This window comes from Microtus pennsylvanicus, chromosome 8 (genome assembly GCF_037038515.1).
Source record: "Microtus pennsylvanicus isolate mMicPen1 chromosome 8, mMicPen1.hap1, whole genome shotgun sequence".
In the NCBI taxonomy this organism is placed as follows: Eukaryota; Metazoa; Chordata; class Mammalia; order Rodentia; family Cricetidae; genus Microtus; species Microtus pennsylvanicus.
The window spans coordinates 75,447,851-75,519,939 of record NC_134586.1 but is presented as its reverse complement, the minus strand read 5'-3'; the positions used below and the strand labels follow the sequence as shown (position 1 = coordinate 75,519,939).

The 72,089-nt window shown below is 38.3% G+C and overlaps 1 gene segment (V, D, J or C); it reads right to left on the bottom strand.

Moving 5' to 3' along the window:
• Positions 1–13,413: 13,413 nt before the first annotated feature.
• Positions 13,414–54,141, bottom strand: LOC142855349 (immunoglobulin kappa variable 4-1-like). The segment is given in 2 exon segments: positions 13,414–13,829; positions 54,090–54,141. Coding segments are annotated over 2 exon segments (465 nt in total).
• Positions 54,142–72,089: the final 17,948 nt, after the last annotated feature.

Genomic DNA, 72,089 nt, shown 5'->3' with positions numbered 1-72,089 from the left:
TGGTTGTGAACTGCTTTCTTTGTGATTTTTTATAATATCTTTATTTCTCATTCAATTTAAAATACAAATTTGCTGAAAATAGCTCAATTATTTAATAATAACATCCTGTAAGGTTCTGAAATAGATCATTCCATGGTGTTCTAATCTTTAATGTTTTGAATGAGGGTTCAAGTTGTCATTGAAGTTGACATGGCATTTTATTAGATGTTTTGATGTTTATTCTTTACATTGTAATTTTTGTACAGAATAGGCAAAATTTATGACATGAATAGGTAACTCTGATGATATGTATTTGGGGAAGCAAATGCCTTTTTTGTATTTACCATTTTTTTCTAGACATGATTTTTTTCCATTCTTGTTTCATTCAATATATTCTCTATGTATTTAGTTTTTTTCAGCTCTTATATATCTTGTTTCTTAGTATTAGTCTCTTCATCATATAATAAAATTTTTTGACATAATAAAAATGATATATTTTTTTAACCAATGATGTGTCAAAGCTATGTTGTTTTTCAATCTCAACCTTCATCTAGTATATAGTTCCCTCCATTTTATGGAGTTTTATGGTGATTTCATTGTTTTGCATGAAAGAAAATATATGGTCTCTAGACCCCAAATATCAAGTTCTCAGAACAAAGCATATGTTTTTGTCCCAGATAGGCAGAGGGCAAAAAAAAAATAAGACAAAAGAGAATATAAAGGAAAAGTGAGAATGGGATTATAACCCTGAAAAGGGGGTAGGAGTATTTTTCCTAGAAAAAATAATCTTATAGTTATAAGAAAAAGTAATCTTATAGTTTTAGCAGAGGTAGAGGCAAATGAGGGGAAGGGCAAAGGGGTAGGAGTATTTTTCCTAGAAAAAATAATCTTATAGTTATAAGAAAAAGTAATCTTATAGTTTTAGCAGAGGTAGAGGCAAATGAGGGGAAAGGGCAAAGCCTGCCAGAGCCACATACTTGAGTTGGTAAGTGTTCCTTCACTGTGTGTTGTATTTAGTGCACTACAATTTTACTAACATTTAAACTGTGGTTTTCCCTTTTTCACTTATTCTTCCATGTTGCTGATTACTTTATCCATCTTGTTTAAGTTTTCCTATATTTTACTAGCCTTCCTCTGTTCATCTTTGGCTAATTAAATATTTGTTTGTATCTTTTGTGGTAATTCACTACTTTATAAATATGTTTTTGAAATCATCACACAATGTTTTACCTATTTAAGATCTCTGAGTTGAATACTTGAGTAGATTATGATCTATTGGGAGCATAAGTTTGGTTTGATTTTTCATAATCATGTATTTCTGTATTATAACTCATATCTGTGCATTTAAGTACCTCTTTTTTATTTATTTAAGGCTTTTCTAAATTTATTAAACTATACTCAAGTTCTCACTGACCAGAATCACTCTGCTTTAAGAAATTTGGAAATCTCCATTAATTTTATGCAGCTTGTAACAAACGTGTTTCATGTGTATCTTCAAAATAGGATAAGTTTCTTAAATAGGATATGTACATAGTTAGAATATTTTTACATGGAATCACAATACACACCTCCCCAAAATTAAGCCTTATTAATTGATATGAAATATAAATACATGAAGGCAACATTTGCTGATACAAAATTATATCCTACACTAGAGTACAGGAAGGTTTTTTGTCACAAAATTGGGAGTCAGACACAGAGATTTCAAAAGAAGGTGTGGTCCCAAAAACAAAGGCAGCAAATATCATAATTTCCTTCTTTTACATACTTAGAATCAATACATTTAGATCTGAGGAGTCAATGTGTGTATGTGTGTATATGTATATTTCTTTATGAGTTTGAATGTGTTCTTGTGTGTTATGTATGTGCATATGTATTGTGCATACATGTGTATATCTGTCGATATGTGTGTATCTACATGTGAAATGGATTAATAAGAAATGTTGCTGGATCCCTGGTGGCCGCAGCAACAGAAATGCTGCAAGTCCCTGAGTGGCAGCAGTGGGCCATGTGGCAGCAGGTAGTGGGCAGCAGGTCTGAGAACAACCAGTCTCAGGAAGGGACAGTGCATGAGACCATGCCACAGGTCTCTGAAGGTGGCTGGTCCCAGGCAGTGAGCTACATGGCTGTGGTAGGTGAGAGAAAGATGAAAAGGCACACCATGCAGAGTGATGTTAGATATTTATTTAGTGGGCTATGGAGGGGGAAAGAAGAGAAAAGAGAGAGAAGAGAGAGAAGAGAGGGGGGAGAGAGAAGCTGCATCTTTGAGAGAAAAATGGAAAAGAAGAGACTCAAGCTGCAAGCAGAAAGAAAGATATGCCTGCCTAAGCAGATGGGGGAGGGAGTGGACATGGCTTGTCTCTTAAAAAGACAGAACAAATCATTACATTCCCATCTCTTTTTTTCTAATAAAAAGGTGGGAGTTTAGGCACCACAGGTTAAAGGAATTGGGATGGCAGATTCTAAAGACTGCTTTGTGCTTATTTGTGGGCATCATCTTTGGGGGGGAATCTGAGAAGGCTGGGTGCTGATCACATCCTTGTTTAGCTGGTCTGTTTGATCCTGTCCAGTGTTTGTGGTATGGAAATGTCTGGTGTCTCTTATGCCTGTTTAAGGTATTGGCAGAACAGAGGACAAAGTTAAGTTGAGAAAAAAAAATTAGGGCCGGTTGGTGGTGGTGCATGCCTTTAATCCCAGCACTCAGGAGGCAGAGGCAGTCAGATCTCTGTGATTTCGAGGCCAACCTGTTCTAAAAGAGCTAGTTCTTATACAAACTCCAAAGCTACAGAGAAACCCTGTCTTAAAAAATCAAAAGAAAAAAATTAGGACCATAGTGTTCAGGGGGGGTGTATCTGACCTATTTAAGGTGGATCTTCAATTCTTCTCACTGGAACTCACAAGAATTCTTTGGGTTTGTGAAAACAGAACTCTTTGACATATACATTGTATAAACAGTAGCACATTTACATCAGAATGACTTTTACAGATATTTTTGCACAATGAAAAGTATCTTTAAGACAACGAAAGGCAGCAGAAGAGAGAAATTTGATAGCATGCACTTGTCTTTTCAACTTTATAACTTAAAGATCTTGTATTTGTATTTTACTGAAATTTGTTTGTTGAAGTTATCCTTTTAAACTGACAAAACCTCTTAGCTGTGAAACTGCATCAGAGATCTTTGAGAAGGATAAAATTTTAGTCGAGTTACTGATTAACAAACAACAGAGAACTTACTTTGTTGGCACTCTTCAGGGTCCTCCATGCTAGCTGGAGGTCATATTTGCCTTTTGCTGTTTAGCACAGAGCCTGTTAGGCTCCAGCAAATTCTGTGGGCTAAGAAATCTGTAGGAAAACAAGCCTATCTTGACCTGAGCAGCTAAGCTGTCAATTCCAGTGATTCTGTTCACATCTGGATATCTTCAGTTTATATGAAAAGCAGTTTTTCCCAGTGGTCAGCACTTGGCAGTTGAAGCAAATTGTGGATGGACGTTGTTCTGCTCCCATTTGTCTTCTGTTTTCTTTGAAAAAAGTAGAGTGCTGCTAGGAGCCAAAGTGTATCTTTTTGTTATGAAAAGTTTTTTTTAATAATTAAATATTTAAGTGCCATATTTCCCAGATCTCTGAGCAGTTAAGGGCTGTTTATAAGGTATAACTGTTGGACTAGGACTAGAAGTGTTCCAGACACCACTCACAGCCACAATTGATGCAAAAGCAAGAGGATTTTTATTCTGTCATGACAGGGCCCTTCAGGTTCAAGATATGAAGGACAACCGATAGCTGTTACAGCACATCTTTTAAAGCAAAAAGCCACAGACACAAGGGGGGGGGGACCTGTAGGTTGTTTTCCAACTTATTGGATTGGCTTATTCAAAGGGTTACTAGCAATGATTGGTCTAGTCCAGGGCAGGAGAATAGCTGCGTGATTGGGTAGATAAGGGAGCATCTCTGTGGTCTTCCTGACCTTGTTCTAGTGACTAAATCAATACATCAGGAACTGAGTCAACATCTGTGGGTTGTATTTGCCTTGATTCCCAGAAGGGAGTTATGTTTGAAGATAATTCACAAGGACACAGGAGGATGAGCAGTCCAGCATGTGAGTGTGGGAGGGACGACTGTTCCTTTTCCAAGATAGAGTGAGTGTAAGGTTTTAGAAAAATGTCTTAGGGTTGAGGGGGCTTACAAATGCATTTAGAGTCTTTCATAACTACAGTATAGAATCTGCCTGGAGAGCTGGGTCTGAGTCTGAGCTTGACTATACTGGCTCTTAACAGGTAAGATTTATACTCGCAAAAAGACAGAAAGAAGAAAAATCTTCTTGCAATAGAAGGTTAATGGCAGAACTAACAATAGTATAGAAAACCTTAATATATTTTAAATTGGATTAAATATAAAGTATTTTGTAAGAGACTTAAAAGTGCATAGCAGTTTAAAACATGAGATTTGGCCAGCCTGGGACGGGGAGCTCGGGGGTTCCTTGGCCCCTGTCCTTCTTGGGCTCTCTGCAGGGCCTCTACTCCCTGAGTGCTGCCTCTTTCTTCCTGGCCCACCCAGCTTCCGTCCAGAGCCCTCCCCACTTCGGCCCCACTGCCCTCTTTTGGTGCGTGGCATCGCCCAGCCCAGCCTGTCTGGGTGCTGGGTCCGAGTCCTCGGGGCACCCTGGCGGGCTGCAGTTCCTTTGTTTCTGTGGCCTGCCTGCACCAAGCAGGGTAGGCGCTTTGTTTGCGAGCTGCCCAACCAGCAGGGAGGCCTGATCTCTCTGCGCCAGGAGAACCAGTGTTGGGGAGAGCCAGCGTTGGGCATGGAGACCTGATCTCTCAGCGCTAGGAGAGCCAACATTGGGGAGGCCGCATTGGGTAGGCAAGGAGACCTGATCCGGTAAAAGAAGATCCATAAGGGAGCATTTGGAAGAAGAGATGGGCAGACGCCAAGGCAAGAATTCGCCCAACAAGCTGAAAAGCAACATGAAGCCACCAAAAACCAGCGACCTCACAATGGAAGGACATGAACACCTTAATCAAGAAGGAGAAAAGACTGACTTCATGAAAGTGATTGACTCCCTTAAACAGCATGTAAAAAACGCCCTTATAGAAATGGATGAGAAATATAACACAAAGTTTGAAGAATTGAATAAATCAGTGAATGATACCCTAGAAAACCAAGGAAAAACAATCAAACAGATAATGGAAACAGTTCAAGACTTGAAAACTGAAATGGAAGCAAAGAAGAAAACACAAACAGAGGGCCGGCTGGACATGGAAAATCTAGGTAAACGAATAGAGACTACAGAAACAAGCATAACCAGCAGAATACAAGAGATAGAAGAAAGAATCTCAGATTCTGAAGATACCATAAAGAAAATAAACACAATGATCAAAGAAAACAGAAAGTCCAACAAACTCTCATCACAAAACATTCAGGAAATATGGGACACAATAAAAAGACCAAACCTAAGAATAATTGGAGTAGAAGAAGGAGAAGATGTGCACCTCAATGGTCCAGAAAATATATTTAATAAAATTATAGAAGAAAACTTTCCCAACGTAAAGAAAGATATACCTATGAAGGTGCAAGAAGCATACAGAACACCAAATAGGCTGGATCAAAAAAAAAATCCCCTCGCCATATAATTATCAAAACACAAAGCATACAGAATAAGGAAAAAATATTAAGAGCAGCAAAGGAAAAAGGCCAAATTACTTACAAAGGTAAACCTATCAGACTTACACCTGACTTCTCCATGGAAACCATGAAAGCCAGAAGGTCCTGGATAGATGTACTGCAGAAACTGAGAGACCATGGATGCAAGCCCAGATTACTATACCCAGCCAAGCTTTCGTTCACTATAAATGGAGAAAATAAAATTTTCCAGGATAAAAACAAATTCAAACAATATGCAGCCACAAATCCAGCCTTACAGAAAGTAATTGGAGGAAAATCACTAACCAAGGAGTCCAACAATGACCACAATAACTCAGACATCTAGAGACCCTTCATCAACACAAGCCAAAGAAGGGAAACACACAAACTCTACGACTAAAAAAAAATGACCGGAGTTAACAACCACTGGTCATTAATATCACTTAATGTCAATGGACTCAACTCACCTATAAAAAGGCACAGGCTAAGAGATTGGATAAGAAAACAGGATCCAACATTCTGCTGTTTACAAGAAACACACCTCAACCACAAAGACAGGCACCTACTCAGAGTAAAGGGTTGGGAAAAGGCCTATCAAGCAAATGGACCTAAGAAACAAGCAGGTGTGGCCGTACTAATCTCTAACAAAATTGACTTCAAACTTAAATCAATCAGAAGAGATGGAGATGGGCATTTTATACTCATAACAGGAACAGTTCATCAGGATGAAGTCTCAATCCTGAACATCTATGCCCCTAATATAAAAGCACCCACGTACATAAAAGAAACATTGCTAAAATTCAAGGCAGCCATCAAACCGCACACAATAATAGTAGGAGACTTCAACACTCCTCTCTCACCAATGGACAGGTCAATCAGACAGAAACCTAACAGAGAAATTAGAGAATTAATGGAGGTAATGAAGCAAATGGATTTAACAGACATCTATAGAACATTCCACCCAAATAGGAAAGAATATACCTTCTTCTCTGCAGCTCATGGAACCTTCTCGAAATTCGATCACATAGTCGGTAACAAAGCAAACATCCACAGTTACAAAAAAATATTACTAACCACCTGTGTCTTATCAGATCACCATGGATTAAAGTTAGAATTCAACACCAATGCTATCCCCGGAAAGCCTACAAAGTCATGGAAACTGAACAGCCAATTACTGAATCATACCTGGATTAAGGAAGAAATAAAGAGAGAAATTAAAGTCTTCCTGGAATTCAATGAAAATAAAGAAACAACATACTCAAACTTATGGGACACTATGAAATCAGTCCTAAGAGAAAAGTTCATAGCAATAAGTGCCCACTTAAAGAAAACAGAGAAAGCTCACATTGGAAACTTAACAGCCCACCTGAAAGCTCTAGAAAAAAAGAAGCACCTAGGAGGAGTAGGAGACTGGAAATAATCAAACTGAGGGCTGAAATCAACAAAATAGAAACACAGAGAACAATCCAAAGAATCAATGAAACAAAAAGCTGGTTCCTGGAGAAAATCAACAAGATTGACAAACCCCTATCCAAACTAATGAAAAGGCAGAGAGAGAATTTGCAAATTAATAAGATCAGAAATGAAAAGGGGGCCATAACCACAGACACAGAGGAAATTCAGAGAATCATTAGATCTTACTACAAAAGCCTAAATGCCACAAAACTGGAAAATGTAAAGGAAATGGATACTTTTTTAGATAAATATCATTTACCAAAGTTAAATCAGGACCAGGTGAACAATCTAAATAGACCTGTTAGTCGCGAAGAATTAGAAGAGGTTATCAAAAACCTCCCTACCAAAAAAAGCCCAGGACCAGATGGTTTCAATGCAGAATTCTACCAGAACTTCCAAGAAGACCTAATACCTATACTCCTTAATGTATTTCACAATATAGAAACAGAAGAGGCATTGCCACATTCCTTTTATGAAGCTACAGTTACTCTGATACCAAAACCGCACAAAGACTCAACCAAGAAAGAGAATTATAGACCAATCTCACTCATGAACATCGATGCAAAAATCCTCAACAAAATACTGGCAAACCGAATCCAAGAACACATTAGAAAAATTATCCATTATGATCAAGTAGGCTTCATCCCAGGGATGCAGGGCTGGTTCAACATACGAAAATCTATCAATGTAATCCATCATATAAATAAACTGAAAGAAAAAAACCATATGATCATCTCATTAGATGCTGAAAAAGCATTTGACAAAATTCAACATCCCTTTATGATAAAAGTCTTCGAGAAGTTAGGGATACAAGGGTCATACCTAAATATAATAAAAGCTATATACAGCAAGCCGTCAGCTAACATCAAATTAAATGGAGAGAAACTCAAAGCCATCCCATTAAACTCAGGAAAACGACAAGGCTGTCCACTCTCGCCATACCTCTTCAATATAGTGCTTGACGTTCTAGCAATAGCAATAAGACAACATAGGGGGATCAAGGGGATTCAAATTGGAAAGGAAGAAGTTAAACTTTCGTTATTTGCAGATGATATGATAGTGTACATAAGCGACCCCAAAAACTCCACCAAAGAACTTTTACAGCTGATAAACAGCTTTAGTAATGTGGCAGGATACAAGATCAACTCCAAAAAAATCAGTCGCCCTCTTATACACAAAGGATATGGAAGCAGAGAGGGAAATCAGAGAAGCTTCACCTTTCACGATAGCCACAAACAGCATAGAATATCTTGGGGTAACTCTAACCAAGGAATTGAAAGTTCTATTTGACAAGAACTTTAAGGCATTGAAGAAAGAAACTGAGGAGTATACCAGAAAATGGAAGGACCTCCCTTGCTCTTGGATTGGGAGGATCAAAGTAGTATAAACGGCAATTCTACCAAAGGCAATTCAAAGATTCAATGCAATCCCCATCAAGGTCCCATCAAAATTCTTCACAGATCTTGAGAGGACAATAATCAACTTTATATGGAAAAACAAAAAACCCAGGATAGCCAAAACAATCCTATACAATAAAGGATTGTCTGGAGGCATTACCATCCCTGACTTCAAACTCTATTACAGAGCTACAGTGATGAAAACAGTGTGGTACTGGCATAAAAACAGAGAAGTCGACCAATGGAATCGTATAGAAGACCCGAATTTTAACCCACAAACCTATGAACACCTCATTTTTGATAAAGGTGGCAAAAGTATACAATGGAAGAAAGAAAGCATCTTCAACAAATGGCGCTGGCATATCTGGACATCATCCTGTAGAAGAATGAAAATAGACCCATATCTATCACCATGCACAAAACTCAAGTCCAAATGGATTAAAGACCTCACTATCAGTCAGAACACACTGAACCTGATAGAAGAGAAAGTGGGAAGTACCCTACATCAGATGGGCACAGGAGATCGCTTCCTATGTGTAACCCCAACAGCTCAGACATTAAGGGCAACATTGAATAAATGGGACCTACTAAAACTGAGAAGCTTCTGTAAAGCAAAGGACACTGTCACCAAGACAAAACGGCAACCTACTGACTGGGAGAAGATCTTCACCAACCCCACAACAGACAAAGGTCTGATCTCCAAAATATATAGAGAACTCAGGAAACTAGACTTTAAAATGCTAATTAACCCAATTAAAAAATGGGGCACTGATCTGAACAGAGAATTCTCAGCAGAGGAAGTTCAAATGGCCAAAAGACACTTAAGGTCATGCTCAACCTCCTTAGCGATCAGGGAAATGCAAATCAAAACAACTTTGAGATATCATCTTACACCTGTCAGAATGGCTAAAATAAATAACTCCAATGATAGCCTTTGCTGGAGAGGTTGTGGAGGAAGGGGTACCCTCATCCATTGCTGGTGGGAATGTAAACTTGTGCAACCACTTTGGAAATCAGTGTTTCGGTTTCTCAGGAAATTTGGGATCAACCTACCCCTGGACCCAGCAATACCACTCCTGGGAATATACCCAAGAGATGCCCTATCATATGACAAGAGCATTTGTTCAACTATGTTCATAAAAGCATTATTTGTAATAGCCAGAACCTGGAAACAACCTAGATGCCCTTCAAAGGAGGAATAGATGAAGAAAGTGTGGAATATCTACACATTAGAGTACTATGCTGCGGTAAAAAACAATGACTTCTCGAATTTTGCATGCAAATGGATGGAAATAGAAAACACTATCCTGAGTGAGGTAACCCAGACCCAAAAAGATGAATATGGGATGTACTCACTCATAATTGGTTTCTAGCCATAAATAAGGGACACGGAGCCTACAATTGGTGATCCTAAAGAAGCTAAGTAAGAAGGTGAACCAAAGGAAAAACATATAGTTTTCCTCTTGGCTATGGGAAGTAGACAAAGTTGCCGGTGAGAAAATTGAGATCTTGGGGGTGGGATGGGATGGGGGTAAGGGGAGATGGGGAGAGAAAAGGGAGAAGGGGAGGAAGGGGGAACTTGGGGAAAAAAGGAGGATTGGGATAAAGGAAGGTTGGATAGGGGAGCACGGTAGCACAATTCTTAGTTAAGGGAGCCACCTTAGGGTTGGCAAGAGATTTGAACCTAGATTGGCTCCAGGAGCCCAAGCCGAGGTCCCCAGTTAGTTCCTTGGGCAGCTGGGGATAGGGAACCTGAAATGACCCTATCCCATAGCAATACTGACGAATATCTTGCATATCATCATAGAACCTTCATCTGGTGATGGATGGAGATAGAGACAAAGACCCACACTGAAGCACTGGACTGAGCTCCCAAGGTCCCAATGAGGAGCAGAAGGAGGGAGAACATGAGCAAAGAAGTCGGGACCACGAGGGGTGCACCCACCCACTGAGACAGTGGAGCTGATCTATTGGGAGCTCACCAAGGCCAGCTGGACTGTGACTGAAAAAGCATGGGATAAAACTGGTCTCTCTGAACATGGCAAACAATGAGAGCTGATGAGACGCCAAGGACAATGGCAAGGGGTTTAGATCCTACTTAATGTGCTGGCTTTGTGGGAGCCTAGCCAGTTTGGATGTTCACCTTCCTAGATATGGACGGAGGGGGAGGACCTAGGACTTACCACAGGGCAGGGAACCCTGACTGCTCTTTGGACTGGAGAGGGAGGGGGAAAGGAGTAGGGGGAGGGGGAGAAGGGTGGGAGGACGGGGAGAAGGGTGGGAGGAGGGGGAGGGAAATGGGAGACTGGGAGGAGGTGGAAACTTTTTTTTCTCATTTTCTCAATAAAAAAAAGATTTAAAAAAATAAAATAAAACATGAGATTTATTGTTTTTGTAGCCTGAAATGAGATGCAATTAAAAGACAATTATAACATTTAACAGTAAACATAGGTGCATTTAAGTTACTTGTATGAACACACATACACACAGAGTAAGCAGGAATTGGGTAAAGTTCATGCTCTTGATGGGCCCTACCAAAGGCATGCCACTGCATAAGACACACATGCAACAGAGTCAATAAGAGGAATTTAGAGACAAAAAAACATAAGTAAACCGGGGTACCATGCAGGGTATACTTCAGTAAAGATGGTGGAACTTGGTTACCTGTACTAGCTCTCAGTTAAGAAGGCAGTGACATCACCTGGCCTAAGTCAAAATGGCAGCAGTCACATGTTGCATGAAAAAGCCACTCAGTTAAGATGACAGTGAAGTCACCTGACCTCAGTTAAATGGTGGTATGATCATGTGACCTCAGTCAAAATGGCAGTAGTCACATGTTGTATGGAAAACCACAATTCTGGAGCTCCAGGAATTTTAAGTTTAATAATATGAGAGACCTAGAGGTGTGATCTGCCTTGTGGCTGAGCTGCCATGCCACAAGCAGCAATAGGGAACAAAAAGCTGTAATTGAAAACAGCTGCCTCATGGATTCGACCAATCTTGTTAGCAACAGTAGTGGTGGCAGGGCCCTCTGATGCAGTTTGGCAGCTGAGAGATTTTGCCAATTTAAAAGGACAGCCTCACCAAACAAATTTTCATGAATTACAAGTACAAGTTACTAAGGTGTATACCTGCAAGTTATAAAGGTGTGAGGACAAATATAAGTTATGAAATTTCTCTCTCGTGCTGCCTTCCATAGTCTTGAAAATATTTTTATTGTGCAAATATTACTGGCACAGTCATCCTGACATAAATATGATGCTGTTTATACAATGTATATGTCTAAAACTTTTGTTTTCACAAAGAATTCTTGTGAATTCTAGGGAGCCGAATTGAAGGATCCACCTTAAAGAGGTCAGATACACACCCTCAATTCCCTGGCCATAAATTTATTTTTCCTAAACTTAACTTTGTCCTCTGTTCTGCTAATATTTTAAACAGGCCTAAGAAACACCAGACATTTCTATACCACAAACACCATACAAGAACAAACATACCAGTTATGCTAGGATGCGACCAGCACCTAGCCTTCTCAGATTACATCCCCAAAGATGATGCCTAAAAATAAGCAAGAAGCAGTCTTGAGAATCTGCCATCCCAATTCCTTTAACCTGTGGTGCCTAACCTCCTGCCTTTTTGTTATAAAAAGGAGATGGGAATATGATAGTTTATCCTGTCTCTTTAAGAGACAAGCCATGCCCACTCCCTCTCCCATCTGCTGAGGCAGGCAGATGCCTTCTTCCTTTCTCCCTCTCCCACTTGAAGAGGCAGCTTCTGTCTCCCCCCCTCTCTTCTCTCTCTCTCTCTCTCTCTCTCTCTCTCTCTCTCTCTCTGCCTCTCTCCTCTTCTCCCCTTCTTTCTTCCCCATGCATATCCCATTATATAAATATCCAACTTCACTCTGCATGGTGTGCCTATCCATCTGTCTCTCACCTATCACTGCCACCATGTGGCTTGCTGCCCAGGACCAACCAGCCTGAAACCTGTGGCATGGTCTCATGCACCACCCTGCCTGGGATTGGCTGCTCTTATGACCCACAGCCCCCTGCCCGCAACCACTCAGGGACCTGCATTTTATTTTTACCTTTACAATGTGTATATGTGTTCATAAGTGTGTATATGAGTGTGGGTGTGTGGGCATCGATGTGTGAGCTTGGGTGTGTGGGCATGGGTGTACATATGATATGAGAGACAGAGAGATAAAGTTAGAAGATACTCTGGTGAAGAAAAGATATCTGGAAAGGGAAGGAGAAATGGAGAAGTTCAAGTACATATGGTAAAAATATATGATATACTAAAAAAAAAACCCTTCTTTTAAGAAAATTGTGTACAATGAATTTACATCAATAAAAGATTTTCAGGGGCAGCAAGGTGATTCTCATGTTAAAGAGACTTGACAGCAAGCCTGATGTCAAAACTCAGTTTGAGCCCCAGAACCCAAATGACAAAAAGAAAATCAAGTCCATGATGTCTTCTAATCTCCACATCTACGCCATGTCAGATGTGCACCTAGAAATATGTACACAAATATATACAGACAAACAAATGTACACTCTCATGGCTACAGAAAAAGGTATTTAACTGACCAAAATGTAATAAAAAGTAAAAGAAAAAACAGAAGAAATGGACACCAGTAAGGAAGTAAGAAGCCATCTAGAATCTATTAAAACAGAAAACACTCTTTCCTAGACCTTCCAAAATGAAACACAGCTTGTCATGATCATAACTTTTGCCCATAGAGTCTTATGATTGATAGCAGAACTCTAGAAATGTAAAAGGTTAAACACTTCATGTACTCAAGCAACAGAGTTTGTGGTAACTTAGTTCTCCTTTGCAGTTTTTTTTATAAAGTTTTATCATACAGAAAGACAAAAGAGACATTGAACACATTGTATTTTGATGGGTTCTGTGAACTTTTTCATCAGAGTTTCAGGTACACTGACTCTCAGGCAGAAGGGGGAAGTGTATAGGGCCAGGGCTGTGCGTGATATAGGCAGGTGGTGAGAATCTCAGAGGAGGTTTTTGTTGGAGACTGAAGCACTGTGGAAGGATATTGGTAACCCTGCTGACAGTAATAATCTGCCAGGTCTTCAGCCTGAACACTGTTGATGGTGAGAGTGAAATCTGTCCCAGATCCACTACCTATGAAGCGATCAGGAACCCCAGTCTCCCGGGTTGATGCCCAGTAGATTAGCAGTTTAGGTGACTTCCCTTGTTTTTGCTGGTACCAGTACAAACAGTTCTTCTTGATGCTACTGCTGTAAAGACTCTGACTAGACTTGCAGGTGATGGTGATCTTCTCTCCCACTGACACAGCCAAGGAGGATGGAGACTGGGTCATTGTGATATCTGCACAGGCACCTGTAACCAGGAAAACCAATGGTCATGTGTAATAAAAAAATTTACAGACTTTTATACAGATAAGTTTTGTCATTTTGTAGCCTTGTAATGTCATATTGTCAGAGTGTATATCTTATACAATAATTTAAGAAATAGTGTCCTAGCACACATAGTAAATTACTTTTATACAAAGAAGTGACTCCAAAAAGATTATAATATACTTAAATCTCTCACCAGACACCCAGAGGATCAGAGACAAGAGAGCCTGGGTGTGTGACACCATCTTGCTCCTTCTATTTTGTCTGATATAGCTCAGTTCTCACCACAAAGGCCTGTTTTATATATTCTAAGCAGCTGGTCTGCACTGGAGTTTCCCATGCAAAGCAGACATCAAATACATAAAGAAATGTCTTGGCAGTGTTTGTGAATGACTGGTGTCAATCAGCGAGGCAAAAATACAGTCATAGGTAGTATGAGCAATCATTGAAATATATCAACATAGTACTCACATACAGAAATCAATAAGGTGCTCTAATATCAACTTTGGTTTAAAATACATTAAATATTTAAGTCAGTTTGCTTTTGCAGTAATGTTTGGAAAGCTTTCTCAGATTAATATTACTGGGGAAATGATAAAATATGTTCAAAAATTCACTACAATTAGAGAAAAATAGAGTAAGAAAACATGCAGTAGAAGAAGAGTGGAGGGAGGAAACGGGAGAGAAAGTATATATGGAGACTGATAATTTGTTTATTATCTACCATCTATAAAGCCACTCTTAAACTGAAGACAATGAACAATGGCTCCTGTTTCTAGACTATACAAAGGATATAGACTCAAACAGCAGCTCAGAATTTACTCTGTGCAAATCCTGGGGAACATTAAGTCTTGAGATGAGAGAATTTTTCTCAAAGCAAAGCCAAATACAGCAGTAGCTAATATGTATTCTATGAACAATTTCAGGAAACTGAAAGAAAACTCTAAATTTGGGGAAATGGAAGTTGAACAAAACAAACTGGGTTTCTTCAAGTTGTCATGGCTGTAGACCAACACCACCAAGATTGTTTATTCCAGAAATGCATATTATGGAGTAACCTTTAAATTAGCAGTATTGAAACTGTATGAAATTGGTTCTGTTGACATAATAAACAAAGAAAAACCACTTTAGCAGGAGCAAAGTGATCCTAAGTCAAGTATTAATTTTACAGAAATCAATAGATTGATTTCTTTGGATAGCAACATCAGATATTGTTGCTATCCAAAGGAAAAAAAATGTTTGAGTATGAAATAAAATCAATAGCAATATGAGAAATCACATAATCTGACTGGACTTTAGATTTCCGAATTCTGAAAGTACATATAAGAAATAAATTACAAACCCAGCATTTTGTATAAAGTGCCACAAAAGAAAAATAAATAAGTAAAGCATCATTGCAATGAGTATTCATGTCTGTAATTCCAGAACTGGAGAGACATTAAGAGCAAGACTATGATTTTGAGGTCAGCCTAGGGTACAAATTCTAGGCCAGTCTATTCTATACATAAAGACAATCTCTCCAAAATATGCATCATTTATAAAGAAATTACAAACCAAACCAAGCATTTGATATCAAAAGTAATAAAAAATACTATCAGTAGTTAACTGATACTAAGATTTTAGCATTGAGACAAGAATATTATTGAAAATTAAGTATACATTTAAATAACATGAATTTCTCATTTATTTAGCAGTTACTATATAACTTTATACATCTCGATTTCATGTGCAACATTTTTATTTATTTCTGATAAGCATATTCAGATTCTTTTGTGAACTGCTAATTCACCATCATTAACAGAGAGAGAAGCCATATGTTAAGGAAGTTATGAATATCAAGGTCAAGAATATGACAGATGAGAAACTGCTCAAGTCAATGTCTAACAATTTGTGCTGTGGCCTCTAGCTTAGACAAACTTTGTACTTCTCTTTGTGATAGCTGCAGTGATCTCATATTGTAATTTCTTCTCATTGACTGTTGTTCATTTATATTGAATACATGGAGACATGCATCTTACAAATCCAAAGGCTCCTGCTTTTGTATTTTCACAGTAAAAAGGGATAACATGGAGACTAAAAGGATAAAATTTCCATGTTCTTTTGTGCATAATAGAAAATGCCAGGCAGTCCTTAGTTATTGCTTTTCTAACAAATCAAGTTTCAACCCTGGTGCATTAAATTTCTTGGCTGTGATTAACAGTGAACAAACTACAAACCTACTGAATGAAACAACACAGATTAGGTTGCTCCCAACTTTGGAGCCAGAAAGTCTGATATTGATGACTTTGAGGTCATGGAACACAGTAATCAACTTCCATGGACATCACCTTGAAGGAAGGCCCATGGAAGTTATACTTCATTCACAAAAACAGCAGTTTTGGTGCTGAGCTTGTTATCATTTATTAGGGTATAAAAGGCACATAATAAATTTTATAAAATGGTACTATAGCCTAAAATGCAAATCTCCCTACTTAGATGATCCAAATGCTATCACATGTTATTTGTCTTTACATCATAGAAAATTTCTTCCAGTTATGTGAGAGGAAGAATAGATAGACAAGTTACAGTTGAGTTTTGTGCCCCATCAGAAACAGAGCTTCACCCAGGAAAAATTTAATTGTTCTTTTAGGTTCACCATCTTCAGTATGGAATTAAGGAGTACAAGGATAAACATTATTTAATCTCTTCAAAATAAGTAAATATTATTGCAGGTAAAGAAAGTTCCAGAGTACCATTAATCTGTGTTCTTCTAAAATTGGTTAGTGACTGCTACAGGATGTTTTGTGGCATCTATAGTCTTCTCATTTTTGGTCTTGAGATAGAAACCAATGCAAAAACATAAGATCACTTCATTCGAATAATGATTTAATAAGAAATCATGAAAGTAACTATAGATGATGGCAAGACAGAACAGCAAGAAGTGTATGATGGGGAACATCTGTCAGCTAATGATCTTTAAGTGGTTGGACCAAGTTAGGTGGTAACCTTTTGGGGTACCCAGATCAAACCATTGCCACACTGAGTGCTCTCTCTCTCTCTCTCTCTCTCTCTCTCTCTCTCTCTCTCTCTCTCTCTGTGTGTGTATGTGTGTGTGTGTGTGTGTGTGTGTGTGTGTGTGTGTGTGTGTGTGGTGTGTAGCTGAGGTTGGACTTCCCATTCCTGTTTTGTGAGTTTGCCCCTTATAATAATGAAAATATAATTGGAATATTTTGGAGTTAGGCTGCTATTCTTTGACCTACACCCATCAACACTTGAAACCCAGATTGTGAAGCTTGAGGATACTGGTATATCCCCTTTTTGTGACCTCCACGGCTCTAGCCAGCCACTATCAGCCTCATGTGGCACATTTGGGCATTGACTCTTTCCACCAATGGCTCCAGACTGCCTCCCCTAGGTCCCTTGTGGTGCACTTGTGCATTTGGACCCTGATTCCTACTGGAGCTCCCACCAGCTTCTCTGGGATAGGTCCAGAGATCACTGCAAAGTGCACAGTCTGTGATTTGCACCGATGGAAGGTTCTGGGTTTTCTCTTTATCCTGATCACTAACTCTAATAATCGCTTTGAATGCCTTTATAACTGCTCTTAATTTAAGCATATTTTTCAGTATCTAATGCGCTAAATCAATTAGAACTGTTTAAGCCTTGCATTTCCCAGCCATGTGGCTACAACTGTGAAACCTGTTAGCCAGTAATGATTATTTCACCTACTCCAACTCATTACAGATAAGATTTATAAGGTCAAATTTGTAATTTATAATTTGTAACTTTAAGGTCAAAATAACAGATAATTTAATGATCCAAGAATTCAACAGCTTTTTTACATGTACTATGGATAGTATTATGCAAGGCTTATGTTATTTCCTTCCTACATCCCTGTAATTGATTATAGCGATTATCTTTGCCCTTCATATTTTCTCCTCAATAATGGTTTGATAATAGAACCAAGAATAAGGCACTTTTAGAAATGATACAGTCTTTACAGACTGATAATCACCAGCTAAAAGGGAAAATCAGCACTCTGGAGAAGGATAAGACCAATTTGATGGGCTGAGGAGTTCCATCTGGACGGGTGAGTGTGTGCTATCCAGAAGCAGATTGTCCCGGAAAAGAGCACAAACCCCCCTCCCCCAGCTCCTTCTGCAGGGCTGTCTTTCTTACACACAACCCAGCCCCCCAGCACTCCCCCAACCCTGCCCTGCTGTATGCTAGGACCAGTGCTCAAGAACAGTTTTAAGCTCCTACACAAAGGCTACCCACCCAGAGCTGTGAGAGCCTGCCTACCGAGCAGGCCTCAAGGTCCCCTGTAAGGGAGTCCGGGCACCTTCAGCTTGTGCTCCAGGGTCTCCTGTGCTCTCCTAGACCCCGCCCTGCCTGCCACATTCTTCATTTGTTCCATTTCATTGAAGAATGAAATGGAAGTAATGAAGAAAACACAAACCGAGGGAAGGATGGAGATGGAAAATCTGGGTAAACGAACAGGAACTACAGAGACAAGTACTACCAATAGAATACAAGAGATAGAAGAAAGGATCTCAGATTCTGAAGATAACATAGAGAAAATAAACGCACTGATCAAAGAAAACAGCAAGTCCAACAAACTCTCATCACAAAACATTCAGGAAATATGGGACACAATAAAAAGACCAAACCTAAGAATAATTGGAGTAGAAGAAGGAGAAGAAGTGCACCTCAATGGTCCAGAAAATATATTTAATAAAATTATAGAAGAAAACTTTCCCAACCTAAAGAAAGAAGTACCTATGAAGGTTCAAAAAGCATACAGAACACCAAATAGGCTGGATCAAAAAAAAATCCCCTCACCATATAATAATCAAAACACAAAGCATACAGAGTAAAAAAAGAATATTAAGAGCCGCAAAGGAAAAAGGCCAAATTACTTACAAAGGTAAACCTATCAAATTTACACCTGACTTCTCTATGGAAAAGATGAAAACAAGAAGGTCCTGGATAGATGTACTGCAAAAACTAAGAGACCATGGATGCAAGCCCAGACTACTATACCCAGCCAAGCTTTCGTTCACTAAAATGGAGAAAACAAAATTTTCCAGGGTAAAAGCAAATTCAAACAATACGTAGCCACAAATCCAGCCTTACAGAAAGTAATAGAAGGAAAATCACTAACCAAGGAGTTTAACAGTGACAATAATAACTCAGACATCTAGAGACCCTTCACCAGCACAACTCAAAGAAGGGAAACACACAAACTCTACTACTAAAAAAGTGACCAGGGTTAACAACCACTCGTCATTGATATCACTTAATGTCAATGGACTCAACTCACCTATAAAAAGGCACAGCCTAAGAGATGGGATAAGAAAACAGGATCCAACATTCTGGTGTTTACAACAAACACACCTCAACCACAAAGATAGGCACCTACTCAGAGTAAAGGGCTGGGAAAAGGCTTATCAAGCAAATGGACCTAAGAAACAAGCAGGTGTGGCCATACTGATTTTTAACAAAATTGACTTCAAACTTAAATCAATCAGAAGAGATGGAGAGGGTCATTTTATACTCATAATAAGAACAATTCATCAGGATGAAGTCTCAATCCTGAATATCTATGCCCCTAATATAAAAGCACCCATGTACGTAAAAGAAACATTACTAAAACTCTAATATGTATATATTCCATACTTTCTTCATCCATTCTTCCATTGAAGGGCATCTAGGTTGTTTCCAGGTTCTGGCTATTACACACAATGCTGCTATGAACATAGTTGAGCATATACTTTTGTTGTATGATAGGGCTTCTCTTGGGTATATTCCCAAGAGTGGTATTGCTGGATCCAGGGGTAGGTTGATCCCGAATTTCCTGAGAAACCGAAACACTGCTTTCCAGAGTGGTTGCACAAGTTTGCATTCCCACCAGCAATGGGTGAGTGTACCCCTTTCTTCACATCCTCTCCAGCAAAGGCTATCATTAGAGTATTACTCAGCAGTAAAAAACAAGGACTTCTTGAATTTTGCATACAAATGGATGGAAATAGAAAACACTATCCTGAGTGAGGTAAGCCAGACCCAAAAAGAGGAACATGGGATTTACTCACTCATATTTGGTTTCTAGCCATAAATCAAGGACATTGAGCTTATAATTCATGTTCCTAGAGAAGCTAAATAAGAAGGTGAATCCAAAGACAAACACATAGGCATCCTCCTGAATATTAACCTTCATCAGGCGATGAAAGGGGACAGAGACAGAGACCCATATTGAAGCACTGGACAGAAATCTCAAGGTCCAAATCAGGAGCAGAAGGAGACGAAACACGAGCAAGGAACTCAGGACCGCGAGGGGTACACCCACACACTGAGACAATGGGGATGTTCTATCGGGAACTCACCAAGGCCAGCTGGCCTGGATCTGAAAAAGCATGGGATAAATTTGGACTAGCTGAACAGAGCAGACAATGAGGAAGAATGGGAACTCAAGAACAATTGCAGTGGGTTTTTGATCCTACTGCACGTACTAGCTTTGGGGGAGCCAGGGCAGTTTGGATGCTCATCTTATGAGACCTGGATAGAGGTGGGTGGTCCTTGGGCTTCCCACAGGTCAGGGAACCCTGATTGCTCTTTGAGCAGATGAGGGAGGGTGACTTGATCGGGGGAGGGGGAGGGAAATGGGAGGTGGTGGTGGGGAGGAGGCAGAAATCCTTAATAAAAAAATAAATTAAAAAAATAAATATAAATAAAAGTTAAAAAAAAGAAACATTACTAAAACTCAAGGCAGCCATCAAACTGCACACACTAATAGTAGGAGACTTCAACATTCCTCTCTCACCAATGGACAGGTCAATCAGACAGAAATCTAACAGAGAAATTAGAGAATTAATGGAGGTAATGAATCAATTGGACTTAACAGACACCTATAGAATATTCCACCCAAATAGGAAAGAATATACCTTCTTCTCTGCAGCTCATGGAACCTTCTCAAGAATTGACCACAAACTTGGTAACAAAGCAAACTTCCACAGTTACAAAAAAATATTCATAAACTCCTGTGTCTTATCAGATGACCATGGAATAAAGATAGAATTCAACAACAATGCTACCCCCAAAAAGCCTACAAACTCATGGAAACTGAACAGTCAACTACTGAACCACACCTGGATCAAGGAAGAAATAAAGAAAGAAATTAAAGTCTTCCTGGAATTCAATGAAAATAAAGAAACAACCTACTCAAACTTATGGGACACTATGAAAGCAGTCCTGAGAGGAAAGTTCATAGCACTAAGTGCCCACTTAAAGAAAACAGAGAAAGCACACATTGGGGACTTAACAGCCCACCTAAAAGCTCTAGAAAAAAAAAGCAGACTCACCTAGGAGGAGTAGAAGACTGGAAATAATCAAACTGAGCGCTGAAATCAACAAAATAGAAACACAGAAAACAATCCAAAGAATTAATGAAATACAAATCTGGTTCCTGGAGAAAATCAACAAGATTGATAAACCCCTATCCAAACAAATCAAACGGCAGAGAGAGATTATGCAAATTAATAAGATCAGAAATTAAAAGGGGGCCATAACCACAGACACAGAGGAAATTCAGAGAATCATTAGATCTTACTACAAAAGACTGTATGCCACAAAACTGGAAAATGTAAAAGAAATGGACACTTTTTTAGATAAATACCATATACCAAAGTTAAACCAGGACCAGGTGAACAATCTAAATAGACCTGTTAGTCGCTGTTATCAAAAACCTCCCTACCAAAAAAAGCCCAGGACCAGATGGTTTCAATGCGGAATTGTACCAGAACTTCCAAGAAGACCTAATACCTATACTCCTTAATGTATTTCACAATATAGAAACAGAAGAGGCATTGCCAAATTCCTTTTATGAAGCTACAGTCACTCTGATACCAAAACCACACAAAGAATCAACCAAGAAAGAAAATTACAGGCCAATTTCACTCATGAACATTGACGTAAAATCCTCAAAAAAATACTGGCAAACCGTATCCAAGAACACATTAGAAAAATTATCCATTATGATCAAGTAGGCTTCAACCCAGAGATGCAGGGCTGGTTCAACATACAAAAATCTATCAATGTAATCCATCATAAAATATACTGAAAGAAAAAAACCATATGATCATTTCATTAGATGCTGAAAAGCATTTGACAAAATTCAACACCCCTTTATGATGAAAGTCTTAGAGAGATTAGGGATACAAGGGTCATACCTAAATATAATAAAAGGTATATACAGCAAACCGACAGCTAACATCAAACTAAACGGAAAAGAACTCAAAGCCATCCCACTGAAATCAGGAAAACGACAAGGCTGTCCACTCTCTCCATACCTCTTCAATATAGTGCGTGAAGTTTTAGCAAGAGCAATAAGACAACATAAGGGGAGCAAGGGGATTCGAATTGGAAAAGAAGCTACATTTTCGTTATTTGCAGATGATATGATAGTGTACATAAGCGACCCCAAAATCTCCACCAAAGAACTCCTACAGCTGATAAACACCTTTAGTCATGTGGCAGGATACAAGATCAACTTCACAAAAATCAGTCGCCCTCCTATACACAAAGGACATGGAAGCAGAGAGGGAAATCAGAGAAGCATCATCTTTCACGATAGCCACAAACAGCATAAAATATCTTGGGGTAACGCTAACCAAGGAAGTGAAAGATCTATTTGACAAGAACTTTAAGGCATTGAAGAAAGAAATTGAAGAGGATACCAGAAAATGGAAGGATTTGCTTGCTCTTGGATTGGAAGGATTAACATAGTAAAAATGGCAATTCTACCAAAGGCAATTTATAGATTCAATACAATCCCTATCAAGGTCCCATCAAAATTCTTCACAGATCTTGAGAGGACAATAATCAACTTTATATAGACAAACAAAAAACCCAGGATAGCAAAAACAATCTTCTACAATAAGGGAACCTCTGGAAGCATTACCATCCCTGACTTCAAACTCTATTACAGAGCTACAGTGATGAAAACAGTGTGGTATTGGCATAAAAACAGACAAGTCGACCAATGGAATTGTATAGAAGACCCGAATTTTAACCCACAAACCTATGAACACCTCATTTTCGATAAAGGAGATAAAAGTATACAATGGAAGAAAGAAAGTATCTTCAACAAATGGTGCTGGCACAACTGGATGTCAACCTGTAGAAGAATGAAAATTGACCCATATCTATCACCATGCACAGAACTCAAGTCAAAATGGATCAAAGACCTCAATATCAATCTTAACGCACTGAACCTGATAGAAGAGAAAGTGGGAAGTACCCTACAACATATGGGCACAGGCGATCGCTTCCTAGGTATAACCCCAGCAGCACAGACATTAAGGGCAACATTGAATAAATGGGACCTCCTGAAACTGAGAAGCTTCTGTAAGGCAAAGGACACTGTCACTAAGACAAAAAGGCAACCCACTGACTGGGAGAAGATCTTCACCAACCCCGCAAAAGACAAAAGTCTGATCTCCAAAATATATAGAGAAGTCAAGAAACTAGACTGTAAAATGCTAATTAACCCAATTAAAAAATGGGGCATTGATCTGAACAGAGAATTCTCAACAGAAGAAGTTCAAATGGCCAAAAGACACTTAAGGTCATGCTCAACCTCCTTAGCAATCAGGGAAATGCAAATCTAAACAACTTTGAGATATCATCTTAAACATGTCAGAATGGCTAAAATCAAAAACACCAAAGATAGCCTTTGCTGGAGAGGTCGTGGAGGAAGGGGTACCCTCATCCATTGCTGGTGGGAATGCAAACTTGTGCAACCACTTTGGAAATCAGTGTGGTGGTTTCTCAGGAAATTCGGGATCATCCTAACCCTGGACCCAGCAATGCCACTCTTGCGAATATACCCAAGAGATGCCCAATCATATGACAAGGGCATTTGTTCAACTATGTTCATAGCAGCATTATTTGTAATAGCCAGAACCTGGAAACAACCTAGATGCCCTTCAATGGAAGAATGAATGAAGAAAGTGTGGAATATATACACATTAGAGTACTACTCTGCGGTAAAAAAACAATGACTTCTCGAATTTTGCATGCAAATGGATGGAAATAGAAAACACTATCCTGAGTGAGGTAACCCAGACCCAAAAAGATGAACAGGGGATGTACTCATTCATAATTGGTTTCTAGCCATAAATACATGTCAGTGAGTCTATAATTTGATATCCTAAAGAAGCTAAATATGAAGGTGAACCCAAAGAAAAACATATAGCTATCCTCCTGGTTATGGGAAGTAGACAAGATTGCCGGGCAAAAATTGGGATCTTGAGGGTGGGGTGGGATGGAGGTAAGGGAGATGGGGAGAGAAAAGTGAGAAGGGGAGGATAGGGGGAACTTGGGGAAACGGGATGGTTGGGATAAAGGATGGTTGGACAGGGGAGCAGAGAAGCACATATCTTAATTAAGGGAACCATCTTAGGGTTGGCACGAGACTTGAACCTAGAGTAGCTCCCAGGAGCCCAAGGCGATGTCCCCAGTTAGTTCCTTGGGCAGCTGAGGATAGGGAACCTGAAATGACCCTATCCTATAGCAATACTGACGAATATCTTGAGTATCACCATAGAACCTTCATCTGGTGATGGATGGAGATAGAGACAGAGGCCCACACTGGAGCACTGGACTGAGCTCCCAAGGTCCCAATGAGGAGCAGAAGGAGGGAGAAGATGAACAAAGAAGTCAGGACCACGAGGGGTACACCCACCCACTAGACAGTGGAGCTTATCTATTGGGAGCTCACCAAGGCCAGCTGGACTATGACTGAAAAAGCATGGGATAAAACCGGACTCTCTGAACATGGCGATCAATGAGGGCTGATGAGAAGCCAAGGACAATGGCACGGGGTTTTGATCCTACTTCATGTTCTGGCTTTGTGGGAGCCTAGCCAGTTTGGATGTTCACCTTCCTAGATATGGACGGAGTGGGGAGGACCTTGGACTTTCCACAGGGCATGGAACCCTGACTGCTCTTTGGACTAGAGAGGGAGGGGGAGAGGAGTGGGGGGAGAGGAAGAAGGGTGGGAGGTGGGGGAGGGAAATGGCAGGCTGGGAGGAGGCTGAAACTTTTTTTTCTTTTTCTCAATAAAATTTTAAAAAAAAAAGGAGAAGAAGGAGGGAAAACATGAGCAAAGAAGTCAGGACCACAAGGGGCGCACCCACCCACTGAGACAGTGGGGCTGATCTATTGGGAGCTCACCAAGGCCAGCTGGACTGTGACTGAAAAAGCATGGGATAAAACCGGACTCTCTGAATATGACTGCTCTTCAGACTGGAGAGGGAGGGGAGAGGAGTGGGGGTCTGATAGAGGAATAGGAGGAAGGGGAGGGAAATGGGAGGCTGGGAGGAGGAGGTAATTTTTTTCAATAAAATATAAAGTAATTAATTAATTTTAAAAAAAGACCAATTTGATGGACAAAACCCAGTCAATGACAGAGGGTGCTGAGATATTGTCTCAGAGAATTCATGCTGTTGAATATAATAACCAGAATCTATTGAACAATTATAGTAGATTGGCAGATATTATATCTCTTCATGAAGGTAATATATATGCCATAAAATTATATCCAAGGATGAAACATTATTTTTACCTGATAAACTTTATACCTTGGAATCCTCAGTGAGGCATTAGAACAGCACACTGGACAGAAGATCCAGTTTTTACAAAAGGAGTAGTACAAAGTTTTGAAAAGCTGGAGGAATTTATTGAAATTGATGAGCTGGGACAGAAGGTACAAATACAGAATTTAGCCTCATTAGTATATACCAAACTCTGGGATGGCTTACCCAGAGTTCTGTCTATCCAGTGATATCATTGAAAAGATCATCTGACACTATGTACCCTAAGGTAATCAAAGAATATACATGGGAATGTTGACATATGAGTGATCTAAAAGAAATTAAACAGGACATAGTTTCTTATGGCCCTTTTCACCTTTTGTTAGAGAAATTGTGAAAATGTGGGCTTCAAGCAAAACAGCTACCCCATGTGATTGATTTCAATTAATCTCAGTGGTCCTAGAAGATGGACCACAGCTGCTCTGGAAATTTTATTTGTGAGAAGAGGCAAAAAATTTAGAACAACAGGGAAAAGAAAAGGGACTTGAGATTTCCCAAGATCTAATTGGTGTGGGACATTTCTCTGATCCTCATGATCAGGTTCTCTACAATAAACATACCTTGTCCCTGTGTAACACAGCAGCTTTAAATGCTTGGTGCAGAATTCAGGAAGAAGGAAAGAGAATTGAATCATATATTAAGGTTAAACATGGTCAGAGAGAACCCTTTTGTGACTTTTTTACAAAGATTAACCAAAGCTGTACAAATAGGAGTAACAGACCCAGAAGCTAGATGTTTACTTATTGAATTTTTGGCGTTTGAAGATGCCAACTTAGAATGCAAGAAGATCCTTGGGTCTTCTAAGTTCAGATCAGCACCAATAGATGAATGTATCTTTCATACAATGAATGTTGAGACAGTTGACTATAGTACTAAAGTAAGAGAAGTGATTTCAAATGGTATGAAAAAATACCAAAATGTCAAATGCTTTAATTGTGATAGAATAGGACATCTGAGAGGGGATGGTAGACAAGGAAATCTTAGGAATAATATTTACTTTAGAAATGGCAAGAATACAAGTACTCAGCCTTTGGGTGTATGTAGGAGGTGTGCTAAAAGCCGACATTAGACCAATGAATATAGGTCGATAAAAGACAGACAAGGCAACCTGATACCATTGGGAAACTCCCTGGAGAGCCTCTCACAGACTTCTATGTCAAATGTGGTCCAATCATATCCAGTTACTATGGAGAACATATCTCACAAATAAAATTAAAAAATTTAGTGCCTATTGTAAAAAAAAAAAAAAACACCTACTGATCTGAATGGTGGAATAGACATGGGGGATGAATTAAAAACTCCAGTAGGAAATAGGAGACATATATTCTGTCAGACTTCTATAAATGATCAAAGACCAAAGCTAAGAGTATGTATAAATGTCATTGTAACTGAGGGCTTGATAACATAGGTGTGAATGTAAGTATTATTACTCCAGAATCTTGGCATCAAATTGGCCTCTTCAAGAGGCAGATATTCTGTTCCTAAGAATTGGAACTCTATCTCAAGTGAAGCAAAGCATGAGATGGGTTGAAAGAAATAGGGGCAGAAAGACAGAAAGGAAGGCTGAGGCCATATGTAGTCAATACTGCAGTGAATTTATGGGGTCATGACCTATTGCAGCAATGGAATGCCCAGATTAATATTCCTGAAGTTCCAAAACCTATGTTTCTGGAGAATACATTATAAGGTATTATAGACTAAGGTCACCAGCCATTCATGCTGTACAAGAACGCAAAGCACTGGCAAACCTTCAGAAGTACTAAAGGCCATGTTTATAAAATAATTAACTGAGAAACCAATATGGATTAAACAATGACCTTTAACAGAAGAGAAGTTTCAGACTTTAGAACCAGTAGTACAGGAGCAATTAGATGCTTGCCTTGAAGAATCTACCAGTGCTTGGAATTCTCCTATATTTGTTGTTAAAAAAAATCTGGAGAATGGTGACAGACCATAGAGGTGTCAACAAGCTTATTCAACCTTTGGGCCCTCTATGATCTGGAATTTCTCTGCCTTATATATTACCAAAACTATGGTCTCATAGTTACTGATTTGAAGGATTGTTTCTTCACTATACCTTTAAAAGAAAAGGATAGAGAAAAATTTTCATTCACTGTGCCTTTTTATATTAATTCTCAGTCTACTAGGAGATACTAGTGCACCATCTGCCACAGGGATTTCTCAATAGCTCTACCCTGTGCTAATACTTTGCCAGTCAGCCATTGGAAATTATAAGCAATTTCTTAAGTTTATAAGCAATTTCTTAAGTTTATAATTTACCATTACATGGATGACATTTTTATCTGATTCAAATGCAGATACTTTAGAAAGAATATTTGAAGAAGTTTATGTGAAAAAAAAACTGCCTAAGTGGAGATTATAGGTTGCTCCTGAAAAAATACAAAGAGGAGATCCTTTCAATTACCTAGGTTACAAAATAAGTTTACAGAAAATTAGAACACAAAAAGGTACAAATAAGGAGAGACCTATTACAGACTCTTAATGACTTTCAAAGATTGTTAAAAGATATTTCCAGTCTATGATTGGCTATTGGGATAACACATGATCTAATAATTCATTTAAACAAAACAAAAGATTGTAACAAAGACTAAAATAGTACCAAGGAATTAACAGATGATGCAGAAAAAGGATTGATGATTGAGGAGAAATTACAGGAGGCACATGTGGAAGGGTGAATCCAAATTTTAATTGTATTCTAGTCAATTGTGCCTTCCATAATTTTATAGGAATTTTAATGTAGAGGGAAGGTATTATCTTAGAATGCATATTTTATCATATAAAGTGAAAAATTTAAAGTTTATGTGGAAAAAGTCTCTGAATTAATTATAAAAAATGAAACTTTGTCAATTAGCTGGTATAAACCCAGCAGAGACTATAGTGCCTTTTACTACAGCTGAAATTATGTGGAAAATGAACCATGGCAAAGAGCTTGTGCTAATATTTTGGTAGAAAGTAATAGCAATTATCCTAAAAGTGATAGACTTAACCTTATAAAGAGAACAACTTGGATTCTTCCCTTAATTGTACATGATGGGCCAATAACTTGAGCCCATACATTTTATACTGATGCAAATAATCAGGAAAGTCAATTAAAAATAGGAAGAATCTGTTCAGAAGGCAGAGTGTTAAATGGTATTATCATGGTACTAAGGCATTTTTAATAACCTCTCAAATAGTTACTGACTCGCAAGAAAGAGTTGTCTTGCATATGGAAATGGTTGAATTTACACCAGATAATACAGATATGACTTCATTATTCATTTAGGTTCAAAGTATAATCAGGAATAGGCTTTATTCTATATACATAACATACATCTGATCCAACACGGGTCTGCCAGTTCCTTTAGCAAAAGGTAATACAGAAATTGATCAATCATTAATTGGAAGTATGATGAAAGCCTCAGAATTTTATGAAAAACATCATATCTTTAGCAAAAGTTTAAAAAAGGAGTTTACTATTACATGGCAAAAAGCTAAGGAGATTATAAAGAGATGTACTACTTGCTCTTTCTATAACCAAACACCATTACCCTCAAGGAGTAACCCAAAGTGTATCCAAAGGAATAAGATCTGGCAGATGAATGTGTTCCACTTTATAGAATTTGGAAAATTAAATATGTACACTACACCATTTGACACTTATTCAGTTTTTCAGTGAGTGACTGCCTTTAGCTCAGAAAAGACTGATTCAGTAATCATGCATTTACTAGAAGTTATGGCTATCATGGGTATTCCTGTACAAATAAAGACAGACAATGGTCTAGCACATGAATTTAATAAAATGAAACAGTATTTTGTTTGTTATCAAGGTATAAAGAGTATCCTAAGCAAACATAAGTGGATGGAAGATGCCACCAGAAATAGATTGCATAATGCTTTATTAGCCTTGAATTTTCTCAACTCTAATGAGAAAGGAACAATGGCATCAGAGAGTCATTGGATAATAGAAAAAAAAAAACCTTTGAATTAAATCAACCAGAATATTTCAAGGATGGGTTAACTTCACAATAGAATCCAGGAAATGTGCTACATTGGGGAAGGGGCTTTGTTCTTGTTTCCACATAGGAAGAAAAACTATGTATATCTTCAAAATTAATAAAGATTTGGTTTGCAAAAGAGAACCCTCTTGATAAAGAGAAATACAGCTTATCCACAAAGGTGACAACCATACAGGTGGTAAGGAAACCATATAGGGTTGGGGCAGGGTTCTGTCCTTGTCTTTACAGGACAATACACATCTTCAAAAAGTCTAAAGATCCTTGACATTTGGATGCTGAAAAAGGACAAAATAACTATCCAGGAAGGATCACCAAGCAAAAAAGAAAAACGAGTATGACTTATGAAGAAAAGTGATCTATCTATTTACCTATGTGTCTGTTTGTATGTAGATAGATGATAGATAGATAGATAGATAGATAGATAGATAGATAGATGATATAGAAATAGAATAGATAGATAGATAGATAGATAGATAGATAGATAGATAGATAGATAGACCCAGAGAGGGAGGGAGAGAGAGGGAAAGAGAGAGAGAGAGAGAGAGAGAGAGAGAGAGAGAGAGAGAGAGAGAGAGAGAGAACTGGCTTTGGAGTTGTCAATAGCTATCTTTTTCTAAATCCATGCATGTTGTTTAAAAAATAATTCAGTGTTTTTGTCTCATGTCAGGAGCCATCTGGTATCAGACAGAAAAAAAAGAAATATTTAGGAAAAAATATTTTCTCTATGCCTATTTTGTCTATATCATATTCTTATTGAATATATGTCTATACAAATAATGTTTAAGTTTTCCAGAATGAGCAGCAGATTTTCCTACAGGTCCTTTTCCTGCAGTAATCTTTGCAATTTCCAGGAAGAAGACTGAGCCCAACAGCAACAACTCTATCTGTTTGAGATCACATCATGATGCTGATAGTGTTACTGTAAGACTGGTTTTTGATCACCAGCTGCTGAAATGGTACACCTTCTTACAACATTCTGGACAGAACTCCAAATAAGAACTTTGCAAAATCCCTACCAACTACTCAGAAATCACTTGCAATTATACTAGACAGTAATCTTGAAACTTAACCATCACTTTAATTTTGAAGGATCCCATAGAAACAACATTGCCTCCATGACAGCTGGAAGCAATTCTAGAAGATTAAGTTTGTCCTCAGGGTTAGGAACACCATTTATGGGTGAATACTTGTATAGGGTAGAGGGTTTGGTTGGAAATAATGTAGGCTCACAGATCTCCTCAGACAAAAAGAGAGGAAAAATGGAATGGGATAATAGGTAATTTAGTGTGAACTTATTCACACTAATATTAATAATAATGAGTAATGGGGTAAATACTTGTGAGCTATTATTTATGGACAACTTACATTGGTATAGTTTCTTATATATTGATACAAGTTCAAATTATATTTGTTATTTCTGTTTACAATATTTGTACACTTACGCAAAGTTATTTGTCAGATAGTATGCATACATGTTTCTACCTCTGTTTAAGATGTTTTGTATATTGATATACTTTTAGGATATTAGGATATATTTATCATATTGTAATATATATTCCTACCTCTGATCAAGAAACTTATACATTGTTTACATTTTGAGGTCATTGTCCTCCTTTATTACATAGTTTTTTAAAGATTGTTTAATATTTTTATATGAATCCTGTCTTTAAGTTCTACAGGTAATAAGTATTATATAGGTCAAAAGTCACTCATGTTTGTTATGCATATAATCAAATTAATTAGGTTCTTCAGATACATAGAGATTATATTTGGCATAGATATGAAATCTTCAACCACTTCGAGAATCTACAGAACATGGCATTTAAGTAGTTTAAGGATCTGTTGACATCAGACATGATTGCTCCTGATAGCACTGATGTATTCTAGAGAGAATGTTGAGCGTTGAAGATATTCCACTTGGAGACTATTTTCTTTTGGCACAATTGGCCTTTGGGCAAGGAACTGTCCATGCCTAGACTACTGAGAAAGTATATGGTATATAAACAGAACACAGGGAAAAAGACTGCCAAATCTTGCCAAGACAGGGTAAGATAGTTTTGAAATTTTTTCTGCCTCTGTAAATAGTATGTCAGTTATGCTAGGCCATAGTCAAAATTAGTTGCTCCAACATTGAAAATGAGACTTTGGGAGATTGCTCAGGTAACCAGTTTTCTTTGTCATATACTGCACATTTTGAAAGCTGCTTGATTGCACTTCCTGCCTACTCAAGTAATATTATCTCCCTTCTCAGGCCTTTGATAGGGTTGAAGATTAAATAGTCACAGTTACCTTCCTCTTATGATTTAATCAAGCCATTTCCAATGCAAGACTTAGACCTTTTAGGATAGAATATCTATTAAAACATTTATCATGTGTTCCTTGCTTAATATTGTTTATGTGGGTTGTAATCCAAATTTTATACTTGATATCTATTCCTAGTTTATATTATAGTTTTGTATTCGGTTTGGAACTCTATTATTTAGACATAAGGAAGAGGTGATGGGAGGCCTCTGTCAGCAAATGATCTTTAAGAGGCTGGGCCAGGTTAGGACATGACCTTTTGCTTTTGGTTACCCAGAGAAATCAACCAGCCCACCCTGGGAGCCCCCCCCTCTGTCTGTCTGTCTGTCTGTCTGTCTGTCTGTCTGTCTGTCTGTCTGTCTGTCTGTTTCTTTAGTCCTCATTCTACAGAGCTGATGTTAGACTTCACATTTCTATTTTGTGAGTTTGCCCCTTACAATAAAAAAATATAATCGGAATATTTAGGAAATAGCCTGGGATTTTTTGACATGTGTCCACACCCATCAACAAGTATGTGCTACTGGAGTGACTACAAACTGGTACACTCAAGGTGAACTTCAGTGTGGAGGTCCATAAAATATATTCCTGAACATATATATATATATATATATATATATATATATATATATAAACATAAAATACATATACTTCCAAAACCATGTTGATTGCTACACTATTCACAATAGTAAGAATTTAAATCAACTAGCGTCTATCAACATATAAATAGATAACAAAAAGGTACAAATAAATTTACCCAACTGCCATGAAAAAAGAAATCACATAAATGTGTTATTTTTTATCTTTGGCCCAATTTATGGATTTCTTTCATTAAAGACTCATTGCATATGTTAATGCAATACTGACTTTTCTGTGTTTGGGGTCGGAATTTAGCCAAGTTCTGGTCCAGGCTTATTAGTAGTACTCTTGAAATTTTCTACATCACTGATGTTTTCCTTACTTCATGTCACATCGGTAACTGTGACAACCATCAAACAGAATGGATTATGTTTCTAATCCTGGCATTTGAGTGATTGAATCAGAACATTTGAAAAGTCAAGGTAATCTTGAAAAACTAGTGAGACAAAATTTAAAAATAAGAAAACAATTTTATGAACAACCATACTGGTCTTACTCTGAGTCAGTGTGAGAGGATGAGGTTGGAGAAGCAATTTATCATAGATGAGGGCTCTATGCCAACAGTTCTAAGATGAATTTAAATGCAATATTGACCCTTCTGCTTCAAGAGCCATGTTTGACAAACTGGTAGAAAAATAAATACAGATGATATGAGTATCTTCTTTTTTTAATTTTTATATCTATTGGTCTTTTGACTAAATGTATGTCTGTGCAGGATATGTGTACCATCAAAAGCCAGAAAAAAAGAGTCAGATCCCTTTGAATTGGTGTTATAAGTCACTGTGAGACACTGTTTGCATTCTGGGAGTTTAACCAAGATCATCTGGAAGAGCAGTCAATAAGTTCCCTTAACAAATGACACATGTATACATACCCACAAATGCCTTCTTAGTAAATAGACATGATGGAGAATGAGAAAGAGCCCTGAAAAACTAAAGAACAGTGTGCTTCTTCTGAAGGCTGGGACAAAGGACGGGAGAGCAGTGGAAAGAGGAGATTGTGGAAATGACTTCTAAAGGTTCCTTGTGCCTTGTAAAAAATTTTCTTCATTGATACTGAGATGAAAAGGAACTTGCTTTCACATAAAAATGACTTATTTGAAACTAGTTGTAAGAGAAAATTATGAGAACAACTCAGCATTTGTGTTTAATCTTTCTCTGATCACTTTTTAGTTCAGGGTTTCTTAGGGGATATCATGGTGATGCAGAATCCAGTTTTCCTCTGCATCTTGATTGGAGAATTGGACTCTATTTCAGAAAGAACCACATCAGTGAAGACATCATATTTGTTGCTATGAAAAATCCCCTACAAAAGCAAGTTAAGGAACCTTTGTCCCTTGCTTGGAAAAGTAGATTATTTGAGAACCCAGTTAGAGCACACAGCCTATTCGATGAGTGGTAGAGAAATTGACAAAATCCTGAAGCAACTGCTCACCTCACATTCACACCTAAGAAGCAGAAAGTGAAGAATGCTACAGTTCAGCTCACTTTCTCCATTTTGTGAAGGTCGAAATCACTATGCAAGGTATGGTTATCCTCATACTTGAAAGGGTTTTCTAACTTCAATTCACATAATCAAAATCATCACTCTCAGACATTCCAAAACACTAATCCTAATCTATATATCTCAGGAATGTGATCAGTGGTTTATCTCCTAGGTGCCTCCAGATTCTGTAAAATTTATGATTAACACTATACATTGTGGTCCTCATGCCAATGCAATTTCAGTGAGGGAGTGGTAGGTAATGAATGTCTGCCATTATGTTTTTTCCGTATTTGTTTAAGAAATTGTTTATATAAAACTGTATTAGAGTACATTGTGATATTTTACAAAGTATGCATATATTAGCATACTTAGTACAACAATCATTTACCTTGTGGTACATGATCAAAATCACTTAGCAATATCAAAATACGCATCATTGGTAACTATAGTCACTTTAACAATAGACCACCAGAATTCAAAGCTTCTTGTTGAAACTTTCTATTTTCCCTTTGATTATGCTCTATTTCTTTGAAGTAATGATGCTCATCAAATGTACCTTAGATCCCAGCACACATTCTCACCTAATCTAGTAGAACATAGATGACCTTCCAAAGACTGATTTCCCCATAATCATGTATCTCACAATGAACTGAGACAAATGGCCACTCCAGAGAAACTTTGCATACATGAGGAGAGAAAGGCTGATCATAAGACCTAGCTGGTTTGGAAGGATAGATGGCTCAGCAGTCAAGAGCACTGCCTGCTCTTCCAAAGGACCTGAGTTCAATTCCCGCCAACCACATGGTGGCTCACAAGCATCTGTAATGAGGTCTGGTGCCCTCTTCTGGCCTGCAGGCATACACGCAGAAAGAATATTGTATACATAATAAATAAATTTATTTTTTAAAAAAAGAAAAGCAGTGGGGACCATCCAAGTCCCGTGTTTCTAACACATAGAAGCTGCATTTACTGCTGTATTATGGGAGAAGGTTTCTATGAGAGGTGAGTTTTCTACTGCCTTTCTGACACAATCATTCTCCCCAAGCTAGCCCACACCTATGCCCCATCAACACACCTACATTTGTGTTAGTGTCTGAGCTCATGCTCACTCCTAGACTTGTCCACATGTAGCCTCCAGCAATTATCAGAATACTTCAGGGTTTTCTTCTCTTACCAGCTCCCAAAGAGAATTATGTCTTGTTATGTTGTGATTATCTGTAACAGCATATGTCTGTAATCCAGGGAGTGGCTTTTTATCTGTGACCTTCTTTCTCCTATGGGACTAAACAGCATTGATGAGTTTTCACTTTATTCAATCTCTTCTTTTTTTGCTAAGAAGGTATGACCTCTTAGGTACTTCACATGCAGAAATAGCTTCAAGCTCTCATCTATTAACTTTTCTCAACTGGACATAGTACTTCATTGATTTCTCAAATTGAATTTAGAATATGGAGCTATATGTGTTCTGTATTTGTGTTTATGTGCTTTCTGTGAGTATAATTGTCCCTATGATTACTGAACACTCAGAGTGATGAGTCATGGTATCTGATTTTCATGAGGCATCAGTCTCTTAAAACACACTTCCATTTGCTCTTCATTGCTAGTTTTAAGTTTCAATATAACTTTGAGCTAATGTTTTTATAATGTGAAAACAAATCTCTGTCCTCTATTTTATACACAGAATATGTGTATAATAATCAAAATACATAGATTCTAGTAGAACTACATCCCATATAAAAGTAACCTCAACTTGCTTCTTGAATTTATCATGTGTTTTCCCCATAGTGAATGAATTTTAATGAATGTATTTGTCTAGTGATGTCTGCTATGACATAACTCAAGCTGCATAATGAGAGAGTGTGCCAATGCTACCCTGTTTAGTTTGTTCTTCAGTGGTGCATTTTTGGTCTAAGACATAACATGATTTTTAAAACTGATATCATTAAAGCAAAGAAAACTAGACTACAAACCACAATCCTAGAGAACTTAGACAATAATGTAGACAGTAAGAGAGACTTACATAGACCTAATTAACTTGGGAAGTAGAAAAAGACAAGATCTCCTGAGTAAATTGGGAGCATGGGGACCTTGGGGGAGGGCTGAAGAGGGGAGGTGAGAGGCAGGGAAGGGAGCAGAGAAAAATGTAGGACTTAATAAAAATCAATTTAAAAAACTGTTATCATCGATGAACTGGCACTTATACCTGGAATGAAATATACTTTGTCTTTCTCAGTTGCTTCTACAGTTTAAAGAAATTATAAAGGTACTGGAAAAAACATTAATAGGCTCTGATTTGCCCACCAATAGAAACTATCACCACAAAAGGATGTTCTCACTATTTATTTCAATACTTTTGTCTTTGCTCTGGCTTTTGACAAGTAATAACACTCATCATTCCTAGAAGTCCCCTCTGTTTTACTGTATAAAATGAAGCTGTGACTGAACAATTGTTTCCTATTTTGTCTTTCTGTGGTGTTTTTAATAGGGATGGCCCCAGGTTGACTGATGTGTTTGAATGTTTGGCCCATAGGGATTCACATCATTGGGAGATATGGCCTTTTGGGAGTAGGTGTGGCCTTTCTGGAGGATGTGTGTCACTCTGAGGGTGGCCTTTAAGGGTTCAGAAGCTCAAGTCAGTCTTCTACTGCCTTTAGATCAAGATGAAGAACTCCCAGCTACTTCTTCAAAACTATGTCTGCCTGCAGGCTGCCGTGTTTCCCTTCATGCTTTACAGTTATGAAATAGCAATGAAAATAATTCTAGGGTTGGTGCTACCACAACGATGAGAGACAATATTAAAGGATTGCATCATTAGGAAGACTGAAATACACTGTTTATATAAATGACTTTTTTATAGTTTTTACCAAAAATTTTGTTTACTTAATAAAATAATTTCCTACTCAATTTCAAAACAATTAATAACATGAAAGTAAATTAATGCATCTATAACTAAAAACTCAACTCTCCTTTACTATAATCTTTTTAAGTCCTTGTGTTAAATGATATTTGTTTATGAGTTTATTAAGTAGAATTTCTTATTTTCTCAGTTGATTAATTTTTGTCTTAACTTCTAAGAAATATTTTGAAGTTAAATAGTTTTAAGTTTAATATTTTAAAAATTAACCTACTCTGAATTATATAACCATTTCAAGAGCTGTGAAGACAATATTGCTTGTAGTAAGAAATATAAATTCTGTGTTCTTTTCTACCAATACTAGAATGGAACATATATGAGTTGGAGGACTAATAACACCCAGTGGAATGACACCCTCACAGTATGAGGAAGTCAAATGGGTCCAGATCACCTTTGGGACCATAACTTTGGATGATCTGCTTTATCATTCATTAATTTAGGTACCCGTCCTTGGTCACTGTTCAATGTTCATGCCTTTTAGACTTTTCATCTATGTATGAAAATTATAAATTTTTGAAATAAAATCATCTTTGTGGAAGGAGAACAGATGGATCAGGAGGGATCAGGAAATGAAGATAGCATTGAGGGAGGGAAGGAAAAGAAAGACAGCTGGAATTATTTTTTATGAATGATATTGTAGGGAAAACTCGTGCGAAGAAAACTTCCTACAATATATGAAGGTAATCCTAATGAAATCTCCAAGTAATAAGGGATACAGAACCCTTTTGGCCATCTTTTGTTACCAAAAGTAGATTTTACTGTCATGACCATGTTCCATCCAATTGAGTGTTAGGATGAAAGGGTTTTATAGAAATCCCAGGCTTTTGCCAGGACAATAGGTTGCTCTCCACAAACTGACAACAATGCCCCTTTGCTGAAGAAAACACCCACACAACTCATTGAACATGAAGAGATTCAGCTGGTGCCTACATAGAACCTTCACTCTGGTTCTTGGTGACTAAAAAGTAACCTGGAAATTGGAAGCAAACAAGATTGCCGGGCAAAAGTTGGGAGCATGAGGATGAGGTTAGGGGCGGGAGTAGAATTGGGGAAAGGGGAGAGGAGGAGAGAGAAGGGAGAAGGGAAAGACTGGGGAGAGCTTGGGGGAGTGAGAGGGTGGAGATGGAGGAAGGGCAGTATAGAAGCAGGAAAGAAGATATCTACATTAAGGGAGCCGTTTTAGGGCTGGCAAGAGACTTTGCTCAAGAGGGGATCCCAGGTGTCCACGGGGATGTCCCCAGCTAAGTCCTTGGGCAGCAGAGGAGAGGGTGCCTGAACTATCCTTGCCCCACTATCACACTGATGATTATCTTGAATATCACCATAGAATCTTCGTCAGCCACAGATGAAGATAGAGACACATACCCTCATCAGAGCAACGGACTGAGCTCCCAAGGTCCAGTTGAAGAGCCGAAGGAGGGAGAAGATGAGCGAGGAAGTCAGGACCTTGAGGGGTTAGTCCACCTGCTGAGGCAGAGTGCCTCTTCTAATGGGAACTCACCTAATACAGCTGTACCGGGACTGTACTAGCATGTGATCAAACCAGACTCTCTGAATGAGGCTGACAATGGGGACTGACTGAGAAGCCATTGATAAAGGCACTGGGACTTTTATCTACTGCATGTACTGGCTTTTTGGGACCCTAGTCTATTTGGATGCACAGCTTCCTAGGCCTGGATATAGCGGGGAGGGCCTTGGACTTCCCATAGGGTTCCCTTAATGAGGGAGAAGGAGGGAGGAAGGTGAGTGGGGGAGCGGAAGGGGAATGGGATGAGAAGAGGAAGTGTAAATTTTTAATGGAAAAATAAAAAATAAAAAAGTATAGGTAGTGGGTTTCATCTTATGGAGTGGACTTTCAGTCAAATCAGACATCAGTTGGTTAGTCCCAAAAGATTTGTGCCACCACTGCCCTATCATATTTTGCAAACAGAACAGATTGGAAATAAACGTTTTTGTTAATCTTGTGATTACAGTTTTCTTTGGTAGCATGCAGAGTACCTTTTTGTGTCATAGATATTAGAAAATTGGGGTGAGTGCTTCATGTATGAACCAGCTTAACTTCTTCATGCTTAATGAGTTTTGTGAGTGTTATCCTTAGCAATGGGGCCCCAACATCATTACAGAAAACAAACTTTTTTCTTAGCTACAGCATGAGTTTCGTGAGATATCCATGGGATACCCTTTACCAAAAGCTCAACTGAATGCAACCTATTTCTGCCACTAGAAGCCTCACCTGGCTAGAAGAGATGGCCAGTTGAGACTAAGTATCTCCCATTAAAAGAAGACCTCATTATTATAACATTCATAGATTCTAGGAATTTACACTGTATTAGATTTCCACTTCATTCCCATTTGCCCCACACACTTCAAGTTATCTCTTGCTGCACTCTCTTTCCCTCCACCTCATGTCTCCTATTGATGGAGGAAGGCCAATGGTTAATTACTAAAGAAACTGCTTGGTCTGATAGGTTAGAACATAGGTGGGTGGAGTAAACAGAAGAGAATGCTGAGAGAAAGAGGAAGTGAGCTCAGATGCCATGCTCTCCTCTCCAGGGCAGACAGATGAAGCAAGCCGCCAGGTCAGACATGCTGAATCTTTCCCAGTAAGACTGGTGCTACACAGATTACTAAATATGTGTTAGGCAAGATAAGCCACCACCTCGTGGTGCTACACACATTAATAGAAATGGGCCAAGCAGTGTTTATATGAATACAGTTTGTGTGTTGTTATTTTGGGGCATAAGCTAGCCAGGCAGCCGGGAGTGGGTGGCAGGAACGCAGCCCACAAATCCTTCTACATCCTATATCTGATTCCCTGCTCCCATCTCCACCCACACACAATCTTACCATAAAATCTATTCTATTTCCCCTTCCAAGGGAGATGCATGCATGACACCTAGACCCTTCTTCTTTACCATATCTCTTTGGGTCTATGTATGGTAGCTTGGTTACTATTTGCTTAACATCTAGCATCTATTTATAGATGAATGCATACTATATTTATCTTTCTGGGTCTGGATTACTTCACTCAAGATAATTTTTTTTAATTCCATCTATTTTTCTGTGAATTGCATGATGTCATTTTATTAATAGCTGAGTAATATTCCATTTGTAAAATATACCAGCTTCTTTATCCATTTTTCTGTTAAGGCAAATCAAAGTTGTTTCCTGTTTACAGTTACTGTGAATAAACCCACATGCACATGGTTAAACAAGTGTCCTTGTGGTATAATGGAGCATCCTTTGGGTATGTGACCAATATTTTTATAGTTGAATTTTAAAGTAGATTGATTCTCAAATTTCTGAGGAACTGCCATATTGACTTCCAAAGTCAATGTACAAGTTTGCCTTTCCACCAGCAATGGAGAAGAGTTCCCCTTGCTCAATATCTTTGCCAGAATGAGCTGTCATTTGTGTTATTGATCTCAGTCATTATTACAAGTATAAGATAGACTCTCAGAGTAGTTTTAATTTGCATTTTTAAGCCTATGCTGTTGAACATTTCTTTAAGTGTTTTCAGTGATTTTATTAACCTCTCTTTAGAATTCTCTATTTAGATCTGTGCATCATTTTTAATTTGATTACTTTGTCATTTGATATCTACGTTTTTGACTTCTTTCTATATCGTGGGTATTATACTGTTATTGGATGTGAACCTGGTCAAAGTCTTTTCCAGTTATGTAAACTGCCACTTTGTACAATTAATTATGTCCTTTGCCTTACAGAAAATTTTTTATTTTCATGAGGTTCCATTTATTAATTATTGATTTCTGTGACTATTTGATCATTGTTTTTTTTTGTTCAGAAAATCATCTTCTGTGCCAGCGTATTCAAGGTCTCCTGTGCCAAATTCTCTTACATCTAGTTCAGTGTGCATGGATTTTTGTTAATCTCTTTGATACACTTGAACATGACTTTTGAGCATGTTGATTAATATTGATCTATTTGCAATCCTCTACATGCAGATATCCAGTTTGATCTGCATCATTTGGTGAGTATGCTGTCCTTTTCTACAGTGTGTATTTATGGCTTCTTTAACAAAAATTAGATGTCTAAAGGTATGTGGATTTATGTCTTGGTCTTTAATTCAATCCAATTAATTGATCCACATATCGCATTTTGTGCTTTCTGCTTTTTTTCTTTTTTGATTGGGAGACTTTTAATGACTCCTTCCATTCCCTTAAGGATAATGGGTGTATTTAAATTCTTTATCTTGTCTTGATGTAATTTTACTATATGATACCTATCCAGAAAATTGTTCAATACATTTAGATTTTTTAATTTTGTGAAGTACAGGTTTTTGAAGTATGACCTGATGATTCTCTGGATTTCCTGTGTCCGTTGTTATATCCCCCTTTTTATTTCTTATTTTGTTAATTTGTATATTCTCTATCTGCCTTTTGGTTAGTTTGGAAAAGGGTTTGTCTATCGTGTTGATTTTCAAGAATGAATTCTTTGTTTCATTGATTCTTTGTATTGCTCTCTTAGTTTCAACTTTATTGATTTCAACCCTGAGTTTGATTATTTCATGCCATCTACTCCTCCTAGGTGAGTTTGCTTCTTTTTGTTCTAGATCTTTCAGGTGTGCCGTTAAGTCACTAGTGTGAGATTTCTCCAATTCTTTATGAAGGTACTTAGTGCTTTGAACTTTCCACTTAGCACTGCTTTCAAAGTGCCTCATAAGTTTGGGTACATTGTGCATGCCTTTTCATTGAATTCCAGGAAATCTTTGATTACTTTATTTCTTCTTTAATGTATTGGTAATTCAATTGAGAGTTGTTCACTTTCCATGAGATTGTAGGCTTTCTGTAGTTTGTGTTGTTTTTGAATTACAAAAGTAATTTATTAAATGAGAATCTATTATTTCAAGAAAGTAGGAGATTCCGTGCTCCTTTATCCCAATCTTCCTTTTTTCCCCAAGTTCCCCCCTTCCTCCCCTTCTCCCTTTTCTCTCCCCATCTCCCCTTACCCCCATCCCACCCCACCCCCAAGATCTCAATTTTCTCCCCGGCAACTTTGTCTACTTCCCATAGACAAGAGGATAACTATATGTTTTTCCTTTGGTTCACCTTCTTACTTAGCTTCTTTAGGATCACCAATTGTAGGCTCCGTGTCCCTTATTTATGGCTAGAAACCAATTATGAGTGAGTACATCCCATATTCATCTTTTTGGGTCTGGGTTACCTCACTCAGGATAGTGTTTTCTATTTCCATCCATTTGCATGCAAAATTCGAGAAGTCATTGTTTTTTACCGCAGCGTAGTACTCTAATGTGTAGATATTCCACACTTTCTTCATCCATTCTTCCATTGAAGGGCATCTAGGTTGTTTCCAGGTTCTGGCTATTACAAATAATACTGCTATGAACATAGTTGAACAAGAGACTTGAACCTAGAGTGGCTCCCAGGTGCCCAAGCCGAGGTCCCCAGTTAATTCCTTGGGCAGCTGGGGATAGGGAACCTGAAATGACCCTAGCCTATAGCAATACTGACGAATATCTTGCATATAATCATAGAACCTTCATCTGGTGATGGATGGAGATAGAGACAGAGACCCACACTGGAGCAATGGACTGAGCTCCCAATGTCCCAATGAGGAGCAGAAGGAGGGAGAACATGAGCAAAAAAGTCGGGACCACGAGGGGTGCACTCACCCACTGAGACAGTGGAGCTGATCTACTGGGAGCTCGCCAAGGCCAGCTGGACTATTACCAAAAAAAGCATGGGATAAAACTGGACTCTCTGAACATGGCGAACAATGAGAGCTGATGAGACGCCAAGGACAATGGCAAGGGGTTTTGATCCTATGTAATGTGCTGGCTTTGTGGGAGCCTAGCCAGTTTGGATGTTCACCTTCCTAGATATGGACGGAGGGGGGAGGACCTAGGACTTACCACTGGGCAGGGAACCCTGACTGCTCTTTGGACTGGAGAGGGATGGGGAAAGGAGTGGGGGGGAGGGGGAGAAGGGTGGGAGGAGGGGGAGAAGGGTGGGAGGAGGGGGAGAAGGGTGGGAGGAGGGGGAGGGAAATGGGAGGCTGGGAGGAGGTGGAAACTTGTTTTTTGTTTTTTTTTTTCTCTTTTTCTCATTTTTTCAATAAAAAAAAAAGATTTAAAAAAAAAGAAAGTAGGAGATTCCTTCATGCTTATTCAAATATCTATGCTAAGGTAGAGACTTAAAAGTCACTTGTCTTCAGATATGCTCAAGAAGCCCAGAGATAGTGTCTTGATGTTCTTTGGTCCCTGTAGTACTTTTCTGGTGATGCTTTGGTCCTCAGTTCTACCAGCATCTTTATGAATGTGCTTAAATATGTATATTGTCTCCTTTTTCCTCGGTCTCATACCACACAGTAGGGCTCATAGGAGAAGGCCCTAGACAAGACAATGAATATCTGGGAAATAGGCTTCCAAAACTGTGGTGATGAGGAGAAGCAGAAAATAGGTACTATTAAGAGCAAATTTAGAATCCCCATTAACTCTTAATGTGAAAAGAAAAGGAAGAATGTCATAACATTTATAGAAATTTTAAAGAAAGAATACTTTTTCTTAATATACAAATGTATTAATGCCTAAAAATTTCCAGAAGGCATAGTTCTAATGAATTTACCTTTCTAATAAGATTACTGTTATATAACAGGTGCTGATGAAGTCAGCATCTTTTCTCAGAGTAGCACTAACAGATGAGCACTCACATTAGATCTGAAAGTCAGGAAAGCAAAGTATAACATTGAGCAGCAGGTGCAAACAGATTCAAGGATATATGTAAAGGCTAGAGAGACACCATCATGCTGTTGCAGAGAAATGTGGGCCTTGGCAACCCAACCCTGGGTTACAAGGCCAAGTAGCAAAATGGGAGGCGGTTGAGGGGAGGAGGCAGAAATCCTTAATAAATAAATAAATGAATAAAAAAGAGCACATGTTTACCCAATCCACATGTTCTTTGGTAAATGTACTCTAAATTTTAGACAAGCAGAATATCCCTCACTTATACTGACAACTTTCCTGAACATCTGATACCACTTTACTTAAGCAAGTTAATGGACTCAGAATAGATCCCAATCTCTAGCTCCTTGTGTATCTTCTGATTTGTTTCATGACCTCAACTGAATATTCATTTCTAACAACTAAGTACTGTAACCTATGGGGTTTTTTTTACTGAAATTGAGAGGATAGTAGCTTTTTTGTGTTGCTGGTGCTGAAAAGAGAAAAAGTTGGGATTCATGGGATTTTTCCTGATTGCTTATCCTAAACCACCCCACTGTCCCTCAAAGTCATTCTTAGATACAGACACCAGAAAATGCATATGAGGCAGTCCAGCCTCACATTTCTGTTTCTCTGGATGGCTTATGACATAATATGTGTCACTGTGGTAGGGGTATAATAACTTTTCTGACAGTGGTGTATCCACCCACTGAAATGGTGTGATTGATCTAATGGGAGCTCACCAAGGCCTGCTGGACTTGGACTGAACGAGCATGAAATCAGACCCGACTCTCTGAATGTGGCTGACAATGAGGACTAACTGAGAAGTCAATGATAATGGCACTGGGTTTTGATTCTACTGCATATACTGGCTTTGTGGGAGCTTAGTCTGTTTGGATGCTCACCTTCCTAGACCTGGATGGAGTGGGGAGGACCTTGGACTTCCCACAGGGCGGGGTACCCTGACTTCTCTTGAGGGAGGGGAGGGGGAGGGGAAGGGGAGAGTGAGTGGGAGAGAAATGGGAAGAGGGCAGGTAGAAATTTTTAATAAATAAATAAATAAATAAATAAATAAAGAAAGAAAGAAAGAAAGAAAGAAACATGGACAATTGAGGTATGTCAAACATTTGATCCTAGCACCTGAAAAGCAGAGGCAAAGAAATCTCTGTGCTTTCAGGGCCAGGCTGTCTACATAGTGAGTTCCAGGCCAACAGGATCTGCATGGTAAGGCCATGTCTCAAAAACAAATAAGCTCTAGGTTAAGACTGTTACCCAGTATATGTAAGTAAGATCATTAACAAGGTTTACTATTTTTATTTTAAATGACAGGTAATTTTTTCCTTTAAGTTTAAAAATATTCTTTAATTTTAAAAAATATTGGACTATTAAATCCAGGAAAACTTGTTTGAGAAATTTTAACAGTAATATCATTATTGAGAAAAAATTATTTAATTATAAGATATACAAATAAAAATGCTTTCATGAGCATAAGAATTTTATATTTTGCATTTTTTCCTTCTTACTCAAACAAGCCTTTTACAGAACACTAGTTGAGATGTCGCAGGGGGAAAGACATCTGATATGATGAGCCTCAGGGAGCAGCAACCCCGGAGGTTTTTGCTTAGACCTAGGGGACTGTGGGAGGAAAGTCTATTCCTTGCTGACAGTAATAGGTTGCAGAATCATCAGCTTCTACAGTATTGATGGTGAGGGTGAAGTCTAATGAAGCCTCATTACCACTGAATCTGGCAGGAATTCCTGATGGTAGAATTCCTTCATTATAGATCAAGAGTTTAAGAGGCTCCCCTGGTTTCTTTTGATACCAATGCATAAGATTTATGCCAAATTTATTGACACTCCCACTGGACTTGCAAGAGATAGTAACACTTTGTCCCAAGGACACGGCCAAGGAAGTAGGAGACTGGGTCAATACAATGTCTCTAGTGGAGCCTGAAATGACAAACACACAAACACTATTGTTGCAGGTGTACCAAAACTACCTCTCAGTGTGAGACATGTAGCAACTATGACAAAAATCCCAAGCATCACTCAGAGCTGTCAGCAAGTAAAAGAAAGCCTGGGAAAGGTAAAAATAAATTACAAATGCCAATGACCAAGAGCTGAGAGGCAAGGAAAACATCTGTGACTATATTAGATACTCCCAACACTACCCTTCACCTTCTCACCAGGGACCCAGAAGAGCAGAACCCAGAAGAGGAGAGCAGCTGACTTCATCTCTGAGAGCTAGACTAGACAATGCTTTTCAGGACCCTGACAAGCTGCCTTTAAGAATGCTTTCAACATCTCGGACCCTTGCCTAATCACACAACATGCAAAGTAGCTTAGGAAAATATGTGCTCAGAGGAACATTTGTTCTTGTTCAGTAGTGTCTGTGGTTGGCAAAACCATTCACAGAGCAGCTCAAGATCATACAAACAGATTTTATGACTTCCCTGCACAATCTTCACCCCATTCCTTTAAAATGCATAAAATATATTTTGATCATGTTTCCCCTCTGCCAACTCCTTCCACATCCTTTCCACCTCTCTACCAACTGAACTACATATTCTCTACCCTTCTCCTTCTCCTCTTTCTCTCTCCCTCCCTCCCTTTTACTTTTTTCTCTCTCCACGTGTTTTCCCCACAAAATTACAAACAAACAAACTTAAAATAACAAGGCAAAAATGGGAAAACACAAGGAAAGAGCAAATGTCTGTCTGGTACATATTCAGGATGGGGAACACCTAGCCACACAAATACCACTTTTTGTGTTCTAGCCGCTGAAGGTTTCAACTGAGGAATCCAAGAGATTCTTTCAAAAGATCTAATGACCCTAAGAGACTGGAGTGATTACTGACTAACGTTAGATTGGTTTTGGAAACATTAAAGTTAAAATTATTACTTTAAAATATCTTAATGGTTAAAAATATAAGGAATCAACAAAAAATTACACTGAGATATTCTACTTTATGCTAGTGAATAAGACTATCATCTATCATAAAAGTTTTAAAAACATTATAGTCATTGTAACAGACAGAAACCATAATATAAAACCACAACCAGTCAAAATGCAGGACTGTCAGGCCCAGTACCAATGGATACATCTACAAAACACCTTCCTCACCCTACACTAAGAGTTGTCAGAATGGCTGTAAGAACCAAAGATTCAGAAAATTTGCTATGTCTCTGTCTCCTTTCATCGCTTGCTGAAGGTGAATATTCAGGAGGATGCCTATATGTTTTTCTTTGGGTTCTCCTTATTTCGCTTCTCTAGGATCACTAATTATAAGCTCAATGTCCTTGGTTTATGGCTAGAAACCAAATATGAGTGAGTACATCCCATGTTCCTCTTTTTGGGTCTGGCTTACCTCACTCAGGATAGTGTTTTCTATTTCCATCCATTTGCATGCAAAATTCAAGAAGTCCTTGTTTTTTATTGCTGAGTAGTACTCTAATATGTATATATTCAATACTTTCTTCATCCATTCTTCCGTTGAAGGGCATCTAGGTTGTTTCCAGGTTCTGGCTATCACAAACAATGCTGCTATGAACATCGTAGAGCATATACTTTTGTTGTATGATAAGGCCTATCTTGGGTATATTCCCAAGAGTGGTATTGCTGGGTCCAGGGGTAAGTTGATCCCGAATTTCCTGAGAAACCGCCATACTGCTTTCCAAAGTGGTTGCACAAGTTTGCATTCTCACCAGCAATGGATGAGTGTACCCCTTTCTCCACAACCTCTCCAACAAAGGCTATCATTGGTGTTTTTTATTTTAGCCATTCTGACAGGTGTAAGATGGTATCTTAAAGTTGTCTTGATTTGCATTTCCCTGATCGCTAAGGAAGTTGAGCATGACCTTAAGTGTCTTTTGGCCATTTGAACTTCTTCTGTTGAGAATTCTCTGTTCAGCGATGAAAGGAGACAGAGACAGAGACCCAAATTGGAGCACAGGACTGAAATCTCAAGGTCCAAATCAGGAGCAGAAGGAGAGAGAGCACGAGCAAGGAACTCAGGACTGCGAGGGGTGCACCCACACACTGAGACAATGGGGATATTCTACTGGGAACTCACCAAGACCAGCTGGCCTGGGTCTGGAAAAGCCTGGGATAAAACCGGACTCTCTGAACATAGCAGACAATGAGGACTACTGAGAACTCAAGAACAATGGCAATGGGTTTCTGATCCTACTGCACGCACTGGCTTTGTGGGAGCCTAGGCAGTTTGGATGCTCAACTTACTAGACCTGGATGGAGGTGGGGGTTCCTTGGACTTCCCACAGGACAGGGAACCCTGATTACTTTTTGGGCTGGGGGGGGACTTAATTGGGGGACGGGGAGGGAAATGGGAGGCGGTGGCGGGGAAGAGACAGAAATCTTTAATAAATAAATAAATTTAAAAAAAAAGAAAAGAAAATTTGCTATGAGATTATGTCTCCTAGCATGGTCAGAAGATTCACATATAAAGTCTTCCCAACATATCCACCTAAACACAAAATGGACAAGGACAACAATAGACATGCTAAAGTGAACAGGGAAAGACCTCAATGTCGCAATACTATACAAAGAACCACAGTTAACTAAGGAGTGCTGAAAGTGGAAGAGTCTTCTCCATGGAAGACCACACCAACTAATTATTCAATACCAAATAGTCACTCTAAAAACACACATACAAGCAACATTGCACAAACCAGGCACATTGTATTTAGAAATATATGTGTCTATAAATATTCATATATGTATGCAGCAACCATTAATGAAAAAAATGCCATGATTTTGAAAAAGAGCAAGAAGTGGTATATGGAAAGATTTAGAGGAAGAAGAGAGGGCAAAATCATCTAACTACATTATAATCTCAAAAAAAGAAGTAATAAAAATTTTTAAAAATTTATACACTGCAATAACTGGCCTATTACTTGTATTTAAATTTCTGTATTGTAATACACTTGTTTACATATTTTTTATTTTACAAATTGTCACTTTTTGAAATAAACAAAATTCTGAAGAAAAAAAGTTACACAAACTGATTTTCAGTCATGTGGACCTAAGTTAAAACTCAAGATTTTTCCTGTTCTCTTCAGTGTGTGCTTGTACATGTGCATGCGTGTGTGTGTGTGTGTATGAATGAAATTAAACCCATATCTGTTATAATCCACAAAACTAACTTCAAATAGATCAAAGGCCTAAATTCAAAACCAGTAATTTATAAAAGAAAGCATAAGCAGTACTCTATGTGATATTAATAAAGAAAAGAGCTTCATAACAGAACTTCATCTACCCAAGATTTAAAGCCAAATATTGATGAGTGAAACTTCATAGAAACCGAAAAACTCCAAAACAGTTAGTCAGTTGGGTGAAGAGGAAACATAAAGAATAGAAGAGAATATTTGCCAAATAAATACCTAATATAGAAAAATATCCAGAATATTAAAATGGCTCAAAACATAATGAATAAAAAATTAAAAAAATAATAGCTTATTCAAAAAAATTGGCTTGCCATCTGACCAGAGAGTTCTCAAAAAACCACAAGTAAAAATGACTAAGAAATATCTTTAATAACTTATCATTGCTAGCTATTAGAGAAAAGTGAATTAAAACAACTGTTAGATTTCATATTACCCCAGTGAGAATTGCAAAAATCATTGGAAAAACTGACAAAAAATGTTAGAGTAGATGAGAAGAGAAAATAAACCTCATTTACTGTTGGGAGAATTATAAACTAGTCCAGTCACTCAGGAAATCAGTCTGGAGAAACAAATAAAATTACAAAATAAATCTACCATATGACAAAGCTACTCTATTCCTTCCATTTGCTCAAATGACTCAATCAACACACTGCTCCACAGATACCACCTAGGTCAGTCATGTTCATTGGAAACAGTCTAAAAGTTCTTCAGTGGAAATTGGATAATAAAATGTTGCACATATATATTATAGAATAAACAAAAATGACATTTGAAGGTAATGGATGGAACTAGAAAAGATCACATTGAGTGAGGTAACCCAGATACAGAAAGACAGACATTACATGTTCTTACTCATCAGAAGCTCCTAGATCCAAATCCACATTCAAGTAACTGAAGGAAAGTAAAAGAAAAAAATTACTGTAGCAAAGAAAGAGAAGCAACAGGTAGCAGAATAGAAGGGTATAGGTGATATGAAGGGGAAGAGTGCTTTAATTAAGTGGAGTATAAAAGAAATATAAAGATTGAGAGTAAACTGTATCTATGTCTGAAGATCATAGAAAATCCTATTATTAACTATCTAACTAAAAATTCCCACAATACATATAAATCTTATATACAGAACACCCCCATACACAATATTTTAATGAAATATCCCAATTATGCTGAAAATGTTCTCCCCAAGAGCCATAAACTATCAAAAAATGAAGAAAAAAAAAGGAAATAAAAACATCAGGTAAGACACTGTTTTTTGAGTTGTTGCTCAGGGTTGTCAAGAGAATCCCAAAACATTACAGACTATTGTTGTTGCCCTTGATTGCCACCCAGAGGCAGAAGAAGGCAAGTCGTTATTGCATTCGGACACAGACCTAGAGGATCCAAGCTGGATATAGCATGTTAGTTCCCTCACTGAGGACTAGCTTTAGACATCATATAAGCTTCCAAAGCAGGAAAGGGACCTATAATCCTACCCAACTATGATTCCTATGAGTAACAGTAATGACCACCAGGGTGTGGTAATGCTACAATTACAATAATTGCACACATTATCTTGTTAGTAACCAACAGCTCTTTGACAAAACTTAAACCTGTTCAACAAGAGGAACATTATGCCTCATACTGGAAACCTATCCAACCACCTGGGGCTAATGTAGTCCTAGGTACTGGAGGAAAACCTACCACTATCATGATACTAAGCCGGCATAATCACCAACTGCATTCTTTTTATTTGTCCTTCTATCCAAAGAACAGCACAGTTCTCTCTCCTCTTCCAGAAAACTTCTCTTAGAAACATATGCAGATTCTTACAGCAAACCAGAATTGATAAAAATGCAGGCAGACTTGATGAGTTTAGTGAAAACTGATACACCTAAAACACAACTCTTACATCTAAGGCCTAGAGATCATTTGGGAACAGGTGTTGGAATGATTATATGAGCCAGAAAAACAGGAAGTTATCTGTGAGGTTGTGTTTGCTATGAATATCAGAAGCTACACACGTGACTGCTCACCAACATGTCTGCCTAAAAATGAACTGAACAAGAATGACACCAATAGACACTAAAGGAACAAGAATGACACCAATAGACACTAATGTGAATGGGAAAAAGATTAGGAGGAATGAACCCTAGATATAGAACTACAGGAAACTGAGGAAAACTGAGATTAGGCCAAACAGTATTCCCTATGAAAAAGAACACTAATTGGTTATCCAATACCAAATGGCTAACCCTGAAACTGTATACATCCAAGTCATATTACATAGGAATATTAGGCTATGTTTATATATTTAGGAATATTCTTATATATGTATACATATGAGCAACAACAATTCAGAGACGTCACGAAGTTTAAGGAGACCAAATGAGGTATGTGGGAAGGGTTGGAGAAACTTGGAATACTCATAAGGATTATCTCTGATGCTAGACTTGGAATAAAGAGAACCTCATTTAGGTTTCCTCAGACCAACCATGAGAGAAACCACTCATGCCATTCCTGGAGTTCTGAGGCACAGTATTGTTGTTTAATGAGCTGCTAAGCAAGAAAGAAATTCATTAGTTGGTAATAGAAATATAAAGGTGTCAATGTTATGAAAACCTCAGAGACCTATACAGCTACCACCTTCTTCACTGAACTCACTGCCCAGATGGTGCTGAACCTTTAATCCTAAACTGAATGGGTGCACCTCTGCCCTTTTTTGCCACTGGAATTTTTCTAAAATGCATCCATAGTCAAATGATCACTGCTGAATGCTGTTTTACCAAAACTCAAGTAGGAACAAATTATAAGGACATGATATGTGCCTTCTGACTTCTTGACAATGTTCCATAATCATGGAAGGAACTCTGAGCAAGGACAGGAGAGAACCAATAGCAATCTAAACAAGCTTCCTGCACCTATGGTTAAAACTTCCAAGCTCCCGAAAAAGACACTTTCTCTTATGTGGCTCAACAAAATGTTCAAATTGTAATCTTATTCCAAGGTAAAGTATATTTTCTATCTCTCTTCTAATTCATGTTGTATATTCTTATTCTCCGGGTCTAGCTATATTCCAATCATAAATCCACTAGAATGTTATTCCACTGTCTTTATTTTTTTGCTATTATAGTTTTTTTTTTTCAGCAGCATGACTCAAAAGGCTTCCATGTGTAATACTTGGTTCTGACCATATGAATCCAACCATTGAAAGTGAATGAATCATGAGTGTTCTGACTCAACAATTACCTGATTCATACATTGCTGAGTCATAATTAAATGGCACTATTGAGAGGTGGTAGAAAGTAAGGGGTCAGTGACAATTGAGGAACTAGGGGAATGCTTTAAAGACTACGTTGAGTCCTTGGTTACCTCCCTTTACTGCTCAGCTGCCATGAGTTAAGCATCTTTCCCCTGTCATACCCTTCCTTCAAGGTACTTCACCATATTTGGCATTTGGGTCCACAGTGATAACACCAACATACCTTGGTCTGAAGTAGAAACTATGATCCAAATCATTGCTCTTTAAGCAGTTTTCCTCAAATCTTTTGTCACAGTGAAGAAAAAGGCAGAATCAGCATAGTTCACATCATTTTAAGATTTTCCTGGGAAATTCCTGAAATATCTGTGTTTCTAGGCACAACCACATCATGAAAGTTTGGGCACTCTGATTTCCAAGCAAACAGTTTTAAAGTATTTGGAAATTCCCAGCAATTTTATGTAGTCTATAACACTCTCATTCTCAGCTATGACTCCAAAATAGGTGCTTAGTAAATTTCCTAATAAGAATATTGATGAGATTAGTCTGCATATTGTTTACATAGGAACACAAATTAATACCATCTAAAAGCACTAAATTCTATTAATTTGTATGTGATGGAATACTTTAGACTAGCATATGGTAACACAAAATTATATACAACATTGGAATAGAAAGCAGTTTCTAAGTCTCCAATATTGAACAGCAGATAAGTAGTCTTCTGAAGGAGATGTGGCCACAGAAATACAGCAAAAAGCCGGGACATGGTGGCACATTCTTTTAATCACAGTACTCGGGAGGCAGAGGCAGGAGGATCTCTGTGAGTTCAAGGCCAGGCTGATCTATAATAGCTAGATCCAGGACAGGCTCCAAAAGCTACAGAGAAACCCTGTCTCAAAAAAAACCAAAAAAGAAAGAAAGAAAGAGGCCAAAAATTATATTTTCTTTCCTTGTGAGTCCTACATATGTTGTGTGTTATGTTTGCATATTCACAAGTATATGTATGTATGTGTATCTCTTTTTTATGTGTGTGATTGTAAATGTGCATGTACGAGTATATTTGTATATACAGGTATGTGTGTAATAGGTGAGTACAAATGAGTACATGTGTGTATGTAGTCATGTATATAAGTATATGTGTGTGTGATACAAATAGAAGAGAGATTGCCATACATTGTAACAGCAGGAAAGGGAAAGGGAAATGAGGATGGTTAGTGGGTGTGGTCTAAATATATGTTATACTTGAAAAAAATTGATTTTATGATAATTGAGTACAATGAATATACACTAATAAATAAATTTATTGTCAAGTAAGATTGCTCAGAGGGCAAAGACACTTGCCACAAAGCTTGACATGGGATCTGATTTTGATACCAGAACTCACACAGGAAAAAAGAATCAAGTCAAAGTCATCCTCTGATTGCACTTGTATATCTACATACATGTACACATGCATGTATGCTTGCATAAAAATTGAAATTAATTGAACAGCAATTTAAAATAAGAGAACTTATGAAAAAATAAAAGAACAATCTAAAGAAATGTTCAGCAATAAAGAAGTAAGTGTCCTCTAGAAGCTAGAAAAGGCAAGAAACACTTTCCTAGAGCAGCGAATTGAAATGTTGTTTGCCTACATCATTATTTCAGCCCAACGAGTCACATGTTGGATACCAGAACACCATAACTATAAAAAGATAAATCTCTAATACTGAAGCAACAGAGTTTATGGTAAATTGTTAAAGAAGGAATAGAAAGATAATATTGGATTCTTTTCTGAATTTTCTTTCATATATATATATATTACTGAAATACCAAAATGAATATATACATATATATATATATATAACCAAAAGACATAAGACATATTGAACCTGTTAGTTTTACTGGGATCTACAAACTATTTTATGAATGTTTCAAAAATGTTTATGCTCTCACACAGAAGGGAAAAGTGTCCAGGTCTGTGTGTGGTACATGCAGCTGGTGAGACTCTCAGAGGAGCATCTTGTTGGAGGCTGAATGAAGCACTGTGGGAGGATAGCTATACTCTTACATATAGTAGTAATCTGTCCTGGGACACATCGAAAATTACTTATATACAAATATGTAACTCTGAAATGATTATAATACTTTTGAATTCCTCACCAGACACCCATAACATCAGGGACATGACAATTTGGGTCTGTGACTTCATCTTGTTCCCGCTGACTGTCTGAGAATGATCACATTTCACTTCAAACCTGGTTTATAAATTCTGAGCAGCTAGGCAGGTCTTAAGGAGCCTATGCAAATCAGCCAGCAAAAGTAAAAGCAAGTGCCTGGGCAGTTTGTGTGAGAGTGGCTGGTATCAAACAACAGCTAAAAATACCATCAAAGAGGACATGAGCAATCACTGAAAAATAACGGCTTACAAATTTCTAATAGAAATCTACAAGAACCCAATCCCCTCTTCTGGTCCATGTAGTAAACCACATGCATGTGGAAATATACACAGGATACACATGGAGACACAATAATTTTTTTATGTCTTTAAAAAGAATGCTTAATTACACATATGATATACATACATATGCATTTTGCAGACACATCTTTATGTGGTATGTATAGATGATACCTCATGATTGTGAAGTTAAAGTTGCTTCTTTTTATTGAAAATAAAATCTTTCTTCACTATATTCTGATCATGGTTTCTCCTGTTCCTCTCTTCTCAGTTTCTCCATATCTTTCCACTCATTGAAATCCATGATTTTTTTCTCTTCCTCTTTAGAAAAAAAAGAATGCTAAATAAGAGAAAAAAACTGATGTTTTAAGAAAGACAAAGCAAGACAAAATACATATACATACACACAAAGAGAGACTCCATAAAACACAAAATTTAAAACTATAATATATAAGTAAATCTAACAAATGCCCAAACAAAGAAATATAAGCCAAAAAATCTACAAAAATACCATTGAGTTAGCCATCTACTAGTGGGCATGGGCCTGCTCTTAAGCATGCTTTGAAACCACAGTGAGTGTCCATTGAAGAAAATTGGTTTTTACTTTGTAAGACGTAGGTACTTGGCAATAGTTTCTTAGTTGTATGTGGAAACTTATGTGGATTTACATTTCTCACCACTGGGACCCCATTTAGCTAAGACCTGTGCTGGACCTGTGAATGCTGCCAAAGTCTTTGTTAGTTCCTATGTTCATCAGAACTCTTGTGTGTGGAAGACAATGTTTTCTTGATGTCATCCATTCCTCTAGCTCTCACAGTCTTCACCCCTCTTATTCCACAGAGATCCTTGAGCTGCAGGGAGGAGTGTAATGAAGACATTTTGTTTAATACTAAAAATTCTAAGGTCTTTCACTCTCTGCATCTTGTCTCTAAGTGAGTCTCTGTATTAGTTCCTATCCACTTCAGGAAGACGTTTCTATGTTGATGTGTGAAGAGAATATGATGATGACCTCTGGGTATAACAGAATGTCATTAGGAGTCATTTTGTTGCTGTATTCCTTTAGCCCAAAAATAGTATCTGAGTTTCCCATAAGCCCATGACCTATCTAGTCTCATATTCTTGACCACAAGAGCAGTGTCAGACATGGGTTACTTTATATGGCGTGGGCATTAAATCCAATTAGATTGAAGTTGGTTACTCCCAAAGCCTTTCTAGATCACAGAATTTATAGCTGGATTAGTGGTCACCTTTCTCCTCTGGAAGAATGTTGAGCATGCTTCAGTACCATTAACACTAATCAATAGAGGTAAAGTCTCTAGTTAGCCACCAGCACAATTTCTCCATGTTAAATGAGATATGTAAGGGAGGAAAGGGAACAGTAAGGAAGGGAATACAGGAAGGAACAGATAACAATAAGAGCCATTTGTGGAATCATATAAAAACCTACTTTAATGGATGCTTACACACACACACACACACACACACACAAGAAAGATAGAAATCTAAATTGAATCAACAAATAACAAAGGAGACAAAACCTCAACTAGACATCTTTTATCATCAAGTGGAACCTACAGTGTCAGGAATGGATTACATCTAAATGAGTTGTTGGCCAGAGGGTTTCCACGAAAACCCCAAACAACTTTGGCTATAGGTTGCTCTCCACAAACTGAGAGTAAAGACCTATTGCTGAATAGACTTGCTTCTCATTACAGACTGAGGGAGAGCCAATCAGAGTAACCTTTGCAAAGTGCACTAACACTCAAACACATACACACACACACATATGTGCACATGCACGTGCATGCATGCATACACACACGCGCACACCTGGAACCTTTGGATTCTGGCGCTGACATAAGGTGCCTCTTATGTATATGGTTTTCCCCACAGATCTCAGACATTCACCATGGGATTCTGTAGGCTGCTTCAGGAAACATAATTGTTATGTCTGCTAGGTTTTCTTCAAATATAAAATTTTGTATCACTTGGTTCATACCAGGGACTTTTTCCCTTTGTCTGGTTCTTTTCACCTTACCCAGCAAGAGATTTTCATATTGTCCTCTGAGTCTCCCTTGCAAGCTTGAGACAAATGTTCAACTGCAACCTTGCTTTAACTAGTCTGGAATCCTTAGTTCAGCTTCTGAAATGAAGTTTCCTACTCAACCCATAGGGCTCTTGTTGCTCTGGATCCCTGGCAAGGACAGAGGAGAGAAATAAGGTAAATGTGAATGCATGGTGATCTGTAGAATGCTGCTGCTACTCATGTGTGTAGCATTTGCATACAACATATGCAAATTCAGGGCCAATGGGATTTAGACCTGTGATCTTGAGAGAGGTTTGACAAGAACCTTTGATCTGATGAAGATTTTCACATAAAAGAAGTGAGATGTTATGAGCAAATCCTAGAACATGGTTTACAAATCTTGGTCCTTTTTAAAAATTGAATATTTTTAGTTCATATGCCACAATAATTTTAAAATTATGAAATAGATGATCATATTGCATATGATCTTGAATTTATTTCTCAGATGAACTTCTTTCCCATTTATTTAAGATGCACTGGAGATATTGAGATGACCCAATTACACTCTCTCTGTCAATCTTTGGAGAGCTAGTCTGTATCTCCTCAACTCTAGTCACAACCCCTTATACAGTAATGGAAACAGCTATTTTACTTGGCTTCTACATAAACAAGTTCATTCTCCACAGACCCTTATCTATGGGGCTTCCAGATAGTATGTCTAGCTGTTTCTGTGGCAGTAAATCAGGGATAAATATCAGGAGGGTGGTTATTAAATATGTGAAAATTTATTACTTCATTCGAGGTTTAGGATGTCTTTATACAGAGTAACTTCCATGAACAAAATATGCCCTGCTTAAGGAGAGGCCCATATGTTCTATAAGTTCTCAGAAGGGCCGCTCAGGAAGAGATTCTCTGAATATGTGTTAGACAAGGAGGTTGAAGAATTCAAAGCACCCAGTCATGGCTGAGGGCTCCTTAACCCTTGTTCCAACATACAATTAAGACAAACCCATTAGTGACCCATTAGCCTCAACAGTCATGGACGGCATACTAGTAGAGAAATGGAGATGATACTAGTGCCCCCTTTATCCTTTTTTAATTTGGGTCTTTTTGGCTGCATTCATTTCTGTGTATGATAGGTTAGCTTGGTGCCTAGAGAACCCAAAAGAGGAATTCAGAGCCTCTGGAAATGGAATTACAGATTATACTAAGATGTCACCCTGTAGGTACTGGGAATTAAAACTAGATCCTCTGAAAGAGCAGCCTGTGACTTCTCTTAACCAATGAGACATCTCTCCAGTCCCAAAAACACCTTCTGAGTAAATAGACATGATAGATAAGGAGGAAGGACCATGAACATCTTTATTTAAAGATATGCGCATTGTTGAAGGCTGTATTTCAGGAAGAGGAGGACAGTAGGAAGACAAGAATTTGTAAATGGCTTCTAATCCTCGTACCTTGTAAAGTCTGTTCACCGAAACTGAGATGGAAAGGAAATTGTTAAAAATGAAAATTACTTCTTTTGAATCTAGTTGTAAAAGAAAATCAAATCATGAGAACAACTCAGCATTTTCATTTCATATTGTTCCTTTATCCTCTTAGTTTAGGGTTCTGTAGTGTTATCATGGTGTTGTAGAATCCAATTTTCTTCTCCATATTGACTAGAGAGCCAGACTCCATTTAGGGAAGAACCACATCAGTGATGACATTACTTCCAGGCTCATAAGAATGTGTCCTTGTCTTTTTTTTGTTATTGTGATAAAGCACCTATAAAAGCAAGTTGAAGAATCTTTATCCCTTGCTTGCAACCATAGATTGTTTGGGAACACAGTCAAACATACAACTATTTGAATGCAAAAGTCAGAGTGGAAAGATCTTGAAGCAGCTGCTCACAGCATATTGACAAATGAGAAGCAGAGAGTAAAGAATGCTAGAACTGGCTGAAACACCGGGCGGTGGAACGCGGCCGGAGGATGCCCAGCGCAGCCGGCGGGGACCCACTGGGACCAGAGCGGCAGCAGAGGACACAGGCTGCTGGCGGCGGGAACCGTCCCAGCAGCAGAAGCAGGCTGCAGGGACTGCGCGCAACACCAAGAACAGATCGCCCCACTACAATTAAACCAAAGAGGTAGGCCTTCGGTTGGGGAGGTCCCTGGCAAAGGAGGAGCTGGGTCCTATTCCTGAAGACCTTTGTGAGGGGTGAGAGGGATCTTGGCCCCCGGCAGGAACCAGGAAACAAAGCAAGGGCATTTTGTAAGAGGAGCCCCTGGCCAGCAGGGGAACCTGAACCAGTTTTAAAAGACCCCTTAGATAGCATCGATAGGAGGAGATGGGCAGGCGCCAAGGAAAGAATTCACCCAATAATCTGAAAAACAACATGAAAACACCAGAACCCAACGATCTTACAACAGAAGGTCTCCAACACCATAACACAGAAGAAGTGGAAAAAATTGACTTTATGAAAGCTGTAGAGTCCCTTAAACAACATGTGAAAAATGCCCTTATAGAAATGGATGAGAAGTATAACCAAAAATTTGAAGATATGAGTAAATACGTACATAATACCCTGGGAAACCAAGAAAGAATGATCAAACAGGTAATGGAAACAGTTCAAGAATTGAAAACTGAAATGGAAGCAAGGAAGAAAACACAAACTGAGGACCAGCTGGATATGGAAAATCTAGGTCAACGAGCAGAGCCTACAGAAACAAGCATAATCAATAGAATACAAGAAATAGAAGAAAGAATCTCAGATTCTGAGGACAACATAGAGAAAATAAACGCTCTGATCAAAGAAAACTGCAAAGCCAACAAATTCTCATCACAAAACATTCAGGAAATATGGGACACAATAAAAAGACCAAATCTAAGAATAATAGGAATAGAAGAAGGAGAAGAGTCACAGCTCAAAGGCCCAGAAAATATTTTGAACAAAATTATGGAAGAAAACTTTCCCAACATAAAGAAAGATATTCCTTTGAATATTCAAGAAGCATATAGAACACCAAACAGACTGGATCAAAGGAAAACATCCCCTCGCCATATAATAATCAAAACACAAAATATACAGGTTAAAGAAAGAATACTAAGAGCTGCAAAGGAAAAAGGCCAAGTAACTTATAAAGGTAAACCGATCAGACTTACACCTGATTTCTCTATGGAAACAATGAAAGCCAGAAGGTCCTGGATAGATGTACTGCAGAAGCTAAGAGACCATGGATGCAAGCCCAGACTACTATACCCAGCCAAGCTTTCGTTCACTATAAATGGAGAAATCAAGACATTCCAGGATAAAAACAAATTTAAACAATACGTAGCCACGAATCCAGCCCTACAGAAAGTAATAGAAGGAAAATCGCAACCCAAGGAATCCAACATTGCCAACACTGCTTACAATAACTCAGGCATCTAGCGACCCTTCACTAGCACAACTCAAAGAAGGGAGACACACAAATTCTTCTTCCAAAAACAATAAGAATATCTGGCGTAAACAACCACTGGTCATTAATATCACTTAATATTAATGGGCTCAATTCACCTATAAAAAGGCACAGGCTAAGAGATTGGATACGAAAACAGGATCCAACATTCTGCTGTTTGCAAGAAACACATCTCAACCACAAAGACAGGCATCTACTCAGAGTAAAGGGCTGGGAAAAGATCTTTCAAGCAAATGGTCCTAAGAAAAAAGCAGGTGTGGCCATATTAATTTCTAAGAAAACTGACTTCAAACTAAAATAAATCCGAAGAGATCTAGATGGACACTTTATACTCATAACAGGAACAATTGGTCAGGATGAAGTCTCAAACCTGAATATTTACGCCCCTAATATAAAAGCACCCACGTATGTAAAAGAAATATTACTAAAACTCAAGGCAGACATCAAACCACACACACTAGTAGTAGGAGACTTCAATACACCTCTCTCAGCAATGGACAGGTCAATCAGACAGAAACCTAACAGAGAAGTAAGAGAACTACTGGAGGTAATGAAGCAAATGGACTTAACAGACATCTATAGAACATTCCACCCAAATAGGAAAGAATATACCTTCTTCTCTGCAGCCCATGGAACCTTCTCGAAAATTGACCACATACTCGGAAACAAAGGAAACCTCCACAGATACAAAAAAATATCAGTGTCCACCTGTGTCTTATCAGATCACCACGGATTAAAGTTAGAATTCAACAACAATCCTACCTCCAGAAAGCCGACAAACTCATGGAAACTGAACAGTCAACTACTGAACCACACCTGGGTCAAGGAAGAAATAAAGAAAGAAATTAAAGTCTTCCTTGAATTTAATGAAAATAAAGGGACAACATACTCAAACCTATGGGACACTATGAAATCAGTGCTAAGAGGAAAGTTCATAGCACTAAGTGCCCACTTAAAGAAAACAGAGAAAGCATACATCGGAGACTTAACAGCACACCTGAAAGCTTTAGAAAAAAAAGAAGCAGATGCGCCCAGGAGGAGTAGAAGACTGGAAATAATCAAACTGAGGGCGGAAATCAACAAAATAGAAACGCAGAAAACAGTCCAAAGAATCAATGAAACAAAAAGCTGGTTCTTGGAGAAAATCAACAAGATCGACAAACCCCTATCCAAACTAATTAAATGACAGAGAGAGAACACGCAAATAAATAAGATCAGAAATGAAAAGGGGGACATAACCACAGACACAGAGGAAATTCAGAGACTCATTAGATCTTACTACAAAAGCCTGTATGCCACAAAACTAGAAAATGCAAAAGAAATGGACATTTTTTTAGATAAGTACCACATACCAAAGCTAAAGCAAGACCAGGTGAATGATCTAAATAGACCTGTTAGTCGCGAAGAGCTAGAAACCGTTATCAAAAATCTACCTTCCAAAAAAAGCCCAGGACCAGATGGTTTCAATGTAGAATTCTACCAGAACTTCCAAGAAGAGCTAATACCTATACTCCTTAATGTATTTCACAATATAGAAACAGAAGAGTCATTGCCAAATTCCTTTTATGAAGCTACAGTTACCCTGATACCAAAACCACACAAAGAACCAACCAAGAAAGAAAATTACAGGCCGATCTCACTCATGAATATCGATGCAAAAATTCTCAATAAAATACTGGCAAACCAAATCCAAGAACACATTAGAAAAATTATCCATTATGATCAAGTAGGCTTCATCCCAGAGATGCAGGGCTGGTTCAACATACGCAAATCTATCAATGTAATCCACCATATAAATAAACTGAAAGAAAAAAACCATATGATCATTTCATTAGATGCTGAAAAAGCATTTGACAAAATTCAACACCCCTTTATGATAAAAGTCTTGGAGAGATTAGGGATACAAGGGTCATACCTAAATATAATAAAAGCTATTTACAGCAAGCCGTCAGCTAAATTAAATTAAAAGGAGAAAAACTCAAAGCCATCCCACTAAAATCAGGAACACGACAAGGCTGTCCACTCTCTCCATACCTCTTCAATATAGTGCTTGAAGTTCTAGCAATAGCAATAAGACAACATAAAGGGATCAAGGGGATTCGTATTGGAAAAAAAGAAGTTAAGCTCTCGTTATTTGCAGATGATATGATAGTATACATAAGCGACCCCAAAAACTCTACCAAAGAACTCCTACAGCTGATAAACACCTTTAGTAATGTGGCAGGATACAAGATCAACTCCAAAAAATCAGTGGCCTTCCTATACACTAAGGATAAGGAAACAGAGAGGGAATTTAGAGAAGCATCACCTTTCACGATAGCCACAAATAGCATAAAATATCTTGGGGTAACTCTGACCAAGGATGTGAAAGATCTATTTGACAAGAACTTTAAGTCTTTGAAGAAAGAAATTGAAGAGGACACCAGAAAATGGAAAGATCTTCCTTGCTCCTGGATTGGGAGGATCAACATAGTAAAAATGGCAATTCTACCAAAAGCAATCTATAGATTCAATGCAATCCCCATCAAAATCCCATCAAAATTCTTCACAGAGCTGGAGAAGACAATAATCAACTTTATATGGAAAAACAAAAAACCCAGGATAGCCAAAACAATCTTATACAACAAAGGATCGTCTGGAGGCATTACCATCCCTGACTTCAAACTCTACTACAGAGCTACAGTATTGAAAACAGCTTGGTATTGGCATAAAAACAGAGAAGTCGACCAATGGAATCGAGTAGAAGACCCTGACTTTAACCCACAAACCTATGAACACCTGATTTTCGATAAAGGACCTAAAAGTATACAATGGAAAAAAGAGAGCATCTTCAACAAATTGTGCTGGCAAAACTGGATGTCAACCTGTAGAAGAATGAAAATAGATCCATATCTATCACCATGCACAAAACTCAAGTCCAAATGGATTAGAGACCTCAATATCAGTCCGAATACAGTGAACCTGATAGAAGAGAAAATGGGAAGTACTCTACAACACATGGGCACAGGAGACCACTTCTTACGTATAACCCCAGCAGCACAGACATTAAGGACCTCATTGAATAAATGGGACCTCCTGAGACTGAGAAGCTTCTGTAAAGCAAAGGACACTGTCACTAAGACACAAAGGCAACCCACCAACTGGGAGAAGATCTTCACCAACCCCGCAACTGACAAAGGTCTGATCTCCAAAATATATAAAGAACTCAAGAAACTAGACCGTAAAAGGCTAATCAACCCAATTATAAAATGGGGCATTGAGCTGAACAGAGAATTCTCAACAGAAGAACTTCAAATGGCCAAAAGACACTTAAGGTCATGCTCAACTTCCTTAGCGATCAGGGAAATGCAAATCAAGACAACTTTAAGATACCATCTTACACCTGTCAGAATGGCTAAAATCAAAAATACCAATGATAGCCTTTGTTGGAGAGGTTGTGGAGAAAGGGGTACACTCATCCATTGCTGGTGGGAATGCAAACTTGTGCAACCACTTTGGAAGGCAGTATGGCGGTTTCTCAGGAAATTCGGGATCAACTTACCCTTGGACGCAGCAATACCACTCTTGGGAATATACCCAAGATAGGCCTTATCATACAACAAAAGTATATGCTCTACAATGTTCATAGCAGCATTGTTTGTGATAGCCAGAACCTGGAAACAACCTAGATGCCCTTCAATGGAAGAATGGATGAAGAAAGTATGGAATTTATACATATTAGAGTACTAATCAGCAATAAAAAACAAGGACTTCATGAATTTTGCATACAAATGGATGAAAATAGAAAACACTATCCTGAGTGAGGTAAGCCAGACCCAAAAAGAGGAACATGGGATGTACTCACTCATATTTGGTTTCTAGCCATAAACCAAGGACATTGAGCTTATAATTAGTGATCCTAGAGAAGCTAAATAAGGAGAACCCAAAGAAAAATATATAGGCATCCTCCTGAATATTAACCTTCAGCAAGCGATGAAAGGAGACAGAGACAGAGACCCAAATTGGAGCACAGGACTGAAATCTCAAGGTCCAAATCAGGAGCAGAAGGAGAGAGAGCACGAGCATGGAACTCAGGACTGCGAGGGGTGCACCCACACACTGAAACAATGGGGATGTTCTATTGGGAACTCACCAAGGCCAGCTTGCCTGGGTCTGGAAAAGCCTGGGATAAAACCGGACTCTCTGGACATAGCGGGCAATGAGGACTACTGAGAACTCAAGAACAATGGCAATGGGTTTCTGATCCTACTGCACGCACTGGCTTTGTGGGAGCCTAGGCAGGTTGGATGCTCAACTTACTAGACCTGGATGGAGGTGGGGATTCCTTGGACTTCCCACAGGACAAGGAACCCTGATTGCTTTTCGGGCTAGGGGGAGACTTAATTGGGGGAGGGGGAGGGAAATGGGAGGCGGTGGCGGGGAAGAGACAGAAATCTTTAATAAATAAATAAATTAAAAAAAAAGAATGCTAGAACTCAACCACAGAAGATGGAGACTGAGTCATTACCTGCGATTGGGAAGAAATGAATGCCATACATACATACACATTCAGAGCCTTATAGACAGCCTCACACTTTGGAATTTGGAAAACCCTGAGCAGAGAACCCTGCCACACCATTTCTTGCCACGTAGGGTACAGGCATGAAGATTGATAAATTGCTAAATTAATGCTCATTTGATACTAAACAATAGAGAAATCAATAAACCACATCCATTTTCTCTCTCTCCCATATCTCTTTCTCTCTGACTATTGGTCATAATATAACTTCTCAGCCCCATGTCTGTCTACCTGTCACCATGCTTCCTGCCATGAAGGTAATGTTCTCTGAAACTGTTAGCAAACTCCCAATCAATCACTTTTTATGTGAGTTATCTTGGGCATCACATCTTTTCACAGCAATAGAACATTAACAAAGATAGGATGATTCCTGCCTAAACATCTCCGAGATATTTGGGTTTGTAGCTCTTGTTTGTGGTTTATAAGACTTTGTTCCTACTGAAGCTCTGTGTTCTTTAATGAATAATCAAATACTTTTAAATGAATACATAAATAAGATCAAATATCACAGTATTTCTTTGGGGAGACAATACTTTATTTTCCACAATTGTTAAATTATATTAATTGTTATAAGATATAAAGACTGGAAGATATAACATGGTGACACAAAATTAGATGCACCATTAAAAGAAAGTGAGGTTTCCCAGTCTCCACAGTTCAAAGGCAGATAGGGAGAGATCAGAGAAGAATGTGGCCCATTAAAAAAGGGAAGAAAGCAGAAATGGTGTTACAAAAAAAACAAATACCACACCATCAGTCTAAGTTTAGACTCTAAAATTCACTTAAATAGAAATGTTATGTGTTTTTTATGAGAAAGTGGGAGGAGAGAACAAGGCAAAGGCAAAAAATAGAGAAGAGGGACTGAAGTAGGATAAAGAAAATGGAGAAGAATAAGAAGAAAGCAAATGAGAGGATCATTTTCAAAGTGCAGGCTGTATTTGAATGGAATCTAAATACTCTTCAGACAATATATTACAGCAAAAATTCAAACAAAAATATAGAATGAAAGAGAAGCTGAGAAGGAGGAATCCACCAAGAGCTGAAAATCAAAACAAAACATATAGCATCTCCATGAACCATCACATGGAAATGTAAGGACTGGAGTGATGTTTCAGCAGTTAAGAGCACTGCTCTTCCTGGTACCCAGGATCAATTCCTGGCACCCAAATGTCACTTCACTATTATTTGTGACATCAGTTCCAGGGAACTCAATATCCTCTTCTGGCTTCTGTGGGCACTGTTTGTACATAGTACAAGACATACACAAAGGTAGAACACACAGGCACTAATTAATCTTAAAAACTTGGCATAGAATTGTAGACGCAAAAAATTACCTTCAGGCCACAGAATCCTGTGTTGGACTTCTGGATTCCAGAACTACAAAATGATTAATTTCTTTTGTTCAATTCATATTCAGTGGTAAATTGTTAAACAAAAAATAGCAATTAACACAGAAAACTTAACTTCATGGTTCTCCATGAATCTTCGAAGTACTGTGCTTATTAATAAGCTGCAGGGTGCTACAAGCTTCTTTATTAATGTGCCAGGCACACTGGCTGTAAGTCAGATGTAGGAAATGCTGATGGCTGTTTGTGGTGCAGGCATCCAGTAAAACTCTCAAGAAGGTTTTTTGGATAGTAAAGAACTGTAGGAAGAGGGCTGTGATGTTGCATACAGTAGTAACCTGCCAGATCTTCAGCCTGGACACTGTTGATGGTGAGAGTGTAATCTGACCCAGATCAACTGCCTTTGAATTGATCAGAAACTCCAGATGCCCATGTGGATGTCCAGTAGACTAGGAGTTTAGAAGGCTACCCTGGTTTCTCTTGGTGACAGGCAAAGTGACTCTACTGGGTATTGTTACCAAACAGACTCTGCCTGAACTTAATAGTTTCTGGAAAACTTCTCTCCTGCTGGTACAGTCACAAAGGATGGAGACTGGAACATCATAATGTCCCAAAAGACATGGAAAATTATGAAGAGTTCAATGCCATATATACATACATACACATTCAGATATTTCATCATACAAACACTGATATTCAAAATGTCATTTCTAATATGAGTATAAACATACACACCTTTAATCCCAGAACATGGTAGAAAAAACTGGGAAGATCCCTGTGAGTTTGAGGTCAGACTAATATATGTACGAATTTCCAGGACAGCCAGGGCTATCTAGAGAGGGTATGTAACAGGAATATAAAAGCTATAGCATAAATTCTAATTAGTATTATTAATAAAAATTCAGAAACAGCTATTAGAGCGTGAAAACTGAAGGATCAGAGTAGAGTGGCTATCTACTAGAGAGTTCTCACATCTAGCAAGGTTCAGACCGAAGGGGCTATCCTGTCCTCAGACTGCCTCCTCAGACTGCATCCACAGACTGACTGCCTGAGACTGCACTGCTTCTCAGACTACATTAAGCTCCAGTATTCTTCTGCCTTATATTCCTCTCTCTATCCAGTCATATCATTGCTGTGTCTTCCTCCCTAGTTCTGGGATTGAAGGTTTTTGATCTCAAGTGCTGATATCACCTTTGTGTGAGCTCTGTTTCTGTTTCAGACTCGATCAAGTTCATGTAGCCCAGGGTGGCCTTGCACTAACAGAAATACATCTATATCCCTAGTCCTGGGATTAAAGGTGTGTGCCACCACTGCCTGACCTCTAGGGATTTAGCTCTTCAATCTGATCTTCAATCAAGCATTATTTGTTAAAACACAAACAAAGTACCACTACAAAATTCTTTTCTAATGTCTAATCATAATGTAGTATTATTGTGTTCATATAAGATATAGTAATTTTCTCCCACTGTATTATATAATTACATGGTGTTCTCTATAAACCAGGGGGAAAGACCTGGCCAGTCATCCTCATCAACTGCAATTCAGTTTGGCTGTTTTGGAAAATGAATTTAATAAGGCATTTTGACAAAGAAATTTCTCTATGAATCTCTGATCTGACGCTTCGCGGGGTGCAATGTGTGCAGTAGTGTCGTCCTTGACCCTTTCCATGGAGTTTTCAAATTATGTATTGATGCTTCAGATTCCATCCTCGGTTAATTTCCCTCTGAGATCAATCTGTACAGCTCATTTCTCAATCTGTAATTTTCTCATAGAACCGCTGAAATATGAGAATCGGTAAAGGCATGTTTGTGGTATAATTTGGCATGCAGTATTCCAGGGAAAGAGTTTACATTTCCACTATTTGGGTGTAAATTTTCTTTCTTCAGTCTTTTGGCAGAAGTTTCCTCCCTGATCCTGGGGCTCTGCCTAGACTCTAACATTCTCTCCTTCAACACCTTCTCCACAGATTTCAAAATGTTCTTTATCTCTTTTCTTTTTTCGGCTAGTTCTTAGTCAAGTCTTGCTATATTTACTTTAGCATATGACTGGTCTACATGGAATTCTATAGACTGAAGGTTCTGATGATCTTTGTCATTCATCTTGTGTTCTAACATAGCATTTTGATGTTTAAGAATATCTCTTTCAGACACGGAGTAAATACAGAGAATCACCAGGTCATATTTCAAAAACCTTACTCCACAAAATTTGAAAACTTAAAGGAAATGAACAACTTTCTAGATAAATATCACCCACAAAAATTAAATCAATATCAGATAAGCAAATTAAACAGACCTATAATTGATGATGAAATAAAAAATTCATCAAAAGTCTCCCCCCCTCAAAAAAAACAGGATTAGATAGTTTCAGCTCAAAATTCTACAAGATTTTCAAAGATGAACTAATACCAATACTCCTCAAATTATTCCACACAATAAAAAGGAACATTGACAAATTCTTTTTATTAGGCTACAATTACCCTGATACCCAAACCTCAGAAAGACATTGCTAAGAAAGAGAATTACAGACCAATCTCACTCATGAACATTGATTCAAAAACACTAAATAAAATACAGGCAAATCAAATCCAAGAACACATCAGAATGATAATCCACCATGATCAAGCCGGTTTCATCCCAGAGATGCAGGGATAGTTCAACACATGAAAATCTGTCAATGTAAAACACCATATAAACAAACTGAAAAATAAAAACCACATGATCATTTCATTAGATGCTGGAAAAAGCTTTGGAAAATATAACATCCCTTCACAATAAAGGTCTTGGAGAGAGCACAGATACAAGGAACATACCTAAACAAAATAAAGGCAATACACAGCAAAGCAACAGCCAACATCAAACTAAATGGAGAGAAACTCCCAACAATTCTACTGAAATTGGGAACAAGACAAGATTGTCCATTCTCTCCATATCTATTTAATATAGTTCTAGAGGTCCCAAGTAGAACAATAAGAGACCAAAAGGAAATCGAAGGGATACAAAAAATCAGAAAGAAGTCAAACCCTCACTATTTGATGACGATATGATAGTTTACATAAGTGATCACAAAAATTCTACCAAGGAACTTCTACAACGCATAAACACTTTCAGTAATGTAACCAGATACAAGGTTAACTCAAAAAAATCAGTAGCCCTCCTGTACACAGATGATAAATGGACTGAGAAAGAATTCAGAGAAACATCACCCTTTACAATAGCCACAAATAGGATAAAATGTCTTGGAGTAACTACAATTGGAAGATTTGTGTGATAAGAACTTTAAGTCTCAGAAGAAAGAAATTAAAGAAGGGGGCTGGAGAGATGGCTCAGAGGTTAAGAGCATTGCCTGCTCTTCCAAAAGTCCTGAGTTCAATTCCCAGCAACCACATGGTGGCTCACAACCATTTGTAATGGGGTCTTGTGCCCTCTTCTGGCCTGCAGGCATACACACAGACAGAATATTGTATACATAATAAATAAATATTTTTTAAAAAGAAATTGAAGAAGACACCAGAGAGTGGAAAGAGCTACAGTGCTCCTGTGTAGGTAGAATTAACATAGTAAAAATGTCAATGTTACCAAAAGCAATCTACAAATTCAATACAATGCCCATCAAAATTCCAACCAAATTCTTCACAGACCTAGGAAAAATGCTACTACTCAACCTCATATAGAGAAACCAAAACCTCAGGATATCCAAAACAATTGTATACAATGAAATAACTTTTGGAGGCATCACAATACCTGACTTCAAACTCTACTACAGAGCTAAAGTACTGAAAACAGACTGGTATTGGTATAAAAACAGACAAGAGAACTAATGGAACCAAATCGAAGACCCAGATATTAATCCACATACCTTTGAACACCTTATTTTTGACAAAGAAGCAAAAAATATCAAATGGAAAAAGAAGGCTTATTTAACAAATGGTGCTGGCATAAGTGGATATCAACATATAGAAGAATGAAAATAGACCCATATATATCACAATGCACAAAACTCAAGTCCAAATAGATCAAAAACCTCAACATAAAGCCAGCCACACTGAACCTTATAACAGAGAAAGTGGGAAATAGACTTGAACACATTGACACAGGAGACCACTTCCTAAATATAACCCCAGTAGCACAGTCACTGAGAGAAGCAATTAATAAATGGGACCTCCTGAAACTGAAAAGCTTCTATAAAGCAAAGGACACTGTCAACAAGACAAAATGACAGCCTACAAAATGGGAAAAGATATTCACTAACCCCACATCATACAGAGGTCTGATCTCCAAAATATACAAAGAACTCAAGAAATTGGTCATTGAAAGAACAAATAATCCAATAAAAAAAATGGAGTACAGACCTGAACAGAGAACTCTGAACAGAGGAACATAAAGTCATCAGAGAAATGCAAATCAAAACAACTGAGAGATTCCGTCTTATACCTGTAAGGATGGCCAAGATCAAAATAACTGTTGACAACTTATGCTAGAGAGGTTTTGGGGTAAAGGGAGCACTCCCACATTACTGGTAGAAATGCAAGATGGTATAGCTTCTTAGATATCAGTGTTGCAATTTCTCAGAAAATTAGGAAACAACCTTCCTCAAGACCCAGTAATACCACTTTTGGGTATATATCCAAAGGATGCTCAATCATGCCAAAAGAACATGTGTTCAGTTATGTTCATAGCAGCTTTGTTTGTCATAGCCAGAACCTGGAAACAACCTAAATGCCCCTCGACTGAAGAATGGATAAGAAAAATGTGGTACATTTACACAATGGAGTACTACACAGAAGAAAAAAATAATGACATCTTGAATTTTTTAGACAAATGGATGGAGCTAGAAAACATCATTTTGAGTGAGTTGTACCCACTCATATGTAGATTTAAACACAAAGCAAAGAAAACCAGCCCACTAATCGCAGTCCCAGGTAACCTAGATAACAATGAGGACCCTACGATTGACATACATAGATCTAATCTACATGGGAAGTAGAAAAAGATAAGATCTCCTGAGTAAATTGGGAGCATGGGTGTGAGGATTTGGAATGTGTGCTTTAGTTTGCAGGGAATTGTGCTGCCCTGGCTCTGCGGTAATTTGAGGACTGGGACTGGGACACAGGTCAGCTATGGAATGCCAGGGCTAGGAGAAGAAAATATTCTTCTCCCCTGTCCTCTTGTCACAAGTTCCGAAGGCCACAGAGGTTAAGGAAGTGGCTGCCCTGCAGCACAGTACATATAGAATTGCTTTGCTCAGATATTTAGTATAGCTTAAATTAGATTTGTGACATTGAGATAATGTCTCTGGAGACTTTTGTGGCCACACCACCTGATGGTATTTTGCAGTGGTTCTGATATTCTTGCGACCACAGCCGTAAATAAATACATCGTGCTCTCTTGAGAATGATTACTTCACCCACTAATACTTCCTCTATCTGATTAAACTGTTGATTGAAGCAATTGTTTCAATAGTGTATAAATGGGCTGCATAATAAACACGCAGCGTGCAGTTGCAATTGCTGCTTTTGGTCTGCATCCCCTGTGTCCTGGTTTATTCGAGACCCTTACACAGGGACCCTGATGCTCCAGACATCGACACATGGGGACCTTTGGAAAGGGTTGAAGGGGAGAGGAGGGGCAGAGAGGGTAGCAGAGAAAAACATAGAGCTCAATAAAAATCAATAAAAAAGAATATCTGTTTCAAATTTTACCTTTTTTTTAATTTTTTTATTGATAGAAGGAGAATAAAGAAAAGAAAAAAAAACAAATTTCCATCTCCTCCCACCAGCCTCCCATTTCCCTCCCCCTCCTCCCACTCTTCTCCCCCTCCTCCCACTCTTCTCCCCCTCCTCCCACCCCTCTCCCCTTCCCCCCACTCCTCTCCCCCTTTCTCTCCAGTCCAAAGAGCAGTCAGGGTTCCCTGCCCTGTGGTAAGTCCTAGGTCCTCCCCCTCCGTCCATATCTAGGAAGGTGAGCATCCAGACTGGCTAGGCTTCCACCAAGCCAGCACATTGCGTAGGATCAAAACCGCGTGCCATTGTCCTTGGCGTCTCATCAGCCCTCATTGTTCGCCATGTTCAGAGAGTCCAATTTTATCCCATGCTTTTTTTGGTAACAGTCCAGCTGGCCTTGGTGAGCTCCCAGTAGATCATCTCCACTGTCTCAGTGGGTGGTGATCTGATGAGCTAGCTTTCTTTTTGTTCCCTAGTTCTGTCTTGAGTGCTTTTAAGAGTCATTTTATTGCCACTAATACAGTTTTGTTTGCTATAGTCATGCTGAAGTTTTTCTATTGTCTTTTGATTTAATTTCCTGACAATTATGTGTAGAAACATATCTATTTCTTCTAGA